The sequence below is a fragment of the Mercenaria mercenaria genome, unplaced genomic scaffold (assembly GCF_021730395.1).
Source record: "Mercenaria mercenaria strain notata unplaced genomic scaffold, MADL_Memer_1 contig_1012, whole genome shotgun sequence".
NCBI classification, from domain to species: domain Eukaryota; kingdom Metazoa; phylum Mollusca; class Bivalvia; order Venerida; family Veneridae; genus Mercenaria; species Mercenaria mercenaria.
The window spans coordinates 3,708-70,603 of record NW_026458981.1 but is presented as its reverse complement, the minus strand read 5'-3'; the positions used below and the strand labels follow the sequence as shown (position 1 = coordinate 70,603).

General features: G+C 34.2%; 1 protein-coding gene across 1 annotated transcript; it reads left to right on the top strand.

Annotated features, from left to right (window-relative positions):
- Positions 1-8,025: 8,025 nt before the first annotated feature.
- On the top strand, positions 8,026-38,147 carry LOC128551356 (protein sepa-1-like; the record flags this gene model as incomplete). Its single annotated transcript, XM_053532207.1, has 8 exons — positions 8,026-8,081; positions 13,345-13,528; positions 14,222-14,333; positions 14,596-14,662; positions 24,033-24,168; positions 24,603-24,720; positions 29,208-29,345; positions 34,303-38,147. Coding segments are annotated over 8 exons (868 nt in total), but the record flags the coding sequence as incomplete, so codon positions are not given.
- Between the last annotated feature and the right edge of the window lie 28,749 nt (positions 38,148-66,896).

Sequence of the window (66,896 nt, the reverse complement as noted above, 5' to 3'; positions counted from 1 at the left end):
GATAAATTACTTCTTTCTATTTTGCATTCCGTAGCGGTAAAGATGTCAACAAATGAACACCACTGATCCCACCGCTTCTTTGAAGAATGACAAAAAACATATGTAAAACAACTTGGTCATTATACGCACTTCGATTGCAACACTTAGTGTAAAGATTCAGTCTAAAACAAGGTCACCATGCGTTGATATTAAATGAAGATATATTAAACTGCAATAATTGTGTGTAAACGACCGACTTTAATGAGTTAACCTCCAGCCATTGTTTATAACCAGAAATAAAAAGATGCTGTTTTCTTCGTCCGTCAGTCCGTCCGTTTGTCAATTCGTCTGTCTGTCGTACAAGTCCCAAAAGCTTTATCCGGATAACTTCTGATAGATTTCAAGGGATTTTGCCGAAACGTTTAGACTTACTACTACGAAATGTTTAATATATTGTTAGAACATCAATATAGCATGTCTGCTCAAGGATTTATGATCCTTTGCAATATTGCAGAATGATGTAAATTGCATATTACTAATATAAGCTTCATCAAGAAATTTGACATTCGAGCTTAAAATTTAACTTTTTCAAAATTTGAATTTCGCTATTCGAGCTTGGTCGAAGTTTAATGCTAGATCCAAATTTATCATTTTTAAAAACCTGAATTTCGATCTTCTAGCAGGTCCGAAATTCAATGCTAGATCGAAACTCAGCTTTACATAAATTCATGTTCGACTCTTACTCAGAACATTGAATAACAATATTCTATTAAATCTCGTTGTAAATTCAATAGCAGATCTTCAAAATTTGAATTTCTATATTCGGAGTTTCTTGAAATGCATCGCTGGATTTTCAATACGTCGCATAGGCTCGAAATAGAATTTAAGACAAAATTGAAATTCGGCTTTCCGCTCAATATATCCTGAGCCCTCTTTTACCTATGATCCTCAGACTTTGCAGGACAGTCACCCCGTTTGATGATGGAATCAGTGGGTCATAGGTCAAGATCACAGAGACGCTCAGAACAAAAACTGTTTCCGCTCATTCACTCCTCAATAACCTCTTGACCTATGATCCTCTTAATTGTCAGGTATACTACCCGTGTCCATTGAATTATCCCTATTGATTTTAAGGTCAGAGGGCCAAATGTAAAGGTGGCAATTATTGTACAAAATCCATTTGTGCTGAATAAATTAAAGATTCATAACCTTTGCTCCTCAATTTTTGCAGACTCTTTGTTAATATGCATCGTTATATCGTGCTTAAATAGAAAATTTATATTTGCGCGACGGAAATAAGAACTGCAGACAAATACTACTTACCATAGTATAATTTAGTGAGAAATACATTGTTGTAGGAAAAGTCAACATTAAATAACAATAACTTCAGCAATAGCACGATTTCACAATAACAGACTAAGTAATTACTTAATGTTTGACCTATGATTCTTAAATTTTAAAGGCACATTGCGTCTGTCATATTTTGATGCCCACAGCGATGCTTTTGGACAATAGATTAAGTAGGAAAATTGGTTGACTAAATCATTATCAAACTCAGGTTGCGTACGTTACATCATGTATCAGTATATTCTGATTAATTGGTTTTGAGCTAAATTATTGGATTAAAACTTTTTCATTTGCTGTTTGGATAATTTGGAGACATTTGTTATCAGATTTTTGTTATTCCCAAAGCGAAATCGAGAAGGGTATGATAAGGAAGTATCATGCTTGTTTGTCGTTCCCTGTGTATGCCAGGCCGATTTGTCCGGACGATAGCTATAAATCTGTAGAAGGGAATGTCATCAAACTTAACCTATTTTAAAGGTTTGTTCAAACACAATATAGATTTCTTCTAGCGTCTGTATATTTTAATGAAGTAAAAGATGAAAATTATCACCATGATTTGCAGTCGTTCTACTTAATCCGCTGCAAATCTGCGCAAAATACAATATTATCAGAAATTATGCCTCAATGAAAAACACTCAGTAGCTTCAAGCCGGCGTACGATCATCATATTTCAACAAAGTCATGAAATCTTTTTACAAATTTTATTCGACAGAATAATCAATTTATAGTAGACGTAGTAAAATAGAAAATAGCCTCGAATGTGCACTTTGTAGAAGAGTTGTTTTTTAGCTCACCTGAGCACAAAGTGCTCGGGGTGTGCTATTGTCATCGCTCACAGTTCGGCGTCCGTCCGTCCAGCGTCCGTCTGTCCACACATTCCTTTAAACAACAGCTCCTCCTACACCACCAGGTCAATTTTGATGAAACCTCACATAGATGTTCCTTGGATGGTCTTCTTTAAAAATGTCCAAATAATTCAATTCCATACAGAACTCTGGTTGCCGTGGCAACCAAAACGAAAAACTTAAAAAATCTTCTTGTCCAAAAGCACAGGTCCTAGGGCTTTGATACTTGTATGTAGCATCATCTAGTGGTCCTCTTCCAAGATTGTTCAAATTATCCCCATAAGGTCAAGTATTGCTTCACACTGGAGGTAATACGGTTTAAATAGTCTTATGTTGGCAAAATTATGAAAATATGTTTGTGCAAAACCACAGGGCCTTGGTATGTAGCATCATCTAGTGGTCCTGTACGAAGACTGTTCAAATTATGTCACTATGGTCAAAAATGGTCCTGCCCTGTGGTCACTTGTTTTATATAATTTTATATAGGGAAAACTTTGAAAATCTTCTTGTCCAAAACCACAGGGTCTAGGGCTTCGATATTTTGTATGTAGTATCATCTGGTGGTCCTCTACCAAGTTTGTTCAAAGTATTTCCCTAAGGTCAAATATGGCCCCGCCCTGGTTTATATAAAGTTATAAAGGGAAACCTTTTAAAATATTCTTGTCCAAAACCACATGGTACGTTGCATTATGTAGTAGTCCTTTAACAAGATTGTTCAAATTATCCCCCTGGGGTTAAAACTGGTCCGCCCCAGTGGGCACATGGTTTGATAAGATTTTTATAGGGAAAAACCTTTAAAATTTCTTGTTTTTAAATTGAAGGCCCGGATCATAGATATTTAGTATGTGGCATGCTCTATTGGTTCTCCACTAAGATTGTTCAAATCATGACCCTGGGGTCAATATATGCCACGCCCGGAGGGTTCTTTGTTTTATATGGACTTATATAGGATAAATATTTTAAAATCTCCTTGTCCAGAACCGTTATGCCCAGACCTTAGATATTTAGTATTTGGTATTGTCTAGTGGTCAACTATCAAGCTTGTTCAAATCATGACCCTGGGTCAAAATTGATTGCGCCCCGGGGTCAACAGGTTTTACATTGGTTTATATAGGGAGATCCGGAAACCATCAGATACTATCATTAGATAGCATGCACAAGTAGTTCCTTACCAAGATTGTTCAAATCATGACCCTGGGGTCAATATAGGCCTCGCTTGGGTGGTCCCTTGTTTTACGTAGACTTATTTGCTTTTTGAGCAGTGGCAAAGACATTAAGACAATGTTTGATACAGATTTCACTACTCATCTTAATAGTCTTAATAATGACCTACTGACCTACTTTTTTCGTTTTACAGCATAGAAATGTGGACCACATGTATAGTTTTATACATATTTCAATACTCATCTTGAATAGTCTTAATCATGACTTACTGACCTACTTTTTCTTTTTGAAGCTACATCATAAACATTTGGACCACGTTTATAACTTTAAAAACAGATTTCAATACTCATCTTTAATATTCTTAACCCTGACCTACTGACCTATTTTCTTTTTTTTGAAACTACAGTATAGAAATTTGGACCACCTGTATAATTTTGATACAGATTTCAACACTCATCTTGAATAGTCTTAATCTTTACCTACTGACCTACTTTCTTGTTTTGAATGTACAGCATAAAAATTTGGACAACGCGTATAAGTTATTATACAAATTTCAATACTCATCTTTGATATTCTTAACTGTGACCTTTTGACCTACTATCTTGTTTTTGAAGCTAAAGCAAAGAGATTTGGACCACTTGTATAATTTTTAACAGATTTCAATAGCTATCTTCAATATTTTTTACCATGATCAGTTCGTCTGTCTGTTCAATTCATTGTCTTAACACATTTAAAATTGTTTATATTAAATATAAGTTTACAGTTGCTTAGAGCCTTCGTAATCGCGTTTTTGTTTTTTCCACGTCAAAGGTCATGTCACCAAATCAAAAATATACCACATTCAGATATTTTGTACCCAATTGTTTCTCTATCAGCTATTTAAAATTCTATGAACTCTGTAGATGTGCACAACGTCAGTGTTTGTTTTAGTTAACAGAATAAAGGCCAAAACTTGTATAATCTGAGAAGAATTGCATTTTGACATTCATCTTCCTTTTCATAAGGTTTTAACAGATTATTGCAATACGAGTTTGGTATTCATTGTTCAGTTCTCATGGTAAGTTACGTTTTTGGTTGCAAATTGTATGCCGCATTTGAAAATGATACATATAATGTCTGTCCGTCTCAAAACTTGTCTCCATGTTTTGTTCCATACATGCATTTATTGAGCCAAGTTTAAGAACAAGTATTAATGAGAATCTACAGAACGAATTGTCAGGTGATTAGAGTGGCGTTATGACCCTTGCCTTTATTCACATTTTCATTTTCATCACATTTTATCGCCTCTTTACTATGTGTTTAGTTAATACTGCAACTGCAAGTATGCGATTAAGACATTCATGTTTTCATTTTCTTCACATTTTATGGTCACTTTATCATTTTCTTTAGTTGATGTCATAGGAATTTGGCACATTTGTTTGGCCAATAATGATGCTATATATGATAAAAACATCAATAGGCAGTCCAGAACCTAAAACTAATCCAGCACATGAATAAATGTATTTATTTTGGCAGTGCTGCATTTCACGATACCCTTCGTTTGACGCTCTGTCATTTTCAACCAAAACAAGGCATGGCCAAATAACTGCATGCCAACGACATTTGGTGAATATACCTTTCAGTTTCCTGATAGATAATTTACCTGTCATTGTGCATTTCTGAGGAAAAGGTTTTTAAACATTGACAAACTTTGGCAATGTGTCAGTCAGAAACGATTGGGGCGATGCAAATGTCACGACTAAACAACCATTCAAATACTTCTACAAATGAAATACAACCGTGTGCATGTAAGTTATAACAAATACTTATAGTTTACAAAAACCTGTCTTACCTGGCATGCGCCTTGCGAACGTAATTTGACTGTGTTTTAGATATTTTTCATTTTTATTATACGCCCGTTTGAAAAACGGGACGTATTATGGGAACGCCCCTGGCGGGCGGGCGGGCGGGCGGCGTCCACAGACTTTGTCCGGAGCATATCTTCTACATGCATGAAGGGATTTTGATGAAACTTGGCACAATTGTTCACCATCATGAGACGGAGTGTCATGCGCAAAAACCAGCTCCCTAGGTCTAAGGTCAAGGTCACACTTAGAGGTCAAAAGTCAAATTCCAGAATGACTTTGTCCAGAGCATATCTTCTTCATGCATGGAGGGATTTTGATATAACTTGGCACAAATGTTCCCCACCACGAGGCGGAGTGTCATGCGCAAGAACCAGGTCCCTAGGTCTAAGGTCAAGGTCACACTTAGAGGTCAAAGGATACAAGAAAGAAAACTTTGTCCGGAGCATAACTTCTTCATGCATGGAGGGATTTTGATATAACTTGGCACAAATGTTCACCACCACGAGGCGGAGTGTCATGCGCAAAAACCAGCTCCCTAGGTCTAAGGTCAAGGTCACACTTAGAGGTCAAAAGTCAAATTCCAGAATGACTTTGTCCAGAGCATATCTTCTTCATGCATGGAGGGATTTTGATATAACTTGGCACAAATGTTCCCCACCACGAGGCGGAGTGTCATGCGCAAGAACCAGGTCCCTAGGTCTAAGGTCAAGGTCACACTTAGAGGTCAAAGGATACAAGAAAGAAAACTTTGTCCGGAGCATAACTTCTTCATGCATGGAGGGATTTTGATATAACTTGGCACAAATGTTCACCACCACGAGGCGGAGTGTCATGCGCAAGAACCAGGTCCCTAGGTCTAAGGTCAAGGTCACACTTAGAGGTCAAAGGATACAAGAATAAAAACCTTGTCCGGAGCATTTCTTCTTCATGCATGGAGGGATTTTGATATAACTTTGCACAAATGTTCACCACTACGAGGCGGAGTGTCATGCGCAAGAACCAGGTCCCTAGGTCAAAGGTCAAGGTCACACTTAGAGGCCAAAGGTCAGATACAAGAATGACTTTGTCGGAAGCATTTCTTCTTCATGCATGGAGGGATTTTTGATGTAACTTGGCACAATTATACACCATCGTGAGACAAAGTGTCATGCGCAGTTCCCTTCTTTAGAATTACTTCCCTTTGTTGTTACTATAAATGGCTTATATTGTAACTTTTTCATTACTAGTCGTAGGGAAAAATCGAGACCACTTTTCTGTGGTACAACATGCATGCTACATCCAATTATGAGGTGTATTTTGACCAATCTCTACCTGGTAAAGATTTTTGTGTGGACTTACAATTTTTTTTATTTTTTTTTTTATTATTTTTTTTTTAAGATTATCTTCCCTTAGTTGTTACTATAAATAACTTATATTGTAACTTTTTTATAATTGACCGTAGGGAAAAAACAAGACCACTTTTCTGTGGTACAACATGGATGTTACTTTCAAATTTTAGGTGTATTTTAGGGTATCTCTACCTGGTAAGGAGTTTTTTTGTGGACTTAGAAAAACAAATGACTTACAATGATTACTAAACAACCACAAAATTAAAATTCCATTTGCAAATACAGGTGCTAGAGTAAAGAAATTTGCTGTGACGGGCGTATATTGTGACATTCTGGCACTCTTGTTTATTTTGTGACAGAAGGCAAGTTTTGTTGCTTTAGTTAAAACAACATTAAGGGAGTAACTTTAATGAATGGTGATTGGCAAATTTCACTATTTTCACACAGTATACTCAAGTGTGCACAGTGTTCATGGTAAAATATGTTACGGTGACCCCTTAAATTTGGTTTGCCATATTGATTTATTTATCCAATGTAAGTATAAAATTGTATGAGAAGCGTACTTTACACACACACACACACACACACACACACACACACACACACACATATATATATATATATATATATATATAATGCAACTTTTCGTAATTTTCGCAAAATATGCCTATTAAAAGAGCGATTTTAATAAAAAATAATTATCTTATTGCTTGACTTTATTTTCTGTTTGCATACAGATCTTATCTGTAGCTAATAATTACCTAATACTATAATGCTATAGAGTATTTTTTGTAAAATTATGAATTATGGTTGTCATCTTGAGTTTTATCAGCCATTTTGAATACTTACAACCTTCTTTTCATGCTTAAATGAAGTATAATACATTCAAATACAATCATGCCAAGTTACATACTTTAAACAGGAAGTACACAATTGCTTCACAAAATTCATACACTACAGCGACTAATAAGCTGATAGTAAAAGTTGAAAAAAAAGAAATTAAAGAAAGAGTATTCATATATACTTATAATGATTATTTATTCGATAGCCAGATTAGGTGTCCGTCCACTTACGGGAATAGATTGCAGCTTCACATACTTGCTAACTGTGATGATATATCTTGCAATGCACAGGTTCCATCACTCTTCTTTGCTTTTTCACGTCATGCACCTATTGTAATAGAGCAATTTTAAGTGTTTTGTATGTAAAATGTTATCTCAGTACTAAGTAATGGGAATAGAGTGAAACATCACACACTTGATCAAATTATGCACGGAAAGGCACCTAGGGTCTTCTCAACCATTAAAAGCTGGAAAGTTGCCGTATGACATATAATTATGTCAGTTTGATGTTAAATTCAACATTTTTTACATATTTTCCTTTTCACTTTGTTATTGATATAAACACACTTGAACTGTTTTTGTGACGAATGACTTAAGTCCTCAGTCCCGATGTATGTCTTCACTCCACCTAGCAGGATTGTTGAAGTTAAACATATGCGTAATTTAATTTCAGGGATTCTGAAGGATTGCATGAACAGAAAAGAGCTCGATTAGATATCCCCTCAGAAGGTAAGAAATTACCTAAGTCAGCATACAGAACAGCAAAAAGAAGTATTGTAGCAGATATAACCGGTGTTCATTGAGTCATACATGACCAATTCGTAAGCACCTCGAAAAGATTTCGGGGATTGTGGTATAGTTGCAGCCTTGAGTGGCCGTCTCATAATCTTTGTTTACAGTTTCAATGTATTTAACTGAAACTTAGACAGACAACAGCATGAAGTGAACTTGTGCATACTGTCAAGGAATGAATGTATTTTACCCAGTTTAGGAGTGATGACCCTTTGAAATTTACAAGATCTTTTTTGCAATTTTTAGCCCTCAATTTTTTTTGTTGGGGTACCTAGAGTTGCCCTTATCCGCCCGTCTGTCCGTGTTTACACTTGCATACCTAAGTGGCTATAGGAATAATATGTAACTGTACCTTTTCTTTGATGTCGTTCATTCCGTAAGCTTTTATGTGGCTTTTTTCTTTTCCGTGTCTAAAGGAAGAATAGAGAGAAAAAAACACAGTCAGACCAAAGTTATAGCCTTGGACTTAGTCAGAAATAGGCATAAAAGGGCCTAAGTTTGTGTCGCAGGTATCTCAAAAAGTATTTGACCCAGTATTATGGAACATTGCAGGAATTATTCAGCATGTGAAGTTGTGCATCTGGGGTTTTGGTAGAGACATCCATCAGTCAGACCCTTGAAAAAAGTTGTCTCGCACATATCACAAAAAAGTATATGACATAGGGACATGAAACATCATAGGAATGCTATTCAGCAAGTTGTGCACGAGGGATTTTGTTCTGGATTTTTATCAGTCAGACTAGAGTAATGGCCCTTGATTGTCAGAAATAAGCTTAAATGGGATACAAGTTTGTGTCACATGTATCTCATAAAGTATTTGACTTAAGAGTCATAAAACATTAGAGGGTTGTTATATAGCATGTGAAGTGGCGCACCTGGTGTCTGTTTGTGATTTCACTCAGTCCGATTGAATATATGGTCCTTGACTTAGTGAAAAATACACGTAAAGTGCTTGTGTTGCATATACATGTATCTTAAAAAATCATATATTGTCAGAAAATAGGAGTATAATCCAGCATGTGTATTTGTGCACTTTGCAAGACCAGAGTTATGGCACTTGACTTAGTCAAAAATAAATGTTTGTGATGCATGTATGTCAATAATTATGTACAGTACTTAACCTAGAGTTATAAAACACAAGAGGATTGTTTTTTAGCCTATGAAATTTTGCAAAGGATGTTCTCTTTAAGATTTTACTTAGCTAGGCCAGAGTTCACTAAGAGAAAAATACACAAAAATTTCTTAAAAGTTTGTGTTGCAAACATCTTAAAAATGTTTAACATTGAGTTATAAAACCATGTACAGTGACCTATAGACACACATCTAGTTATAAGTTGATTTTCAGGATATCTACACATACAGTTTCAAAAGGATTTTGCCCAAAGGTAAGATACAGAAATGTATCGCTATGAAGTGACCTTTTGCATATTGTCAGGGCATATGTGTACCATTCCCGGGTGAAGAGTTATAAGCCTTCGATTTTAAAAATGAGTAATTTGTGTATCGGTTTTTAAGGGATGTTTATGGTATTTATTTACTAAGTCAGCAAGAATCATAGTTTTCTTTCTACAGTTAAAAAAATTATTGATTTTCTCATCTTTGTAACTCAATATTAAGATTAGAAGCATTTTATGGCTATATTAAAAATGAACGGTGATATTGTTACGGTGTGGCGTTACAGCAATCGCCGCATATTGTGAGCTCGAAACAAGGAAACGACGATATTACGACGATGAAAAGTCAAAGCAACGAAACTACAATGGTGAAAAGTCGAAACCATGATGCTGAAAACACGAAACTACAATGGTGAAAAGTCGAAACAACGATGGTGAAAAGTCGAAATATTTTCGTACTTTCGACTTTTCATCATCAAGGTCTCGTTGTATCGGCTTTTCATTATCTTGGTTTCGACATTTTACAATCGTACTTTCGACATTTCGCCATCGTAGTATCGAGTTTTCACAATCGTACTATCAATTTTTCAGTATCGTCGTTTAGACTTTTCAGCAACGTTGTATAGCCCTCCTGATGCCCATGCGCACAGGTCTGTTTACCAATACACGAGGTTGAACATAATCGTGCCCCATGTGGTTCTGGGACGATCTGTGTATGAACAGAATTTGAACCACTGCCTTACCCTTGCATGATCATAAGAGGCGACTAATAGGCTCTTAACACTTGGTTTTGCTGTAACTCTGTGATTCCAGCAGGAATGCAAATTTTGATTCCATACCTCATGTTTTAATTTCGATTTGAATGAGCTGTGGAACCAAAATTTGTATTCCTGTTTGGCGCCATATAACCTATACTGTGTTGGTGCGCCGTAAAACTCAAATAAATAAATAAATAAATAAACATAATCGTGTCTTTTTTTGACATGTATAAATATACAATTGTTGGAGATGGAATGAAACTATATACTTTATGTATTTAAAATCACATTTATAAACCTCCATGATTATACATACAGTGCTTATCAGTTTTCTCTTTCAATGATTTGAAAATGAGGTCGATGCCTTTTTAACTGGGACGAATACACGCTGTAAATAATAAAAGTAAAATAAGTTATAAAACACAAATAACATATTTTTGAATGAACGTGTGCATAACAGTAGTATTTCTATCATAATAATGCACTTTCGGACCTCTATAGATATAATTATAAAACATTGTAATTATTTTTCTCAGTTTTCAGTTTGAAATCTATGGATCACCTTTAAAATGAAAAAAAAACATACTATTTGTTTAGGGGAATCGGGCCCTATTAACACCAGATAAACCTAAATGCTATTACACGTTTTAAAGTCAGTCTGGAGTAGTCCCTACACTCAAATTGTAGGATGAACTTCCTGAAAATAAGTAAATGTGAGTCAAGTCCAGAAACGATCAGTTTGCTCAATCCAGGTGAATCAGCTGTACTACCCTGATAAAAGATACTAACAGATTGCAGATCCCTGTATATCAGTTGTTGTAACACATATATATAATCAATGTCAGGATAAGTATTTACTGCTGCAATTTAGCTGATTTAAGAAAATTAAATATACACGTGTGAACTGTGTGAAACCGAATTAGAGCATTTTTAAAATTTTAACTTTGTGCGAAAAATCACTTTATAGGATTCATTTATATTATTTTATTGAGGATATAATTATGTGTGACATATATTTCATTTTTTCATTTAGCTTGCTCAAACGAAGCATCTACCTAATTAAACAAAGGTATATTTATACACATACAAAAAGGAGTAAAAAACCTTCATCTTCACACGACATGATTGCGTTCTACCACGTGTAATGGTAGATAGATAGATAGATAGATTTACCATGAATAATGTATGACAAATACATAACAGAATGAAGCAAAACAATAAGAGCACATACATTAGTCTTATTTTAGAATTAAATACTTACATATTTTAAAGTAATTTGTCTGTTAGTCTTTAATATACTTTCTAAACATTTTATGCCAAGAAAGCCAATGAAAGTCTGAGACTTATTTCCGATGGGGTCTATGGCGAGATTAGACTACATTTAAACAATGACAAAACAAAACAAGGTAACAAACAAAAAAAAATAACAAAAAGGTGAAAAAGGTTGTAAACAGACCTCGAAACTACGATGGTGAAAAGTCGAAAGTACGATGTTGAAATGTCGAAACTACGATGGTGAAAAGTTGAAACAACGAAACCATGATTGTGAAAAGTCGAACCATTAAAAACACGATTGTGAAAAGTCGAGAAAAGGATGATGAAAGTACGAAATTATTTCGATTTTTCGTTGTTTCGACTTTTCACCATCGTAGTTTCGTGTTTTTACCATGGTAGTTTTGTTATTTCGGCTTTGCACTTCGTAGTATCGTTCTTTTGTTGTTTCGGGCCCACATGATGCGGCGATGGTGCTAGCGGGACACCATATATTGTGCATAGTTATATACGTTTTATTTATGGTGTATTTGATTGCTATACTGAGCTATCCCCAAAAGTGTGTTTTGATAAATGATTGCAAAATAGCGTAGTGATATAGCTTCAGGGTAGCCATCGGAAAGTTTAATGAAATGTATTTTGTTTGCAACATATTTCAATCAAATTTACAAATAATCACAGAAACATGATGTCCATTTTCTTTCATGTGTCAAATCTCCAAAACCTGTCAAAGTTTCGGACCCTTTAATTGATTTCCAAATTTGATTTTAATGAAATATAAAAATAGTTCCCTCAAAATTCAATATTATTTCACAAAAAAGATCACTTGGCGAATCACTATTTGCAGTCATGAAGAAATATGACTAAATTGGTAAATGAAGTTGGTATCGAACAAAATAAGATATTTGATCAGTTTCAATATTAGTTCTTTACAAATACGATTTATTATAGAGCTGCATGAAAAGTTTCCTAGTTGTTCCGTATCTAGTTGTGCAGTGGTTGTTTTACATAATGTTTCATATGGAAAAATAATGATAACCTCAAAAGTGCAAAATTTTTAACGAAAAAATATAAAGTATGAAGCATTGACTTGTGGTGACATTTTTTAATTAAATCTTTGCCCTCTACATAGAGATCTTCTTTTTGCGTAGAGCGACATATGAAAACCCTTCCTGTTGAGGTGTTAGATATTTAACATTTCCTATCAAGTGTATTCAAGATATGCCCCTGTGAATAAATGGGCAGGTGCGTGGGTTAGTGTTATATAAAGAGTAACGTTAATATACCAAAACTCCTACAATTCATTTCTTGGAGAAAAGAGTTCTCCTGAGGCAGAGGTAACAATTTAGCTACCGTGTCAGGTTTATTACATTTAAGGCGTGTCGACACAGCGATCAGTGATTTCCATTGAGCGTCATAATCATACTAATGAGAAATTTCTTTAGAAGGAATAGTATTATCTTGTTGCCCTCTCCCTCACCTCAGGTTAACGACTTGTCTTAAACCTTTTGGTGAATATTTACATCAAACATCATTGTTTCAAGTTTGTTAGATGGGATGAGCGACTTGTCATGGACTCTGATTTGTATTGAAGGTTATGTTTTGTCTTCGGAACGAAGTCAGATGCTGTTTTTAGTCAGTGGCGTAAAATAGTATTGTAAGTAGTCCATACAGAAAATATAATGTTACTTACCTTTTAAATAATTATCAAAAGCAGTTTGATTCACCAATAACATTTCCAAAACGGCTAAAATATTGTATTTTACTTGATTATAGGACCGAATTCAACTGGCCAAAATTCAAGGACGAGTAACCAGAATATAACGAACACCTTACTGAACACAGACAGTTTATTGTCTGGTAATATCTTTAGACCAATATTCACAAAAACAAACCAGGGAAAGAAAGAGTGGCAGAATTCTGTGACACTTGACTTAAGGACCCACCTTGAAGAAAAAGTGTAAGTTAATTGGACTTAATGTGTTCTTTGTTTTGTTGAAGATATATATTAATTGATTTTATCCGTTTGGATTTGTTTTGTAGTTTTCGATAATTTGTTTGGGGTTTCTACTCGTCCTCTTATGTCACACAATTAAGGAAAACACTAGATGAATTGTAGTCAAAGGCATCCAAGATATAGATATAATGCCTAACACAATGAAGTAAACAAAACTAGTAACTAGAAGCATCAGAACAAAAAAAGATGCTAAGTTATGGCAACTTGCTGATATTTGTTTGTTTCAATTTAAGATTGAAATATATTTCACAAGTAAACACCAGATGTAATATTTTCACGAGTGGCATAGATATGGTATTCATTAGAGTGTAAAAACAGTTTTTAATCTTACATGTAAAACAAACAAATTTGCCTTTTATTTCATGTTTTGACTAAATTTACACATTTTATAGTTTCTTACCAGTGAGAAATGTATTTGATATTTTTTACTGTTAAAATATCAGATGTATTTCGAGAATTCTCTGAAAAACGTGTAATGAATATGTATAATTCATAGGTTTTTGATAAAAATATTGGGATGACCTTCACATAATAACTTACAGCATTAAATGTTCCATTGTAGTACTTACTGCAGTTATCTTCGAAAGGGCTGAAAAGAGTTATCAGATGTTAACAAAAGTTTGATTGCATTTGTAGAGTATCTGCCATTTACCAATTTTACAAAGAGAAGAAGGTTGATAAGTTGAACAATATAATACCATATGCAAAAACTGTTGAAAGGCATGCTTTTGAAACCGCCAATAGCAGGGTGAGCAATTTCGTAAAGTATGTTTAAATAGGTTTGATATTTGCCGATTTCTGTTGTTGATGTCAAACATTTTTTTATGAATTACTGAGATATATATTGTAGAAACTTTAGATAAAACAGCCGTTCATTTAAGTCAATATGGAAATATTGAACACATACGCAAGATCATCTTTACACTGAATTTTGTCAAACGTACTTGTCACATCCAGTAAAATGTTTTTAGAATTAAATAGTAATCTGTATTTGAAATATCTGATTGCAGGAGGAGTATTACCGTTTCCTGGCAGAGAAAATTTACGAAATTCAAACGGAGAATAAACAGTTACCTGGTAATACAACTGATGCTTTATACCACAATGATCTTTTTAGCAGTGCTTAGTGTAAGCTGTTGTAATACCAGTGTCCGTAGCCGTCTTCAGTCGTCTTCCGTCGTTTAAAATTTTACTGTGAACACAGTTTCCCCTATATTAACAAACTTGGTCAGAATGATCATTTAAGTACCAGTCTCTAATGAGTTTGAAACAGGGTCATCTTGGTTCAAGATCTAGTTATAGAAAAACCTTGTTAAAACCATAAATTCAATAATTTCTACCTAGACATTATTAACCTTGGTGAAAACATGTGTCGTCACGAAATCTAGGTCAGGTTCTAAACTTGGTCATCTGGGATCAAAAACTATGCCATTATGTCATATTATAGAAAAAACCTTGCTTGCACCCTATGGATCATATTTTTACCCGATCTTCATGAATCCTGTCAGAATGTTTGTCTTTATGAAATCTAGATCATGTTGGAAACTTGATAATCTACGGTTAAAACTAGGTCACTAGGTTAAATGATAGAGATATCTTTTTATCGCTCTAGAGGCCATATTTTAAATCTGGTCTTTATGAATCCTCGGAATGTCTGTCATCTTATGTGCGATACAGGGTATTCATGGCCTTCTTCTATAAATTTGAACTATTGAACAATAGCCTATAAGTATAAGGCTCAAAATATTCGTTAAATATATGCATTTACTTGACTCTTTGTCTGACATGAAGAAATAAAGATATAGAAGGTATGTGGAAATCGGTACAAAATAGTTTTTAAAACGCACTTAGAATGTCAATTTTGTTATTCATTCATATCACATATCGTCACATACATCGGACGCTTTAATCCCTTTGAAATAAGAATTGCTTTTGCAGAATGTCGTGAAAATGACTTATTTTATAATTTTAAGTTTACCAGAATCGAACACTCAAGGTGAACTACTGTCGACCGTCTGACATCAGTTTGTCATGCGACAGTTTGTTCAACATTACAATTTGCTATCTACATTTGTTAATACTGAGAGTCACTTCACTTCTTAAAATTGTTCACAAGTCGAAAGATTTCTTGCGGCCAGAAGTTACAGACCAGAAATTGTTGATAGTAACTTATGGGTGAATAATGTACTTGTTTTTTTTTTGTGTGTATTATTATACCATTACGCTTTAATGTAGGAAATATTACTCCATTCTACATGATTTACAAGTAAATATATGAACTATGTATTTCTTAATTCTGAAAGTTATTGTTTTGAGCAAAAATAACTATATTTCCCTTTCATGTATAACATAACTTTTAGCTTAACTGGTCACATTCCTTGACTATTGAAATACTTTACTAGAGCTTTCACAAATGTGATTCATGCCTTCACCTGGACTTATTTGACAACACAGGACCATACTCCAGGAAATTGAAGAGCAATTAACATAAAACCCCTCATGCACAACAAGGTATCAATATTGATCATTGATCAAGTTTGAATAAATTATATGAAATAATGAATGAGGATTTCAGGTCACAAACATTTCTCTATATGTCATATAGAGTGCCAGCTATCTTGCAAAAACGGTTTTCCATAAATGCGATAAGCCAGTCGCATATCGGTAAAAAGTCACGTGAAATCACCCAGTCCCCAAGTGCTATACTACTTGTTGCATTCCAATAGGCCGCAGGTAATAACTTTTCATTCAGATGCTTGAACCAGAAACATCTGCGTCAGTGAAGAAAAAATATGTCGTAACTATCAGATATTGTTGGTTACTTATCACGGTTAAAATCCGTGTAGTAGAGCTCCAGTGATTAAATCATAGGCAAATACCTCAAAGTAAACATAGAACTATATGTTTTATAATACTTCATACATGTAATAGACAATCTATTTACGGCTGTGATAAGTTTCATTAAAATCTATATTAAAAGAATATTTTCTATGAAAGTTTTCTTCAGGTCCGTTTTTTTTTCAAATTAGTCTAGTAAAAATCTAGCACATTGGTTTTATCTTTACTTGGCCAAATTGTCTTGGTATTTCCAAAAGGTTATTAAAAGGTGTTTAATCATATTCTTCAATGTAGAAAAGATCTATTCAAACATACAAATTACGAAAAGACATTTCCTCGGGCCAAATTTCGGGCCGCCACATGAGTTCGTGTTTTAAGGTTTTGTAGATTAGCTATTGTGATTGTAACTTACTCAATAAAAGTGTTGTGTAACTTTCGAAACTAATACAAATATGAAATTAATGATATATCTTGGTTAAAAAAATAGAGTTAAACTTAGATATCACCTGTGTATCTAAGTTGATTCTGCTTAGAACTATCACATTCTGTTCCGACCGTAACAAAATCCATATATAATGACCATGTAATAAAGGTCATTTAATTTCATTTGATATAAACTAACAAGGTGCTTTTGGCCCTACTGTTCTTGTGTTAACAAAGTCGGGGGTAGTTTAGTAGTCTAAACATCGAAAGATGTGTACGACAACCATTTAATTTGTTTGGTTGAGTAAATCGTTTGTTAGCAACATGCCTTATCTGCAAGAACTGCCACGAATTGAAATCGGAATTTTGTTTGTTGATGATGGTAGATTAGATTAAAACCATTGTGAAAACAATTCCAAAGCAAATTTAACAATGATAATGTAATAATATAGCTGTTATAAAATGATGTCTAAATTGTAACTGAAAGTTTTTATCGTCATTTACAAGAGAGTATCCGTTCCTACAGAAAGATAAAAGGAAAACGACATTGTTCCCATCAGTTGCGTGTGAACTGTATGTTTTATATTGTAATATTAGGTAACGATGTATCAGTTTTTAACACAGCTTTTAATGCATAACATGATAAGAAATTGTGCCTTTAAAACATTACACCTTATGTACATAATAAGCATAATTAAGGTATTGGACCCCTAATAGTAATGTTTAAAACATGACATTTGTTTGGTATATTCTTAAAGATGACCATGTTTTGTACTGTGTTGCAAATTTTAAACAACTTTGACCGTGCCGTTTTTTGTAAATTTTGTATAATTCATGGTATTTCCTCAAGCTCAAGCAGAGACAAATTTCAATGTGATGGCCACTATCTAAAACTTGTGCAGAGAATTCATTACAGTATTAATTTTGATAAAAGAAACGTCAAACTATTATTAAACAATAATAAAACACAAAATAAAACTGTAAATATCATTTTTTCTAGGGTGCCTCATGTAAACAGATTTAATGAGACATAATTCTAACGCCAACATTGGAAAATTAATGTCGAATCCTGTGTGTCTGTTTTGAATTTTGCTCATTTAATTCAAAAATAACCTTTGGGCAGAAGTAAAACCTACCTGCATTTCTTCCACAATATGTAATCTAAAGAAAGAGGCAAAATAGAGAACTTTTACCGCATGTAACTCAGTATTTTTTAAAATGTCTAACTCTACCTCTCCTGATTCAGAGGTAAATTCACTTTGAACAGCAAGAAATCGCTTATAAAATGAAAATTTTCCACTTTTGTACAATACATCCATAATAAGTCTTGAAAGAACTAAAATCTTACTAGAAAAAATGAAAATATGGAAAACAAATTTGGTCCCCGTGGGGCTTGAACCTACGCCCCCTGAAAATTGCAGTCAAAGTAGGTTTATGGTAGGAATTGAATACTCTTCAAAAAGGAGGTACTCTATTACGGGTCCAATACCTTAAGTTTTAAACAAATGTTGGTGCAAACCTGAATATCACTGAAAAAAATAACAAAAAAAAAAAACAAAAAAAAAAAAAAAAAAAAAAAACAAAACAAAACAAAAAAACAAAACAAAAAAAAAAAAAAACAAAAAAAAAAAAAACAACAAAAACACGCTCGTACATCCTTGAAATTTCTAGATGTATTAAAAGAACATTTTCTATGAAAATTTTCTTTAGGTCCGAAGTACCGTTTGATTTTTAGCTCACCTGAGCCAAAAGCTTTTGTTGAGCTTTTGTGACCGCTCAATATGTCCGTCGTGCGTCGTGTGTCGTGTGTCCGTCAACATTTTCTAAAAAAATCTTCTTCTTGAAAACCACTGGGCAGAATTACACTACACTTCACAGGAATGATCCTTGGGTGGTTCCCTTTCAAAATTGTTCAAATAATACAATTCCATGCAGAACACTGGTTGCCATAGCAATCGAAAGGAAAAACTTAAAAAAAATTCTTGTCCAACCTTGATAATTGGTATGTGGCATCATCTTATGGTCCTCTATCAACACAGTGTATAGACTCTCTGTACGCCCAAACGGAAGTCGCCAATAACTAGGCGTTCACTTTCGTTTTTCAAATTTTTGGAAGCTGTCGGTAGTGAGTATTTTTATGTTTTTCTGTGGCTATTTGAAATAAATATTCTTGTTGTATATATTTTTCAATGTATGATAAATGTCTCTACAACAAACTGCCGTTTAACAGACATTAACACATAAAATTAAAACGTATTTTCATTCAAAACCTATAAGGTCGAAGCAAAAGACGATGTATTCAGGCTAAAATGCCCATTATTTAGGAACTGCGAGTGAAATACGTGTCAGAACCGCTTCTGAATGTTAAATTATAAATTCATGCAAATGAGTTTATACCTACAAATATGAATTTACAATCCTGAATAGTTTAAATATTGTTAAATTCAACATGCATATGAATTATACACTGAACGCCTAGTCGCAAATCTTTATAGAAAAACTGTCCCACTATTCGCCAAAACACTGTACGCCTATTCAATAACGAAATGACGAAGTGTTTGGGCTTGTATGCTCTATACACTGTACTTACTGAATTTATAAATATAAGTTTTGTATTGTATTTTACTTGTGACAGTGAAACAGTATTTACTAGTCTGTTTCACCAACGATGTCCTTGTCTTGGACAGGAAATAGAATCTGTATACGAGTTTCCGTTAACATACGAGAAAAATATGTATTTATTCCGCTCAGCTTGACAGGACACTGTTTTTGCTTTTTTCTTTGTATTTTAGCTCGATTATTCGGGGAATAGCGGTGCTTTTCTACTAGCCCCGGCTTTGGTTAAAGTTAAGTTTTTTGGCAGCCTTTTTTTCTGTCACATCTTTTTTTTAACTTTTGCTTATACCTTACTGTAACTTCACATAAACATTGTGCAAACAAAGCCTTTTCAGCTCGACTATTCGAAGAATAGTCAGCTATTCTACTCACCCTGGCGTCGGCGTCGGCGTCGGCGTCGGCGTCACACCTTGGTTAAGTTTTTGCATGCAAGTACATACAGCTATCATTTCAAGGCATATAGCTTTGAAACTTATTTTTTTCTTTTTCTAGATCAATTACCAACCTCACTGGGTCAAGTCCCATAACTCTGGCGTGTATTTTGGGCAAATTATGCCCCCTTTAGGACTTAGAAAATTCTGGTTAAAATTTTACATGCAAGTTACTATCTCCAAAACTAATACAGTTATTGAATTGAAATTTCACAAGTGCCTTTGGGGTTATAAAACTAGTTGATAGCAGCAAGTCCCAAAACATGTTGGTCAAATTATATCCGCTCTATATAGGAGCCAGGTCATTTTCCGCTTGTTCTGTAGCGATTACTTAAATAATTTTTAATGCAAACGAAAAAGAATTGGATACTAGCTTCGATCTGCTTGATTTTGACTGATATCAGCGGTTATTTGGAGCCGGATATTAAAATAAACAAATTACAAATAGCCGCGCCGACGGCAGCTGTTTCTTCTGTGAATTATGATAAAGTCCACGTCATAAAGTCCGAACAAGTCTCTGAGATGCCGGAAATGGATCAAGCACTGAGTTGGGCCACTTAACGATTATATGAATGATGCGTTAGTGTAAAGAATCTAGTCATTATTACAAAAAAATAATTTCAAACACAATGCAGGTTAGAGTTTATTAGTACGCATTTACTGCGACTGAGCCGTGCTAGACTAATTAATTTGATAATTACTTACTAATAAACACTAACCTTTACGAAAAGTGGATTCGAAACTGCAGTAATAACATATAAACTGGTCAGTGACTGTTACGAAAACGAAAGAAATTATAACTATTACTTTTTAACTGTCGGTTGTCATAAAACAAAGTCAAATTATGGAAATATATGAATGAAAAGAAGTTTGAATAGGCGTTCAGTTTTTCGACTAAGCGTTCAGTCCGGATTTTAGAAATAGCGATTAGTGGGCCAGTAATGTATCGACTAGTGGGACAGTGTAATCGGCATATATGTCTCAGAAAAAACACATTTTCCTGAAAACGCATTCGTTACCATAGAGCCATGCTAGTATTTATTGATGCGTAAGATATTTATCTACGAAGTAGCAAAGGTTTCAATTCTTTGCAAAAGCTCAATATACATGTATTTCAAAGAATTGATAGTTTTATTACAAAATCGAACAAATACCCACACGTGATTTGACTTGAAATGAAGTATATTAAGAGTTTTAATAGGCGTGTTTGGTATCTACGTAAACAGTAGCTCTTAAACAATATGTAGATAAAAAATACACTTACTTTATGCGATATTAACGAAATAAACAACGAAAATCCAAGCCATCCGCGACAGCAAAAATTTGTGTTTTGATTTCTGAACGCCTAGTTTTTGGCGACTTCCGGTCGGGCGTACAGAGAGTCTATACACTGTGATCAAGATTGTTCAAATTGTGCCCCTGGGGTGAAAAAAGGCACCGCCCCGGGGGTCAAAAGTTTTACATAGACTTATATTGGAAAAAACTTCAACTGTCTGAAACTGCAAGGCCTAGGCTTTTGATATTTGGTGTGTTGCATTGCCTTGTAGTCCTCTACCAAAATTGTTCAACTTTTTACCCTAGGGTGAAAAGAGGTCCTGCCCCGGGGGTCCAAAGCTTAACATAGACTTATATAGGGAACAAATAAAAGTCTTCTTGTCTGAAAGTTCAAGGCCTAGGCCTTTGATATTTTGTATGTATCATTGCCTAGTGGACTTCTAACAGGATTGTTCAAATTATTGCCCTGAGGTGAAAAGAGGCCCCGTCCTGGTGGTCACTTGTTATATGAGTTATATAGGAAAAAAATACTTAAAAAATTATCAGATCATATTTTCTAGACTGTTTAATTATATTTACCTGATGTATCCAAATGATTACATGTCACCTTACTATAACCTTGACCTACTGACCTACTTTTTTTAGATACAGCCTTGAAATTTGGATGACATGTATAGTTTTGCATAACGATCTTAAAACTGACTTATATTGACCATGAATGTGACTTACTGACCTACTTTCTAATATTTGAAACATGTGGCTGATATTACTCAGGTGAGCGATTTAGTGTCATCATGACCATCTTGTTGTATTTCACGATGTAAGAAAAACGAAGCATTCAATATAAATACGCCAAATTTTATTGCGGCTGATTTCGATCGTTTCAAGTTGACAGGGCGACAAATACAGAAAGTGTTTTCTGTTCGTGATGTCGTGTTGGTGGTGCGAAGCTCAACAAATAAAAGGCACAGAAACGACATTTTTGTACTCGCCAACGCGAAAACTTGATAAAATATCTGTCGACTTGGTAACTTGTTTTTGTCGTTTGTTCGTGTAAAATATACCGATATGTTTTACTATCGTGTTTTGCCTACGCCTGACAGTAAGGCAACTCGACAAATGCAGAAATGTTTTCTGCTGTGTTGTCATACTGGATTAGAGAAGAAGTGACAATAGTCACAATACGGTAGCTCGACAAATAAAGGGCATCGGTACGACATTTCTATATTGGCAAACAATAAAACTCGTGATTGGCTACTTATGTGAGTCGTTATTTCGTGTAAGTCTGATCAAAGTGATAACCAGGTCAAGAGTTCGCCTGTCTACCAGAAGACACAAAAACGAAAACTCTACAAATACAAAATGTTTCGTTCTATCGTACTGACGTGCTGGCGGGACGACGAAACGTCGACTCGACAGTTCGACAAATAAAGGACAACAGAACGATATTTTCTTACCCACCAGTACTAAAAGTTTAGAAATACACCTGTCGTGACGACTACCTTCATTAATCATTATTTCAAGTTATTGGATGTGTCCTATCTTCTCTCCACCAACGGTACAGAACGATAACTCGACAAATACAAAATAGGCTGTTCTGTCGTGCTTTCTTGCTGGTGGGGCGAAGGGTAAAACAAGGTAAAAACACAAAAACTAGGCTGTATTGTAGAAGATAGGCTTGAAAACTACAGCAATGACTTACAACATTTTGACGTTGTATACAATCCATATAAATGATATCAAAACAATAAATGCACACGACGTACATACCAAACTTTCGTAAAGTACAGTTAAAAGTGGTTTTGATAACGGCAATAGACCATTGTCCCAGAAGTATGGTGCATTCACTTTACGAAAATTAAAACTCAAGTCGTTGAAACAAGTCTGTAATTCTTGCAGATGTAGTGTTGGTCGACAACGTTTAAGCTCACGAAAGAAAATGCCACTGTATATGTTGTACCCTACCCTTAGGTGCTTATTGTCAGGGCTTTTATGTACCATTCCCGGCCGTGGAGTTATGACCCTTTGATTTTAAAAAGGCTATATTTTTTCAATACGAATAGATCGTGTAACACAGGCACAGGTAGCAATTCAGCTACAGTAATAGGTTTATTACATCTAGTTTACCGGAGGCCCGCCCGCTTAGTTCAAAAGGAAGAGCCTAGAACTACGGATCGCGGGGTCGTAAGTTCGATCCCAAGGCGGGCGTATATTCTACGTGACGATTTGATAAAATACATTGTGTCTGAAATCATTTGTCCTCCACCTCTGATCCATGTTGGAAAGTTGGCAGTTACTTGCGGGGAACAGGTTTCTAGTGGTACAGAATCCAGGAACACTGGTTACGTTAACTGCCCACCGCACTGTTGAAAAACGGTGTTAAACCAAAAACAAACAAGCAAAGTTCACTGAAGGTTTGGGCCGTCACAGCGATCAGTGACTTGCATTGAGCGTCATAATTAGACTGATGAAAAATGTGTTGTTCTGGCAGTAAAACCAGGAATAGTAATATCCTATTGCCATGCCCCTCAGGATTAGGACTTTTTGTGAAATTTTAATCAAATGTCATTATTTCAAGTTTGTAAGGTTTAGATAAGCAACTTTTCACGGACTCTGAGTTGGTATTATTTGAGTGGCGGAAGGTTATAGTTTGTCTTTGGAATAAACTAAGATGGTGATATTTAGTCAGTAGCGTTAGGTAGAACATACTAGTATTCCTTTAAAACTAAATTCATACAGAACATGTTATGTACCTTACCTTTTAAATTTTTTGGTTATCAAAAGCAGTTTAGATTGATTCATTTAATGCGAGTTGTGTTAGAATGATTCATAAACAGCAACAACATTGTATTTTACTTGCTTAGGACCGAATACAATTTTGAAGGGTAACCAGATGGTAGACAGTTTATTTACACCAATATTTACACAGACAAACCAGGGAACGAAACAGTGGTACAAGAGTATTACTCTAGACTTAAGGACCCACATTGTACAAAAAATGTAAGTTAAATGGACTGTGTTCTTTGTTTTGTTGAAGATATTACAGGATTTTATTCGTTTGGATTTGTTTTATAGTTTCCGATAGTTTGTTTTGGTTTTCTACTCGTCCTTTTATGTCACACAAAGAAAACACTAGTCAAATTTGAAGTCAAAGACATTCCAGATATATAGTATAATGCCTTAAAAAATGAAGTAAATACAACAAGTCGCTAGAAGCATAAAAAGGATAAGTGATGGCAACTTGCTGTTTTTCTCTGCAGTATAAACATATATGTATATGTAAAGGTTTTTGATAACATAGAAAGGATTATTGGGATAACCTCAAAATAATAATTTACAACATTAAATATTTTATTGTAGTGCCTACTTCAGTTACCTTCCAAAGGATTGAAAAAAGTTATCAGATGTTAACTAATGTTTGATTGCATTTGCAGAGTATCTGCCATTCTTCCTGAACCAAGTGCAGCTGAGTTGGAGGATAAAAGAATGAAGAAATTGATAGCATATGCAAAACTAGTTGAGGGAGATTGTTATGAAACCGCAAATGATAAGGTGAGCAATTTAGTAAATTATATGTTTAAATCGCTTTGATTTTTAGCTCACCATGAGCCAAAGGCCAAAGGTGAGCTTTTGTGACTGTTCGATGTCCGTCGTGCGTCGTGTGTCAACAATTTGTAAAAATTCTTTTTCTTCAAAATCACTGGACAGATTTACACCAAACTTCACAGGAATAATCCTTGTTTGCCTCCTTTTGAAAATTGCCCAAATAATTGAATCCATACAGAACTTTGGTTGCCATGGCAACCGGAAGGAAAGTCTTTAAAAATCTTCATGTCAGAAACAGTTAGCCGGATTTCAAAAATATTTTGTAAAAATGATCTTTAGGTGACCCTCTCCCAAACTTGCCTAAGCCATTCTGTTTCGGTAAAAAACAAGGCCACCAGGGGGCGGATGAAAAGAGGCCCTGCCCCGGTGGGTCTCAAGTTTTACATAGACATATATATGAAAGAAGACTTTAAACATTTTCTTGCCTGAAAATTCAAGGCCTAGGCTTTTGGTATTAAGTATGTTGACTTTCCTAGTGTTTTTCTACCAAATTTGTCCAACTTATGTCCTTAGGGTGAAAAGAGACCCTGCCCTTAGGATACCAAGTTTAACATAGACTTATAAAGGAAAAAAATAAAGATCTTCTTGCCTGAAAGTTCAAGGCCTGGACCTTTGATATTTGGTATGTAGCATTGCCTGGTGGATCTCTAACAAGTTTGTTCAAATTATGCCCCTGGGGTGAAAACAGGCCCAGCCCTAGGGGTCATTTTTTATAATCATGAGTTATTTAGGAAAAAATACTTCAAAAATTATCAGATCATATTTCCTAGACTGTTTAATTATAATTACCGGATGACCCCAAGCGATTAGGGATCACTTGACTGTGACCTTGACCTACTGACCTACTTTCTTGTTTTTAGCTCACCAGAGCACAAAGTGCTCAAGGTGGACTATTGTGACCGGTCATTGACCGGCGTCCGTCGGCGTGCGTCGTCCGTCGTCCAGCGTCCGTCAACATTTGCCTTGTGAACACTATAGAGGCTACATTTGTGACCCAATCTTTATGAAACTTGGTCAGAATGTTAGTCTTAATGATCTCTAGGTCAAGTTTGAAACTGGGTCATGTAGGGTCAAAAACTAGATCATAGGCTAGATCAAAGGAAACGTTTGTGAACACTCCAGTGGCGACAGTTTTGACCCAATAATTATGAAACTTTATCAGAATGTTTGTCGTGATGATTTCTAGGTCATATTTGAATCTGGGTCATGTGAGATTAAAAATAGGTCACCCGGTCAAATCAAAGGAAAAGGTTGTGAACACTTTAGAGGCCACAATATTGACTCAATCTTTATGAAATTTGGTCAGAATGTTTGTCTTGAAGATTTCAAGGTCAAGTTTGAAACTGGGTCATATGGAGTCAAAAACTAGGTCACTAGGCTAGATCAAAGGAAAATCTTGTCAACACTGTAAAGACAACAATTCATGTTCTCATGGGAATTATCCAGAATGTTTGTCTCGATAATCTATAATCTATAGATCATGTTTGAATCTGGGTCATATGGGGTCAAAAACTAGGTCACCCAGTCAAATCAAATGAAACGCTTGTGAACACTCTAGAGGCCTTAGTTGTGACCCAGTCTTTATGAAACTTGGCTAGAATGTTTATCTTGATGATATCTAAGTCAAGTTTGAAAGTTGGACATATGGGTCAAAAACTAGGTAAGTAGGCCAGATTAAAGTAAAAGCTTTTGAACACTCAAAAGGCTACAGTTGTGACTTAATCTTTATAACATTTTGTCAGAATGTTTTTTAGCTCACCTGAGCACGAAGTGCTCGGTGTGAGCTATTGTGATCACTCACCGTCCGGCGTCCGTCCGTCCGTCCGTCCACACTTTCCTTTAAACAACATCTCCTCCTAAACCACCAGGCCAATTTTGATGAAACTTCACAGGGGTGTTCCATAAATGGTCCTCTTTAAAAAGTGTTCAAATAATTGAATTCCATACTGAACTCTGGTTGCCATGGCAACTGAAAGGAAAAACTTTAAAAATCTTCTTCTCAAAAACCAGAAACCCTAGAGCTTAGATATTTGGTGTGAAGCATTGCCTAGTGGACCTCTATCAAATCATGACCCCGAGGTCAAAACTGACCCCGCCCCAGGGGTCACTTGATTTTACATAGGAAAATTAAAAAAAATCTTCTTCTCAAAAAATAGAAGCCCTAGAGCTTAGTTCTTTGGCCTGTAGCATTGCCTAATAGACCTCTACTAAAAATATGAAAATCATGATGCTGGGGTCAAAATTGACCCCGCCCCAGGGGTCACTTGATTTTACATAGGAAATCTTCAAAAAATTTCTAAAATTAAACCTGAAGGCCTAGAGCTTAGATATTTTACGTGTAGCATTGCCTAGTAGACCTCTACAAAATTTGTTCAAATCATGACCCCCGGGGTCAAAATTGACCCCGTCCCAGGGGTCATTTGATTTTACATAGGAAAATCTTCAAAAATTTTCTAAAATAAACCAGAAGGCCTAGGTCTTAGATATTTGATATGTAACATTGCCTAGTAGACTTCTACAAACTTTGTTCAAATCATGACCCTCGGGGTAAAATTGGCCCTGCCCCAGGGGTTACTTGATTGTACATCGGAAAATCTTTCAAAAATTTCTAAAAATCATCAGTTTGACATTTGAAACATGTAGCTCATATTACTCTGGTGAGCGATCCAGGGTCATCATGACCCTCTTGTTTTATTTTTTGATGATCTCTAGGTCAAGTTTGAATCTGGGTCAAGTGGAGTCAAAAACTAAGTCAGTAGGCTAGATCAAAGGAAAAGCTTGTGAACACTCTAGAGGCCAGTTGTGATTCAATCTTTATGAAATTTAGTCAGAATGTTTGTCTTGATGATCTCTAGGTGAAGTTCGAAACTGGGTCATGTGGGGTCAGAAATTAGGTCAATATGTCAGATCAAAGGAAAAGCTTGTGAACATTTTAGAGGCCACAATTGTGACTTACTATTTATGAAACTTTGTCAGAATGTTTGCTTAAGGATCTCTAAGTCAAGTTCGAAACTGGGTCATGTGGGGTTAAAAATTTGGGCAGTAGGTCAGATCAAAGGAAAGCTTGTGGACGCACTATATAGGCAACAGTTGTTATTCAGTCTTTATGAAACTTGGTCAAAATGTTTGTCTTGATGATCTCTAGGTTCAGTTTTAATCTGGGTCATTTTGGGTCAGAAGCAAGGTCACATGGTCAAATCAAATGAAAAGTTTGTGAACAGTTGTGACTCAGTCAATATGAAACTTGGTCAGAATGTTTGTCTTGGTGATCTTTAGGTTAAATTCGAAACTGGGTCGTTTTGGGTCAAAAACTAGGTCAGTAGGCCAGATCAACTCTGGTGAGCAATATAGAATCATCATGGCCCTCTTGTTGTTCACGTACTATATTTTTTGAATTACGTCCCTTTTATGTTACTATAAATAGCTTATTTTGAAACTTTTTTGTTGGCCGTAGGAAAAAACCGAGACCACTTTTCTCTAGTACAACATGGATGGTACCTCCAATTTTTAGGTGTTTTTGACATACCTGTACCTGGTAAGGATGATCTTACGGATTTAGGTTATTTTTTGGAATTTCTTCCCTTTGTTGTTTCTGTCCTTGTGGCTTCAACAGTGAAGTCAAGTTCTTTAAAGTTTCCTCCCATCCTCTGATGTAACCCATCGGGGCGTATATTGCCCCGCTTTGCGGAGCTCTTGTTTAAAAATCTTCTTGTCTGAAAGTTCAAGGCTATTCTTTTGATATTTGGTATGTATCATTGCCTAGTTGATTTCTAACAAAATTGTTCGAATTATGCCCCTGGGGTGAAAAGAGGGTCAGTTGTTATATGAGTAATAGAGGAAAAAATACTTAAAAGAAATATCAGATAATATTTCCTAGGCTGTTTAATTACCTGATGATTCCAAGTGATTATGGGTCACTTGACTGTGACCTTGACCTAATGACCTACTTTCTTGTTTTTTTTTTAAGATACAGCCTTGAAATTTTGATAGCATGCACAGTTTTGCACACCGACTTTAAAACTAACTTTCAGTGACCATGAATGTGACCTACTGACCTACTTTCTTGTTTTTAAGATACCGCTTTGCAATTTGGACGGTATGTACACTTTTGCACACCGATCTTAAAACTCAGTCATTCTGTGACCATTAATGTGACCTACTGACCTACTTTCTTGTTTTTTAAGATACAGCCTTGATACATAGCTCATATTATTCAGGTGAGCGATCCAGGGTTATTACGACCCTCTTGTTGCTGATTTATGTCGTTGATAAAACATCCTTTCGTTTAAGTCAATATGGAAATATTGAACACATACGAAAGATGATCTTTACACACGTTTTTAAATAATGGATATTTTCAAACGTACTTGTCACAGCCAGTAAAATGTTTTTAGAATTAAATAGTAATCTATATTTGATACATCTGATTTCAGGGGGAATATTACCATTTCCTGGCAGAGCGAATTTACAAGATTCAAACGGAGTTGGAGTATAAAAGAAATGAGCGTCGGAAACTTCAAAAACATCAGTTACCTGGTGATACAACTGATGCTTCATACCACAAACCAGAAGTAAGCCAAAATTACCGTTTTAGGAGTGCTCAATGTGAGCTGTTGTTATACCAGTGTCCCTCGCCTTCTTCCGTAGTCGTCCGCCGTTTAGAATTTTACTTTGAACATTCTATGGGTCGCTCTATCTTAATGAAACTTAATCAGAATGTTTCTTTTAGTACCAATCTCTAATGAGTTTCAAACAGTCATCTTGGTTCAAGACCTAATTACAGAAAAACCTTGTTAAAACCATGACATCAATAATTTCTACCTGGTCTTTATGAATCTTAGTGAAAACATTTATCGTCATGAAATCTAGGTCTGGTTCTAAACTTGGTCATTTGGGATAAAAATAGGTCATAATGTCAAATTATTAAAAATACCTCGCTAACACCCTATAGACCATATTTTCTACCCGATCTTCATGAATTCTGTCAGAATATTTGTCTTTTTGAAATCTAGGTCAAGTTGGAATCTGGATAATCTAGGGTCAAAAACTAGGTCACCAGGTCAAATAATAGAAATATCTTTTTTAACGCTCTAGAGGCTATATTTTTAACACGATAATTATGGATCCTGGTCGGAATGTTTATCTTTGAAATGTAGAACAAGTTCGGAACTTGGTCATCTTATGTGCGATACAGGGTATTCATGGCCCTCTTATATAACTTTGAAATATTGTACACGACATGCATACATAACCTTCGTGAAATACAGTTAAAAGTTGTTTTGATAACGACAATAGACCCACTTACCCAGAAGTGTAATGCATTTACTTTACGAAAATTAAAAACAAGTTTTTTGAAACAAGTTTGTAATTGTTGCAGATTTAGTGTTGGTTGACAACGTTTAAGCTCACGAAAGAAAATGCCACTGTATTAGTCCAGTAAAATCGTGTAAAAATACTTCAGAAAATGGAAAAAGCACAAAACACAACTACTTTAGGGCAAAAAAATGAGCTTGAGAACAACTCCAAAAATCAAATATGGCCGAAAAGTCCAAGGTGGCCGCCATACATGTATAAAATTTTAAGAAATTATAATACTTATATAAACACTTACAGTCGTCATTATAATGAGTAAAATTACATGTTTTGAAAAAAAAATAAACATATTGTATTATCAAAAGTTATGTACTTCCAACAAAAATGAAAAATGTTGTCTCCCCTTGATACAAGTTTGCTTTTTAATTGCAAATTATAACTGTATTTTATTTTTTGTTCGATTATTGCTCCAAATAGGTTGTGCTCCAAATATGTTATGCAATTTTGTTCCTAAAAACATATTATGCAAGTATTGGAGTTTTGCTCCATATAATTTGGCGGAAATTTGATATCCGTTGCATTACTCCAAATTATGAATTTTGTATGTTTTTCATGTTCCAGAATTGGAAGGAAAAAGAAAAGTCAGAATGCATTTATGTGAGCCAGAATTAAGTAAACCACGGTAACTGACATATCAAGAATGTTTAAAAAGGCAACAGTCTTATGTAGAACTTAACAACAATTGTAAAATATGTTAAACAGTATGCATTAGTGAATAAATGACACGTGTTTCACTTTGTCATTAGTTTTCGCGACTCAGGATTTTGTTAGTGTTGCTGTGTTTATTTGAATCTATTTAAACTAAGAGAATTGATGATACTTGGAAGAACTACATAATTAATTGACTATTTTAGAGCGATAGAGCATGCGACCGCTACTTCGTACATGTGAAAATCCCCTCGTCAGACAATATTTCTTTGGGAAAAAGTCATTGCCAATTAATTAGCCTAATCAAATTTACATTTGCATGTTCGTGTAATATTCTGTTTTTGTCAAATTAAAGCACACTGTCATAATAATAGTTTCAGAGTTTAATGCCATTAGCATATAATGTACAGTCACTAAGTTAGAAGCAGAATCCGTCAGATGTACCGAGAAAAGTGCTCTGATATATATATTTCTGGACATTTTTGCTGAAAATAAAAAATATAATAGATAAGGACATATTAGATGTGAATACTTAAACTACAGTTTTCAGACAATGAACATTATTTATTTACCGTTTGCCAGCTGTGTCACTGCCAGTTAAGCGGTCAAATGTAAGAATGGCGCTGTCTTGTACTCCAAACCAAAATACAGGCATGCGACTAACTTGTGAGAAGTTTGAAATAAGCTTACACAAGCTAACTGAAATCTTAAAAAGATTGCAGTCATGTCAATTAATGCTTTCAGATGCTCCATAGAAATTAAGTTTGCGGATAAGTCTTGCTTCGCAAGCTTGCAGCAGGCATCCTTCGATCTTTATACATTTAAGATTGCGACTAGCTTGCGATACTGTAACCTTTTAAAATTCTTTGGTTATAAAGCAGAGGTAATACATTTAACCAATTACTTTTTTATGACAAAATATGTTGTTTTAAAAAATATTGGCCCTGATTTTTTAGTCTTTATCTACAGATCACTACAAATATTGTTTCATTGAAAGTGACTAAGTTTCATAAACTTTGCAGTTTGTCAAATGAAAAGAAGTACATTTAATTTAGACTGCCGACTTGAAAAGATTGATGAAGATAGTCATTGATATGCAAGTTTGCAAGCTTGCACAATCATAACAAGGTTGCGAGACACTCGCAAGTGTCTTTTTGTCCACACTCATATAAGTGTGCGTAAGTTTGCAAGATTGCGCAACCATGCAATCTTGCTATGATTGTACAATCTTGCACGGTTGCAGTTAAGATCCCTAGTGTTCCAAACGCAAGCGTGCGTAACTTTACAAGCTTGCAAGATTTTAGGAAGCGCACGAATTAGTTTGTGCAAGCTTACATAATGGTTGCAATCGTAATCTTGCTGCACGCTGAAACAAGTTTGCCACACATTTGTTAAGCTTGCACCTGCAATCTTGCTGCGGCCTGAATGCAAGCTTAATTAAGCTTGTCGTTTTGGCTTGGGTGTCAAAAAACACTAACAAGTACAACTCGTTATTACCGGTGAATCAAGCTTTCAGATGCATTGTACATACTTGAAAACTGTTAATGTAATATTTCTGTGGTATTGATGAACTGGGACACTGAACTGATACACCGATCCATATGAAGGAGTGCTTTAATTTTCAAAATTTGACTGTTGTTTTCTGACGTCTGAACTGCGAGCCATCAATGATACTCTCCAGGCTACTTATTACCTTCCATATCACTGATAAAATTTTGGTTTCTTTAGGTTATTGTTCCTACTAAAACCTTATGCATTAAAGCATTTGTCTCTTTTCTTGATTAATATCATGTTTAGCTCGACTATACGAAGTATAAGGAGAGCTATCCTACTCGCCCTGGCGTCGGCGTCGGCGTCTTTCCGCGTCCCCACCTTGGTTAAAGTTTTTTTTCTTTCTCTTTTTCAACTTATCTCTGTAATTACTTGATGGATTTGATTCAAACTTGAAATACTTATTCCTCATCATCATCCACATCATCTGACATAAGGGCCATAACTCTGGCACCAATATTTCATGAATTATCCCCCTTTTCACTTAGATTTTCAGGTTAAAGTTTTGATGCACTTTCACTCTATCTCTGTTATAACTGAAAGGATTTGATTCAAACTTAAAATAGTTGTTCAACATCATCACCCACATCATATGACACAAGGTGCATAACTCTGGCACCACTTTTTCATAAATTATTCGCCCTTTTTACTTAGAATTTCAGGTTAAAGTTTTGGTGCACTTTCACTCTACCTCTGTTATTACTGAATGGATTTGATTCAAACTTAAAATAGTTGTTCAGCATCATCACCCACATCATATGACACAAGATGCATAACTCTGGCACAATATTTCATGAATTATTCCCCTTTTTACTTAGAATTTCAGGTTAAAGTTTTATGCACTTTCACTCTATCTCTGTTATTACTGGATGGATCTGATTCAAACTTAAACAATTGTTCAACATCATTACCCTTATCATATGACACAAGGTGCATAACTCTGGGACCATTTTTTCATGAATAATTTCCCCATTTTACTTAGAATTTCAGGTTAAAGTTTTATGCACTTTCACTCTATCTCTGTTATTACTGAATGGATCTGATTCAAACTTAAAATAGTTGTTCAACATCATCACCCACACTATATGATGCAAGGTGCATAACTCTGACACCAATTTTTTATTAATTATTCCCCCTTTTTACTTAGAATTTTAGGTTAAAGTTTTTATGCACTTTCACTCTGTCTCTGTTATTACTGAATGGATTTTATTCAAACTTAAAATAGTTGTTCAACATCATCACCCACACTATATGACACAAGCTGCATAACTCTGGCACCAATATTTAATGAATAATGCCCCTTTTTGCTTACTAGGATATACTTATATAGTGTTTTGATACATTTTATCTTTACCTCTCTTATGACTTTAAGTTGATATTTTTGACATAGACTCAGGCTATTGTGCAATATCTTCATCCACAATTGGAGTCATTAAACACTTCAGTGACAGCTCTAGTTTCCTCCGATGTGCCCAGTTTCACTATCCAGCATCGAAATAGTCGAGCGCGCTGTCTCCTGTGACAGCTCTAGTTTTAAATTGTATTGCATCTTAGGAATTATTTTGAATTTGAAATCATACAATGATATTCATTTGTACACATCGCACATATGTTGCATAAACACATTCTAGCGTACACGTGTAGTAAACGGCGATTAAAATTAACCAGCCAGAACAATTTTTATCCAGACCGAAACTACATTAGCGAAGTTCACCCATGTTTTACTCTGTAACAATGATGAAAGTGTCAGGTACACAATATGGAAGATAAATTACTACTTGTTCAATGTGCATGGTAACCATTTACCGAACTGTGCGTTTCATGTGAGAAATTCGTGTTTTATTTATTTTCCCGTTCATGACTATGGTTCGGGGTAGGGTATATTATGTAGTGGCTTTCTCTTTCTGGTCTGGTACCAGGGTTAGAATTAGCTTATGAATATTTTTTTCCTTTCAGACCTCCGATGATGAAATTTCATCTCAAAGCAGTGCAGCGTCAGCTTCAAGATCGTGAAGCAAAAAGAACGAGACTCGTAAATACAATATTTTGGGGACCATATATTAATAATGAACATTCAGACATACTTGAGAAAACTTTAGCTATTTGTGTGCAACAAATAATCATTGCAATGTATGCTGCCTGTGATATCCTAAATGTTTATTAGAATCAAATAGTAATAATGACATTCTTCATTCTTCAAAAATGTAGTTTTAAAAGATGGGACATTTTTACAATTGAACAAATGGCACAATATAAAAACAATGTTGAATTAAGAAAATTATTTTTACCATTTTTTTCTTAGGAAAGATGACTAAAATATTTTTTCACCTGTAAATGTAAACAGAAATTAATAACAATTTTGTTAGGATATAGGAGAAACCAACACTAGTACAAATTCAGATGTATCAGAAGCTGCTGATGTACATTGTACATGTATAAGTAGATTTTTGATACCTTGTAATGTTATTATCATTAATTATATATCTCTTCAAACCAACTGATTATTTTTTTCGCTTGCTTTCTCGTGTTTCTACATCTACTTGAATCTGCGCTAAATCTTTTTAGTATAGCTGGACATTTTTATCAGAGATTTCGAACATCAATAATGAAATCTGACAAATATCCTTTTTATTTTAATTACCTTTTAAAAAGGATAAACTTATAGTATAAAATACTGCAACCTAAACAAATGACTATCAGAGCCGATTGCAGACTTGACAATGTCTCATATTTTTCCTAAATATTTTTAGTTATGTAATTATGTTTCAATTTTAGTGGTTTTCTATATAAAGGAGACAACAGAACTGAAGATGGAAATTGAATTATACTTGGAATAATGATAGAGGTCAAGAAATATTTTAAACCATTACTTATCAGCATTGGTTGCCAAACTGCCAAGCTGATCCATTTCCGTTATTCATTGGCTATCCATTTCTTCTTCTATATGCAAATAGCGACGCACTTCTTTCTTTCGGGATATAATTATGATATTTGGTGAGAATACACTAGTTAACTGAAAACGCTGGTTTATATAATTGTAGGAAACATGGGAACATGTATATCATAATCTGAATTTATTAATGTTTTAAAACAATTTTTATACGAAAGATCGTTAAAGGAAGTTGCAACCTGTCAAAAGTTTGGATATAAGAACTGAAAATGTAGTGATAGCAACAACTTTAAAATGTTACAATTTTTATTACTGCTTTCAGTACATTTGCATCGTAATCTTTGTCCTCTGAAATTGTGGTTGTTCATGTTTTGAAGAAAGAAATATCAATAAAAACGTAGGCATTTGTATTTTAGTTAGCGGGTTAAGAAAGCCTAACTCTTATATGTATACAGGACTTACTTAAGAACTGTTTGTGTTCAGAAACTATCTCATGTTGTCTTTTTATCATACATGATATAAACAACACGTTTAAAATGAGTGTTAAGGCAGTCTTCGGCTTCATACGCTTTTTATTAGCGAATAGAAGTATTTGTTTCTGTTGTATGTTGGAAATGATTTTATATGTATTGTGTAATTATCAGTTTGAAATACATTGATACTGTTATTATTATATATTCTACTACGTTTGCAATGTGCTTAACATTATCCTTTACATATATTTAATTATCATCTCGACTTATTGAATTGTACTCAAATAATTGTTCTTATCCACCTTCTACTTATCTTTTTATAGTTTAAGATGTGATTGTTGAAGCTGATTAAGTGAACAAATATGTAATGAAATAATTATGATGTAATTAGTATACGTCTCAGTATATACGATATGTTTTATTTATTTTGATCTTCAAATAGAGGAAAGATTATAATAAGTGGGCGACTGTTAGAACGTCTAGAGACTGGACTTGGCACTTGTTGGTCCTTTCTCAGACCGCTGTGCACATATTAAAAATTTTGACCCATTAATTTTACTTTACAAAATGTCAACTTTAAAGAGTGTTTTGTATATCAAAATGTAATAGAGCGAATTGAGCTTGACAATACCTTTAAGATGATATAATTCCCTTGATGGGCTGCTTAAGTAAACGTTCGAAATATATTTTTTAAAAGACTTCCTCTCATGAACAGCTTAATAGATCTTCTTCAAAGTTGGTCCTGTAGAATCATTGTAAGAGCCTTTTTCAATTTAAATTAAATGAGAGCACTTGGTACCTTTTAGCCCGCTAGAGCTAAAAAATAAATACATTAAAACGACTTCTTCTCATAAAACGCTTGCTGGATCTTAATCAAGCATATTAAGGTAGAGTCCTCTCTCAATTTTGTGCGAAAAAGGGTCATAGTGACCTTGAGACTGAAAACGATTTTCTCTCAAGAGCCTAAAGAATGCTAAGGCTTACAGCCGTCAAACTTCATTGAATGATTTGACTGTTTTCAGTAGATCACCTTCGTTGTTTTTCTTTGGTCAGAGGGCCTGGTCACAATGATATTGAGACATGAATGGTTTCCGCTCAGTGACCTAAGAACTATTCGGCCTACAATCATCAAACTTAATATCAACAAGATGATTGCCTGGTTAAAAGATGACTTTAGCTAGCTGGCTTTATCCAGGTGCCTGACCGTGCCTGAACAGTGCCCGAAGACGCAAACGCTGTGTTCCATCAAAGACACCTTAGATTGAAATCATGTCGGGGCGAATTAAAACCAATAAAACAATCACAGTAACTGACTCGTTTTTCAATTTAAGGCACTATGATTTCGCAAAGTTACCATCAACATCTTTTAAAGACTCACTTCTAGGAAAATCTTTTTCGGGACTATTTTCTATTTTAAGGAAACTGTCAATACATTGTTACAATTTGCTTCGCGGGATATAGATCTTTTATGTGATAATAATATAACTAAATAGAACAGAACTGACCACCATCTTATTATATCAAGTTACATAAACAACATATATACACATATTTATTACATGTATTAAAGATTTAATTTGATGTGATATAATTTTTCTAACGAACTTTAAGTTAAGTCACAGGTGAACAAAAATACATTTTTATATGAAAATATACCTATACAATCTTTGGAACTATGTTGAGACTAGTGAATAGGTGGAGAGAATATCCAGTTATCCGAATTAACATTGATCAATAATAAAAATAGATATTTTTCACAGGCGGCACATTCTGGGAAAATTATTCGATATTAAAAAAGTTGTTAAGGATGACTGAACATCACCATATTTGTGATATATGAATGATATAACAACAACAACAACAACAACAACAAAAACAAACGCTTTGCATATTTGCAAGACCTAATACCTTTAAAACACATTTAAGAAAGAAAGTGAAGTATCACTTGCATCTGATTAACGCGTTTATGCAAGTCTCACTGCTAGAAAGCATTTAGACTTCAAACTAGTGGGGCTTCTTTTTAGATTCTTGTACATAGGGTCACCACCTCTACATAGCTCATTGACAAGTAAGATAGAGGAAGCTAGATTCTGGTGTGTACGAAATATTGTCTTCGTATTCCTTATATTCGAAATCGTAGCGTAGGGTAACATATTTTCTTCACACAAACAAGTAATCCATCATCTATTTGGCATGATAAAATGCTCCTGGAATATACCATTTATGACGATCAACTATATATAATATATTAGGTGTCAGTTTGAATAGATAATTCACATAACAAAACCAGTTCAATACGATTTTTGTCTGTGCAATATTCCAGATAAAATTGTTATGTCTCAAACACGTATCATGTTGTCTAATACAAATACTTTATCTTAATTCCATATAAATTTGCCATATGACCTAAATTGTGTCGCCCCCCTCCCCTCCACCAACTCCACTCCCTCAACCCCTCTCCTTCCCCCCCCCCCCCCAAAAAAAAAACAACAACAAAAAAATAACAATAAAAATAACTTAATTCCATATAATACGAGTTACTTATAATCGCCATTTTGTTCAAAACAGCATAACTCATAACGAGAAGATCAAACTAAACTTGGTTAAAGATATTTTTTCAATGACTGATACTAGTATACGTCACACATCAAAATGCAACCTTAGAATATACTACTAGACAGTATCAAAAGAACATGATTACTTACAAAACATTTCAAAAGGAACAATTCCGACAACTGCAAAAGAACAAATATAAAATAATGCAAACGTTATCTGTCTTAGCCTATAAAGTTTCGAATTGGAGTTTGGATTTTGAATTGTTTCTTTGTAAAAGAAATTGGCTTAAAATGCTGTTTTTATTATTAGCTCACCTGAGCCAAAGGCTCATGGTGAGCTTTTGTGACCGCTCAATGTCCGTCGTCCGTCGTGCGTCGTCCGTCGTCAGTCGTGCGTCCGTCAACATTTTCTAAAAAAATCTTCTTCTTAAAAACCACTAGGCAGATTTACACTAATCTTCACAGGAATGATCCTAGGTAGTTCCCTTTCAAAACTGTTAAAAATTTTTAATTCCATGCAGAACTCTGGTTGTCAGGGCAACCGAAAGGAAAATCAAAAACTTTAAAAGTCTTCTTGTCCAAAACCGCAAGGCATAGAGCCTTGATATTTGGCCTGTGACATCATTTTATGGTCTTCTATCAAGATTGTTCAAATTGTGACCCTGCCTGGGGTGAAAAGAGAACCCGCCCCGGAGGTCACAAGTTTTACATAGACTTATATAGTAAAAAACTTTAAAAATCTTCTGGTCTTGAACACATGGCCTAGAACTTTCATATTTTGTTTGTAGCATTGCCTTGTGGTCCTTTACTAAAATTGTTCAAATTATTACCCTGGGGTGAAAAGAGGCCCTGCCCATGGGATCTCATGTTTTACATAGACTTGTATAGGAAAAAACATTAAAAATCTTCTTGCCTGAAACTGCAAGGCCTAGGCATTTTTATATTAAGTATGTTGCCTTTCCTAGTGTTTCTCTACCAAAATTGTTCAAATTATGTCCCTAGGGTGAAAAGAGGCCCTGTCCTGGGGGTATCGAGTTTAGCATAGACTTATATAGGAACAAATGAAAGATCTTCTTGTCGGAAAGTTCAAGGCCTAGGCATTTGATATTTGGTATGTAACATTGCCTTGTGGATCTCTATTAAGTTTGTTCAATTATGCCCCTGGAATGAAAAGAGGCCCCGCCATGGGAGTCACTTGTTATGAGTTGTATAGGAAAAAGTACTTAAAAAATTATCAGATCATATTTCCTGGTCTGTTTAAATATAATTGCCTGATGGCTTAAGGGATTATGGATCACTTGGTTCTGACCTTGACCTACTGACCTACTTTCTTGTTTTTTTAAGATACAGCCTTGAAATTTGGATGACATATACAGTTTTGCACACCATTCTTAAAACTGTCTTTCAGTGACCATGAATGTGACCTACTGACCTACTTTCTAATATTTTAGCGTCAGTTTGCCACTTGAAACTTGCGGCTCATATTACTCAGGTGAGCGATTCAAGGTCATCATGACTCTCTCGTTAACAAACGTTACAGGAGCAACTATATTAAACTCCGCGGGGAATCAGCAGTGTTTCTGACTTGTTTTCTCTCGTTTGTACTAAACACAAGAAAAGAGATTTCATTTTAAAACTAGAACTTGTTTCTTGGGAAGTAACAAAAGTTAATTTCTATTTGTTCTTATGTCAGTCATTTTAAAATTGGTAAGTTCTGTGAAATACTGTTACTAATAGTATAATTTAAGCGGGAGTTTTGTTGAATTTTATATCACAGAATTAGGTATGCTAATTTTGCGACGTTCTAACTTTAAGTGTTGTCCTATCTACCTGTTATTTATACATATATATTATTGCACAATATTCAGACAATTAAAGGAAATAATATGATTGAGTGACAGACCTGTTTAGTGACTGTCACTTATTTCTTGATTTTCTTTCTCAAATTACGCGTTTATTTTAGTTTTCGTTCGAAAGAGAGGGTGTTATGAGGTAGGAACGAAACAGCTTTTACACTGGGGAACTCTTTCGATGTTTTTTTTCTTTGTTGTTCGCAAATGTCTCAAGGAACTACCAAGAAACAATTGTCCATGTTATGGTTTAAGCATTATTATTATTGTAACTAAATGTATTATTATTAATCATGATATGTTGTCATAAACTATTATAAAAGGCCAATGTTTTATGAGGTATTTTGTATATGAAGGTCTATTTAGGATCTTACGATCAACTTATAAAAAAGTTCCGCTTAAGCCTGAGCTAAGAGTTAAAGGGAGTGTTTAACCTCTGATTACCTCTAATTAACACTATTCTGTTACTTTGATTTGATGCCTTCCACTTTTTTTTCAATAGAATTTTGAATTCTTAGAAACTGTTGTATATCTATATAGTTTGTCACTCAGAATTTGATTGAACATAGGAATGTAAAGATTATATCTTTTTAAGGTAGTGGACCCAGAAAGACATTCGGTAATTTACGTAAACTCCGTATGCGAGTTCGGCATATTCACTGTTTTGATAACTCTCGTAAAAATATAATAAAAGTGAAATGGTAAGTAAATGACAAAATTCAATAATAAAAGCCAATTTTACATTATCCTTACAGAATATAGTTCTACAAGTCTCAAATTATACAAACATTTCCTCTTTTCGGGAAAAGTAATTTTAATCATCACTTTGGATTGTCACTATGAAACAGTAATTATCTTAAATGCTATTTTCAATTGAAAAAACAAAACAAAACAAGATCATAATTAATATAATTCCGACTAGAAGTCAAAAATTTCGTTGTTTGGCTTTCCCTTGTGTCTACGACACTCAATACAATACATTTTCATTTTAATGCTGGGACTTGTTTCTTGGGAAGTTTATTAGTACCAAAAGGGTTCTTGTTAAAGCTTATTTGTTTTAATGTCAATCATGCCAATCTTTACACAGTCTGTAAAATGTCATATAATTAAGATGACATTGAGAATTTAAATGTATATTTTTTATGGTCATGTTACATGTAAAGTAAAGATAATCTTGCGAAATAACAGCTTCAAGTGGTCGTATATCTATTTGAAAGTATTCATGAATTTTTAAGTTTGTTTTGAAATAACAAGGAAGCAAGTCCTACAATAGTAACAACGTTCCAAGAATGCATTATTTCCGAAATAACATCCTATAGCTGTGTATGTTTGTGCAATATTTAAATGTACTAAAGACAAATAAAGAGCAGTGCTACAAAGAAATGAAGAACCAGCAAAATATCCTCGGAACGGTCAGTGACACAAAACACCAATAGGGAGTGTTGTGCACGAGTTCCTTTAACAGCATTCCAACCTATGAAATAAATGTAGGAAGAAATGGGAGTTTATAATATATTCTTAAACCGAATGCCCAGTTTCTGTTTTTATTTGTTTGTTCTTTCATGTAAAAATAGTGTTGTGGTAAACGAGAAACCTTTCGCTCTACTGGCAAAGTTAAAGAAAACATTCCCGTCGTACCAGAACCAACTTTGTACGGAAATATGATATACTAGTATTATATCTATTTCTCAGACTTAGTTAACCTAATTGAAATGACGGCACTAACCGATCGGATGTCACATACTTTATATAGGTATACAAAAATAAGGTAATCTCATATTGTCCTATTAGATGTATGCAAACCAAAGATATATTTTGTGTCCGATTTTCTAAATAAAGAGATATGGATAATCCATAACGATGTGCTGATATGTAGAAAATATTTTAATTCAGTATTTTCAGTTGTGTGTTGAAATATAACACTGGACTATATTTGAAACTTAATTTTTATTTCATTATTTTCACTAAAACGGAAGTACAGTTGATCCGAAAAGAATATAAGAAAAACAATCGGAAATTCTTTACCAAATTTACATCAATAAAAATGCAAATACCTAAAATGTTTAGCCATAATTATCTAAAAGTTAAAAAAAATGTAACTTCATACGAGAGCGAAACGTTGTTCTGTCATGATTTTGCATGTGACGTTGCTAAATGGTTGATGGTAAACCTGTCAACAAGACATGAAATAAAAAGAAAATCTGTTTGTTACACATGTAAAAAATCGAAATATATTTCACTCTTGAACACTAGATTTTAAATCTTTACGAGAGGCGCAGCCATGAGTGCAAAAATTGCATCTGGTGTTCATTCGGTGAAAGATATTTCGATCTTATGCTGAAACAGACTGTATAGAACAAATTAAGTATTATAAAAAGCTAGTTAAGTCCTTATTTTGAACAAAAGAAAATAAAATAAATGGGGAATCAAGTAATTGCACGAGCTTCTAAATGCTTTGTGTGTCTTTATAACATTTGATAAAAATCTTTGTAAGATGGAAAAGCACATTAGATTGGAATTCTAATGATTGGCCTTTCTTTTAATATCTTCCGATATCAAACATACCATTTAACATACAAAAAAAAAAGATGTCATATTTTGATGTCCCGAAGCAAACCTAAAATATTTAACAAGCATAAGACCAACATGACAGCCCCATTATAGAAACGTCGTTTACGACCTACTTAACACATGACAAAAAACGTATACATTGGGACATAACCATACAATTAAGAAATATTTCAAGAAGCCTAACCCGAAGTGCTTTAACGTATAAAACAAAAGGGACGAGAAGCAAATTGGAATAGTTAATACACTTAATAAAGAAAAGCTATTTTAACTTGTTGGGAAAAACAGCGTAGATAAAGTTATTACTTACTGAGATAAGTTCTATCATTAGTGTCAAAATACTAAACTGTATAAAGTAAAACATATAAATTAAGGTCGATCTGAGGTAACCATATTAGATACCAATGTACCCAATAACTTGTTTTAAGCCACAGCACCAAGATGATATCTTCCAAGGATACGCTTATGCAAATTGCGAAACAAAAGACCCCCCACCCCCTCACTCAGTACTCACCTATTTGATATAACAATTTAAATTGGCGTAGTAGTTTCTCGGTGGCCTGTAACATAGGCGGCTGATGTTCAATGCTACGACACTTCGTTTCAAATAAAACTTTCTAGGTATAAATATATTCATTTAATGGTTACAGTGTTAATCTATAATTACATTGTTCTTCTTATGTCATGGTTAACAAGTAAATTTTACCTAAGTGCAAAATGCCATGCTCAGTGCTTCGTCCGCGGTAGTTTTGTAACCTTTGATAGTGGATTCATTGCCGAATCAGATTCCTCAGTTACAATGATATTAAAAACAATTGTCCAGTCAAGGATGAGATGTACTGCCGGTGTCTGCGTTTGCTGCAAGAAATAACTATAATATGTTTAGGTGTTGGAGTATGTTGTGAGTCTTGTTATCAGTTGTTGTTTTGCTACATGGTTACAGTGTTAATCTATAATTACATTGTTCTTCTTATGTTATGGTTAACAAGTAAATTTTACCTAAGTGCAAAATGCCATGCTCAGTGCTTCGTCCGCGGTAGTTTTGTAACCTTTGATAGTGGATTCATTGCCGAATCAGATTCCTCAGTTACAATGATATTAAAACAATTGTCCAGTCAAGGATAAGATGCACTGCCGGTGTCTGCGTTTGTTGCAAGAAATAACTATAATATGTCTAGGTGTTGGAGTATGTTGTGAGTCTGGGTATCAGTTGTTGTTTTGCTACATGGTTACAGTGTTTATCTATAATTACATTGTTCTTCTTATGTCATGGTTAACAAGTAAATTTTACCTAAGTGCAAAATGCCATGCACAGTGCTTCGTCTGCGGTAGTTTTGTAACCTTTGATAGTGGATTCATTGCCAAATCAGATTCCTCAGTTACAATGATATTAAAACAATTGTCCAGTCAAGGATGAGATGTACTGCCGGTGTCTGCGTTTGCTGCAAGAAATAACTATAATATGTTTAGGTGTTGGAGTATGTTGTGAGTCTTGTTATCAGTTGTTGTTTTGCTACATGGTTACAGTGTTAATCTATAATTACATTGTTCTTCTTATGTTATGGTTAACAAGTAAATTTTACCTAAGTGCAAAATGCCATGCTCAGTGCTTCGTCCGCGGTAGTTTTGTAACCTTTGATAGTGGATTCATTGCCGAATCAGATTCCTCAGTTACAATGATATTAAAACAATTGTCCAGTCAAGGATAAGATGTACTGCCGGTGTCTGCGTTTGCTGCAAGAAATAACTATAATATGTCTAGGTGTTGGAGTATGTTGTGAGTCTGGGTATCAGTTGTTGTTTTGCTACATAAGGATTTGTTGTACAGAATAATTCAATGTTTCGTTTGAAATGAACAGTAATCGAAGAAAATGTCATTCTGTTGTAAAACTTGTATGAAGTATCCTATGTGGTTTGTGTTAAATAAAACTTCTTCTTACAAAAGGGTAATTCTATAGAATAAAGATAGAACAAAATCCAATAAAATGATTACATATAAATAAAGTCACAAGATTATAGAATACGGTTGATGATAAGAATGCTGAAAAACTGAATCACGAACGTACTGAACTTATAACACTGATATGTAATTTAGCAACGTTTGGCATGCTATAGAGGAAGAAGCTAAGAATTTTTTTTTAAATTAAAAGTTCATGTATTAGTTGCCAATATATACTTTCTTACCATACCAATGCATGGTTCTGACCAAAGTGACTATTTAATGTGGAAATGAATAAAATTCATTTATTGTTTCAAGTAAAATTTCGCAGATTGCTGGATCAACAAAATTCAAAATCTTTGTCTCATGACTCAGGAAATCCATCAATTGCAAAATGTAATTATTTCTTTATAGATACTTCATTTCCGTGTTTCAATTAAGACGTTCTGTCATTGATTAATATTGCAATATGATTTGAAATATTTTCTTCAATTATTTCCGGTTTAACATTTTAAATTACCAATAGTCTGAAGTAATGAATATAGATAATCTGAATTTTCTAATGAGAACATATATTAGGCAAAGTAAAAATATTCGGTGATTGACATTTTCTTACCATATATTGTTGCTGCCGACTGGGTAGCTTACACTGTTCATCATGTTCATCAAGTGGATACCTTCAACATTTAACTTATAAAACAGAAGTTTCACAAAGTTGTATGACTTGCATTCAGTACTAATGTATGTTGTTCAAATAGTGAAAAATCAACAAAAACAAAAACAAAATATCTATCATGAACTATTTGTTTTCATGTCCTCCAAATACTCGATAGGAATTGTTAGACTCTGAATCTACCTAATGTAATATGTTCATATGAAGATCTGTTGGAAGAGCAGAACGTAGTAAGGTTTGATTGAGTCTGTTAAAGAAAGGTTAGGAAGCGTATCTTTGAAAATATGGTTTAACCTTCTTGGCCACTTGATCTTAATGAAATTATATATCTGTACTTTCTTTTAGTATACTGCAAATTTTTAACAATACAAGGCATACGTGCTACTTCACAGTGATTTTTATCATTTGTATTTACTGAGGCTAATCATAGTAAACCCATCGCTTGGCATTATATTCGCAGTTTACTTGGCAATATTTAGGATGAAGTTTCAGTATTCAACAATCAACCTTAACATTGCAATTGTGAGAAAGATTGTTTAAATTGATCAAGTTAATATTTCCATATACGATCTGTATCATAAAAATAGTTTTTGAATCGTTGTGTATAGATTTCCTATCTGCTTGAATATTTTGATAAAATACAAATCCTTTGATAATACGACTTTCTGAACGGCTCAAACTTATTCTTTGAAACGCATATATATATACGGCAAGACACACTTAATATCATCTGACATATTTTATCTTCTAACTTGTTTCAATGTATAAACCAGGACATGACAAAATGCATGTAAAAAAAAAAACATCTAAATTAATGACCAAAAAAAAACACAAAAAAAAAAAAAAAACACACACACAAAAAAAAAAACACAAAAAAAAAAAAAAAACAGCCGAAATGTTTGTAATGGGTGCATTGTCAGATACTATAAATGAAAGGTTTGTTTAAACATTAAATAATATAAATATTGTTGACAAAGATCGTTCCAATGATTATGTTAGAAAATTATTGAAAAACAGTAGCGTCATACTATATGATTCATGAATTAATAAAAAAGGCAGTCAGAAACTACATTTAGTACTTGTCGATTTAATAGAAAAGAAAGTTTCAAACTTTTTGGTATGCGATACACTATCATCTTACAAAATTGTATAATTTGGAACTATTTTAATGAAAATATTTTTTTCTTAAAGTGGGTACACATTTGACAATAAGTTATTGATGGTGAAACATGTTTGAATAATTTTGTAAGTTATATGTCATTTTGTTTTGTTAACAAAAGTTTAAGCTATTGTTTATTCATACGTTTAACATCAAATAGGAATATACTACATTTCGAACAAGCAATTTGTAACTTCTGAAAATTCATGTAATTGTACACGTATCAAAGTTTTTAGCTTCAAACCAGATTGAACTGAACTATATGTCGTTTTCTATTCACTATGAATTTCACTAGAGATAATGTACCCCAACATGAGTTGAAAGATGCATGCATAAGCAATATAGTTTATTCTTTGTCATGTATTAACGCTATTAACTGCAACGAAGCAGAATCAAAGTATTCAGTAACTCTAAAAAATCATTATATGACTGACTTTATTCAAGGAATAGATAACGGTTATGTACTTGTCATATGAATATAAACTACATTACAGCATTTAGAGTGTGTCTTGGTCGCTTACAAGGCAACTTATGGAAAAATTCATGTTTTTCACGTGATGAGCTGATGTATATCAACTCAAAAATGCTTCGCCTTGGGTATGACAAGATTTGCTTCAGTTAAGGTAGTTCTGCCCCTTTGGATTAAATTTTTTTCTTCAATGTAGTTTTTGATAACACACTGGTTTATCAAAGCTTCAGAATATACTTAGAAAATTCTGCAAATAAAAAGATAAGGTCGTGTGATGGAGTTTATGCTAGACTGATTTGAAAAATTTGGACCTCCCGCAAATTTTCATAATGAGAGTTTATGGGCACATCACAATTTTCATAACATTTTTGCGAATAGAATTTTTTCTACAATGTAGATTTTATTGAAACTTCCCAGTCGTTAATAAACAGTGTGGGGAATCACGTGGCCCAAGATGGTACGATACACGGAAATCAACATGGCGGATTGGTTATTTATAACCAGTTTTCAAAGGTTGGTAAAAACTACAGCATCTATTTCACTCGTATATAGCGAAGTCTATACGCATTTAAATGCACTTTCCAGCGATGTATGTGTTCATGTCTACTTTCGCTCTAGTTTCTGAGTTACCTTCGAGGTTTTGACGGAACCGGGGATAATTTTGAAACTTAAAATAATTATTTACCATCAAAGGTTAATTTTTGTAATTTTTTTAAGACTTTCGCACTGAGAAAAGTCCAGCACTGAGAAACACTAGTAGAAACAACCCCCAGAACTCTGATTATATATTTGATTGAGTTAAGCCCCTTTAACTGGCAAAGTTCTATTCAGAGTCAAGCACTGAGAAACGTCGTGCGTGCTGTCTTACGGACAGCTCTTGTTTGTATAAATATGTCTAAGTTTTAGAAGTATGTAAAGTCATCCACCGTCAGTCTTTGGAATCATAGAGTCTATTCAATATCTGTCTGATATAATTCCGCTTAAGCCGGTACTAAGGGATGTGAGAGGTGTTGCACTTTCTATTACACTCAATAAAACAGAGTTTGCTATTATTCACTTGGATGCATTCTATGCTTCCTAAGGATCTTCTTACAAATTTTATTGGTATTATTATACCAAATCAGTTAGAAAATATATAAAAACATGTACATTTTTGTTTGCTTTTACCTCTGATAAAGATCTGTTTACTTTGAATGTTTTTCAAGTGCCATTTTCTAATATTTGACCAAAATAACGATTGTTTTTTCCTTTTTAGTAACTAGAGAACTTATTGGTATACAGAGGCCAAACCTCAAAAGCAAGCTGCCTGTGATCCGTTGTTGGTACTAAATAAAAGGTCAAAGGAAAAAAGTTCCATATCAGTATGGAAAGACTGTTTGAATGTACAGTTATCAAACGTCATAGGGTGATTGTCTGCGGGCAGTAAATGCTCAATATTGATTAGGGGTCATATATCAAGGTCAAAGAGACCTCGAAACTGGAAAAGATTTTCTACTTGACTGTGGAGAACATTTAGTTAAAATACTATCAATATCACAGCATTATTGGATGTGGTCAAATACTGACCGTTTTGATTTTTCTGGAGTAAGTTAAAGGGCAATGCCACGGAGACGTCGAGACGGATAACAAGACTCTTAATCAGTAAATTGAAAACGCTTGTGCCATCATAAGATGATATCAAACGGATCTGGGCAATAGATTAAAGGTTTCAAAAATCTAAATTGGCATATTGCGTCAAAAAAACCTAGGAAGTTGCCTTTTTGTCAATAGGTGGTTTTTATTTTTAGAGTCATGCTAATCAAAAAACACATCGTGTGCCAGTAAAACTGCTTTCCAAATGGCTCTAAATATTTTTTTAAAGTGTACTAAACTGTTCTCGTATCTATTGACGGCACATATTCACAGTTTATAGAACATTTTGATCCCGGTTATTTAAATTAGTTGTTAACTTAGTAACGGCTTTGGAATTTTACCACATGGGGGGCAAACATAGGTTTCGAATGTCCGTTCGTTTGAAGTTCTAAAGCAGCTATTGAATGATATCTGCATCTACCCCTAAAAAAAAAAACGACTACGATTATTGTTTTAACATCAAGATTTTAAACCTTTTAATATAGATTTTTTCTCTACCAACAGTTTAGATACAGCGTAATGACAATGAACTGTATTTCCACCATCAACAAAATTATAAATGTACATACATATATTTATTTGTTTGAAGTGGATATAAAATAGATTTGATCGACGGGTGATACAATTAAAATTTTTACGAGTGCGTAGCGCGAGTAAAAATGTTAGTATTGTATAACTCCTCGATGTGATATATCCATATCCATGCTATTCCCTTTTTACCTTAGAAAGTCCAGATGCTGAAAGGTGCATTCACTGCTCAAAGCCCTAAATCAAATTTATACACGCCTAATGCAAAAACCGCTGAGATAACGGGCAAGTCACGTGTCACCAATTTCGTTGAATATATCTATACCTTTTAAACTTTATACGTGTAACAATAATGTTTGTACATATTTCCTCATATTTCCATGTATATCACTGTAAAAGAATTTGACTTGACTGACTCTGAGGTAGAGTATTCGGCTATCACAGCGCACGCAATTAACCTGTTACAGTGCATTTTCCGCGTACTGTATCACATAGTGTGCGTGACTGACGTAGTCTCCCTAGGATTATTATTATCATCATTATTATTGTTTGTTGTTTTTTTTATTATTGTATTATTATCATTGAATAATAAAGAATTAAGGTCATACGTACTGTGCAAATATAACTGATTCCTTCGTTCTTTTGAGTTGCGGCTGCAGTGTGGAAGGGACTTATGCTTGTAATCCTTCTCTAGTTTGATCAACACCACTCGTGATCACACACGCATCATGTGACCCAAATGAATGGGGTACAATGGCCGCGATGCACGGTGTGCACGTTAATTTGTTAGAAAATCTATTCATCTATTCAAATAAAACATCAAAAGTGTTAGAATTAACTAAAACACTGAACTTTTACTCAAACCTGCTGCGAGTTTGGTATTAATATCAAAGCATCGGGCCGCTCCTGATCCATCTATGTTGGGGCATTTTCCTGTCCTAACCGACCATATCATAGTACAGTCTCGATATTTTATGTCTGAAATAGACGCGAGCCAAATCGTTTCTCCTTTTCAATGTCCTGCAAATGCAGGTGTTCTCGACACTTGTGGCAAGATAATTTAAGCCACTTGAAAGGGAAATTTTCAATTCCCTATCTTGGGCCCGTGAGTCCAGGAAATCTGATCCGAGTCTTCTGCGGCGGTCTTCAGCATTATCTGTCTGTACAGTACTGGGGTTCTTAAACGAATGTTGTTTTAAAATCTCTCTTGTTTTCTTTATTTATAACGAAGAAATTTCCCTTTTTTTTCTTATCATTTTTATCGTTTGCTGTTTATACGTTATGACGTCATTTCCTCGCAGTGACAACTTTTTTGCGCAATAAAAGTGGATGATAAGAATGAAAAGAGAATTGTCATTTCCAAAAATAAAACATGCTTAAAAGCAGACATTATAAGAACGCATCACTGTCTGCTTGATATACAAATATACAATAATGGAAATAAATCGCCATTGTCATTAATAATATTAAAAAAGCATTTTTACCTTTTCAATGTTGAAATTTTTAACTTTCGAAATTTTTTTAACTTTTACATTCAAGGTCAATAGCCAATGTAGCTATATAGCTACTTGACCTTGAATGTAATAAGGTAAATGACGTCTACAGTAACGAACCCACAGATTTCACTATTAATTCATTTTGAAACGATTGACTCCTATTTTTATTACATTTATAGTTTCCTTTGTCTTTTCACTATATGAGAAAAAAATTATAGCGAAATCTACCGTTTAAAAATTTTAAACTTATTTTTCCTTTTTCTTTAAAATGCCGTGCGATTTTTTTAACGGCTAGGACGTCGGGCGGGGGGAAAACTGAACAGCAGGCCGGGAACATCATAAAACATCTCAAAATCATATTCTCCAGAAAGACGTACTTCACACAACAGTGTTCATTTTTAAACCCAAATGAAATCGGATTACAAATGTTAAAATCAGATGTATTTAATGTTAAAAAGACGCAGTTTTTACTTCTACCGCTAGGTGGCGCTCCGACGTCAAAAATAAACGGTGTAAATTTTACAGAATAACGCTACTAAACGAAGCTAATACATTTGGTTCATGTATACAAAAAATCATCAAGATATAAAATGTTGCCGATATTTGGGTGGAAAGTAGCGACCTACCTTAAGTTTTTGCATGTACGGTAATATCTCAGTACCCACTGAGGGGAATTAATTGAATTTTTACACACTCGTTCATTTATATTTTCCCTGACATGCACTGCACTGAGCTCATAACTCTACGTTGCATTTTTACAAATTCATGCCCTTTTTTTCTTTGTATTCAATCATTGACAAAGCTCTGAATAGTCGAACGTTTGCTGTTCTTCCGACAGCTCGTTTTTAAAGCTTTTGCTGGCCTTTGTACTTCCGAGGTCGACAGGCGAAATTGTTTTGTTGAGAGACAGAACAGTGTCCCAAAATATATGATCGGGAATAAAAGCAAATAGTAATTTTTAAATGAATGTTCATTTTAAATGCCCTTATATTGTTTATATAGTGTTATTTTCCAGCCCCTTAAGTCGGACATTTTTGTAAGCAGCACACATTTATGTACGGTTTGGTGCATATGCCCTCGATTAAATAGTAACTTCATATTCTAGCATGTCTCGTACAATATGCATCTCCCTTGACTGCACATGAAGAGATAGATTCACAGCAAATAGGGACTTCAGTCACTTTATTTTACACCCTCATCATAATTATTTGCCGTGACGGGAAACAAAATAAAAAAAAATCCATAACCCTCTTTATTAAAATCAATGGCAAATTTTAAGTAACCTTCCATGCAAATGCAACATTTATATCTTCATTTAGGGTTTTCAGACTATGAAACAAGCAATTGTTATAAAATTATTTGAAGTCCATTTTGTTACTTTGTAATCGCTTATTTTTCATAGAGTTAAGAAGGCGAAATTGAAAGTATAGCATATTTTCGTCGGTTTTCCCATACATAACAAATCCCCAGATGTAAGCAATCAACAATACGACCACACGCAATATAGTTCCAAGATTCCAAGTACAAAGAATCGTGAATGTTTTGTCTCCGATTTCTCACAATATTAATGCGCCGAGGTTCGTAGCTGGGAATACTTACATCTCGGAAACCAATTGTGTAGTTTTGTGATTTTTTTAGAAATGTCTAAAAATAAATGAACTGATGACTTAACACCATCTGGTATTTGCTGGAATTTTAATGTAAAAAACCATGTTTGAAATGAAATAAGAAACGTACTTTCAAATTTTAAAAGATACTGCCAACATAAAAAGGTATTGAAGAATGTCGACTAAAAAATAGCACCCTATAAGAATATTTGGACTTACAATATGACAGCACTACGGGTTGTCCCAAAAATCGCGAACTTTTTTATATTTCGAAATAGCGACGCATGAAATATTTTTTTTTAACTGGTGTTATTTCAATGTATACTCTACGGGACAATATAGTTTAAAATTGAATACCTCTCATATTATTTGAGTATTTTTTAAATAATGGACGCATTCATGCTAGTCGGCGCACGTTCAGTTTTCCTCCTCCCAAAAAGAAGCGGCTTCCATTTAAACTCATGTGACTTACCCGATATACATCTCATAGGATTAGAAGTAATATCTCTTTAATGGCAACGCGTGCCCACTAATTATGGGGCTTTCAAGTCTTTGACATTACTTACTTTAAAATGGTGATGTAGTTCTGAAAGTTGCAGTCGCACGCACTTTGAAATTAAGACGTCAGATAAGTTCGCGGCGAAAGAAAGTATTAATAAAATATTGTGTAGGTCGCACTATGACCCCTTCACAAACAAACGGGACGTGGAAATTCTAGAATCGGGCAAATGTTACAGGCCACTTGTCTTAACGTGGCACAAACGTTTTAAGAAGGTTGGGCGAGAGATTCAAAGAAAGGGCGACAAAATACTTTAATACTTTTTCTGCGCCGCGAACTCATCTGATGTTGCCATTTCTGAAAATACGTGCGACCGTTACTTAAAAAAATTACATCACCATTTTAGTACAAGTGACGGCAAAGACTTGAAACGCAAAATAATTACACGCCACATGTTGCTATTAACGACGATATAATTTTTAATCGTGTGAGATTAATACGGGAAAGTACAAGAATTTAAAAGGAATTCTTTTTGTAGGGGGAAAAGAAAGTGTGCGCTGACTAGCATGATTGTCGTCCATTATTTAAAAAAGACTCAAATAATATGAAAAATATTTAAATTTTTAAAAACTCTATAGTCATGTCGAGTAAACGTTGAAATAACACCGTTGAAATAATTATTTGATGCTTGCTTATTTTCGAAATAAAAAAAAAATTTTGCGATTTTCTGGACAACCCTCGATTTGTTACTTTTTATTTATACCAAGTAAGATAGGATGCAGCAGGACGAAATACAGAATCAAAATCCTTCTGTATGTGTGACATGAAACAATTAAGCATATATTAATAGTTTTATTTACATTAGAAAAAAAACTTTTGATGAATGTAGATACTAAGCAGATACAATTGATCTTTACTAAGTAAACGGGGTAAATTTTACTTAAAATTGTCCACATTACGACTTTACCACGAAGAACATTATAATTTTTTCGCAGACAATACTAAGTTTAAATACATTGACTTACATAAGGAATTTTTCATGGACCATTTATGACTTACATGACCACAAAATGCTTTTACATGGACTATATCAATGACTTTACATAACCAAATTATGACTTTAAAGGGAACATTATATAACACATGGTCACATTATGACTTAAAAAAGGACATTTTACGACTTTAAGGACCGCATCATGATGTTACCGGCGTTATGACAACACCGAATACACAATACATGATAAATTTGATGGCAATCATGAATTCACATCGACACATAATGAATTTTTAGATGGAATATATACGATTTTACATGAAAAACGCTATTACTTCACATGGTCTCTTGTGTTTGTTGTATAGCGTTTTCCCTTCGTAATGAGTTTTTATATTTGTTTTACATTATCGTATCTTTATCGAACATTACATACATTGATTTAATCCTTTTGCTACTTTATTATAATATGTAGTAGTTATTTGCACAAAAACAGAATCTTAGAAAGAAGTCAGTTAGCGTAAAACTTATTTATTTCCGTACAATACGTACATACGTGAATACATACAAGTAAAATATAAATAGGCATAATATACGTAAGCTTTGATCAATCATTTGCTATTTAAAGTAGTTTTGTTTCTTTGTTTGTTTTTGGTTTAACGCCGTTTTTCAACACACGCCCGGCCGGGGACCGAACTCATGACCCCGCGATCCGTAGAACTGCGCTCCCTCTACTGAGCTAAGCATGTGAACCTTTAAGTGGTTTTGAAAATACGCAATGCTACATAGCAAGCATAAATTACACAATACATCCGTCGGTATAATACATTTCAAAACAAAGTGATAAAAAATCAAATGTAAACAGGTAAAAAGTCAAAGTCAAGAAAAAAATTCGCTGAGAACTTACAAAACAAGATGCCACAGAAATAAACATTGACATTGATCGTTTTGCATAAATTGTCACACTTTTACTGATTTTCGTACAATTATCAGTGGTTGGCTCAGTTTGCCTGAACTAGAAAATCGTATAATGGTGAGCTAAATAAATATATCATCGTCTGTCAATTTGCTCTCTTCTTCGTGTTCATATTGACATTAAAATCAAAATCATTTAATTAAATACACAACTCAATTTAAAGTCAATATAGCAAAAAAAAAAAAAAAAAAAACAGAAAAAAAAAAAAAAAAATAAAAAAAACACTGCTTTTCGATTTCCTGTTTCAATTAAACTATTTTAGTAAAAGTCATCAGGATCGTACCCATCATCGTAATCTTCATACATATCTTGGAGGAGATCATTGTCATCGTACATGTCACCATCATCGTAGTCATCGTAAACTGATTCCTCTCCTCCGAAATCGTAGTCTATAGGCGCAGCCCGAGCAATGATATTGAGCAGTGTTCTGACAGATTGTTGTCGTGTTGTTCTCACTTTAATAACTACACCGGGCTTTATTCCTCAAGTTTGGCAGCTGTTTAGCGAATTCTGGATAAAAATTTCACTTATCCACTGCTCACCTGTTGTGAATTATCAACTTCATTTTCCGACATTTTTTCTTGCTTCTTCTTAGAATATGGTAAACTGTATCCCCTCTCTTTTGAGGATTCTGGGCTGCCCATATTGTACGAGAAGAGTTCGTATTAACTCAAGCTTGGCCTTCCCCACATCAGCGTGGAGCGGGGTTTTTCCATACTTATCCCTTGCATTTACATCAGAGAAACCTTGCCAACTTTTTGCAATTTCATCTAGATTTTATGAATTGCTGCATGGAAGGGGTAAAACCTTGTTTTTGCGGTTTTCTCCTTATTAGTTTTTTCATACTCTAACAGTTTTCAAAGGGCAGTCTTCTTGCTTCTTCATTATTGCGAAAAAAAAGGGTGTCTGACCATAGAAAATCTGAACATTTGGATCCGCTCTTAGATCAATCAATGCATTTAGAAGCTCTTCATTTTCTCCAGACTGCAACATGGAACAAAGACATCCCTTTGATGACAGATTTGAAACCATATGATGAAATACGGAGTTGTCGGGGTTGGACGTCAGCAGCGTATGCTCACGAAGTATTTCAACGTTACCTCTAATAGCAGCAATGTGTATTGGATAATGCCCTCTAGATCTTTTACAGTCATGAGGCAGGCTTCCTAATAAAAGCTGTACAAGTTCCATATTCCTAAATCCACTGCTAATGCAGTGGTGTTCTTTTGAACTTTCCCCCTTTTGATATTGAGTGGAGCACCAGCTTCAACCAACATTTCAATGATATCTTCATGTTTGTACAATATGCCTTATGTAAGCCGCCCATTTTAGCAGTGTTTTTGTACTCCATATCAGCGCCCGAGGTAAGCATGCATCTAACAGCTCCATCACCCCCTTTCCGCGGGGCTACAATCAACGGAAAGTTCCATTAATCGCATTTCCTCTGTCTTACGTCAGTTCCGGGGTGTTTAAGAACATATTCAGAAGCGCTAGTATGCTCTTTTGCATTGCAATGTAAATAGCATCTCCAGTCACCTTTGCCCCATGGCCCCGTAGGAATTCAACTGACTCTTTTTGTTTCGAGTGTGCAGCTAGAAGTAATGGGATAGAATGGTCGACATTTTCCTCTCCAACAAACTCTCTAGTGAGACTTCCTTTTGCAAAAACAATTGCTCCACTGTACCATGCTATCCCATCAGACACATATTAAACTGTTTCATCGATATCCCGTTTATCAAGGAAATACCCCTTCATTCTCATCACCGGACAGAAAAAACCTCATTACTAGGTCCTCTTCAACGACGTAGTCAATGAACTCCTTCACCAACTTTTCTGAGCTAAAAGCTTTTTGTTTAATGATACCAAATCTATCGTGTTTTTATTTTGATGTCGTTGTTTCTTGTCCCGTTTCTTTTTAGCGTTTGAAATTCACGCTGTTGGTGTTTCTGCAACGGTATTGCAGTTTTTACGTAAAAGCATATTACTGCATTTTTCAACTAAGTAAGAAAAATGTCTCTCATTAAGCTTACTTTAAAGTCATCTCGCGCGGCTTCACCAATGGAAATATACTCCATCAGAAAATCTCTAGACAAATTTCCACAGTTTCCTCTGGCTTCTTCTTCCCGATTACCATCCGACCATGTCCCCAATGACATTGTGACTGAACGCATATCTCCTGTCGCTTTTACGGGAAAAATAGATATCCTCCAACATGAGTATCAAGTGATAGTCGCATTGTCTCGAGAAATTCTTTATCAAGATCGTGGTCGAATATTTCTGCTATTCGTTTGATATGAGCTGAAGCAGTTTTCCTGGTCCTTAGTTCATCCCGTGATAAACGTTTATTTTCTTTGGCCCATACAGCAACAAGTGCCAAAAATTTATCCTTCTCTTTTCCTCTATATAAATCTTCTAAATATTTCTTTTTAGTGTGATGCAGGTTTCTTGAAAAAAGGGTGCTCCTTTCCGCAACATTTTTTCATTCTGACAACATAGAGCACACTCAGGGGAAACCAAACAAAAATCGTTAATGTCTTCCGTCGGCCCTTTTGAAGCTTTGACACATTTAAATATAGTGTAGTCTTCAACTGTTTCTCATTTTCTCTGCTTGCATTTTAAGAAAGTTTTTTTTTCTCATCATGTGTGAGTCGGAGGAGGTAGCAGGAAAACGGTTTTCATTTTCATCTTTGGAACATTGGTAAAGAACCCAGTTCCTCCCTTTAAATTTCCCCAAATATGTAAAAGCCTGGATGTTTTAATTACTCTCACGGCCTTTTTCTTTGCTGCTCTTTCTATATTTAGTTAGGTATTGTTTCCCCAAACACCCACAACTTTTGATCAAGCGCACCTGCACCAAATATGTCATCTATTATAAATGTACAAACAGCTTTAAAAACATCAATCTTACGCCCCGTCAATGGTGTGACCAACTTCAGGGAGTTTCGAGGCGGACTCATGTGTACGCAAGTCTAGCGGCCATGGTGTTTGCCTTCGCCTGGGGGACCGGTGAGTAAACAATTTGTTTCTCCTCAAGAACTGTCTTTGCTTTCCCGATAAGCACAGTTTCTACATATCGGTCATCGTCCCTTTATAGTCTTGGGAAAAAAAGTTCTGTGTTTTCTGAAAGAACATCGACCAAAAAGCTGATAATGATTATTAATTACCAGTTCTGCGTTTTATTAGAATGAATACCAAAAGACATTTCCTAATTATATACTAGAAATAATGATACTTTTAAAATTCAGTAGAAGGTATAGATATAGTCGTAACTGAAAACCTTTGTAAACTATAAGCAAAGTAATGTAGATTTTCGCAGCCAGTAAGAAAAATTATTCATGTATATCGCACCTTTGCCTGTGCATGACAATAATGAAGTACGTCGTGATTATTTCAGTGATTTTGGCAGTAGCTTTCAAAAGTCTTATCAAATTAATTCCTTTCTCATTTTCTTATACTTCTCATTCTTCAGTAACTAAATCCAGTTGTCTGTCTTTTATATCATCAATTTTCTGCTTTTGGTCAGGTATATTGCATTTCGTAGCCCAAATCGAAGCATTACCTAAAATATTTGAATGAAATCCAAAATTTTTTCTAGTCGTTTTTATATCAAAACTATTACATTAAATTGGATCTCTTTTCAAAAAATGTTTTCTGTTTTGGCAGTTAAAATGTTTCATATTAACAAAAGAGGATCTATGAAAGACTATCAACGCAGTAACGTTCTCTGGATATTAATTTTGCTAGGGAAAGGTGTATTGTCCGAATATTTTCTAACTTTCACTTAGATTGTTATATTATTATGTCTTTTCTGTAAAGTACGAGTGGAAATTTTGTATCTTATCTCTTGGAAAATTACAGAAAAACAATTACTTTTTTGCATTAAAGAAATGATATGTAAATTGACTGTTGTAATTACTTTTATATATTTAATATTTTTCTTTAGTTTTTAGCAGGGCTTTATATTTTGCAGGGATTTAAACCTCTGGGGAACAAAAAATAGGATTTGTCATACTTAAGATGATATTACTGAAAAACAGACCATGATGGCCCCTTTTCTGCTGATCTTTGCTCTGCACTCAAACACGATATCAAAAGGCATTTTAACAACCATTTCAGATAAGTTATCGAGATCAGTTTGAAATGTACAAATACTAAACAATATATTTGTAGTACATGTAGAGGTAGGAGTATGGGGTCCTCACACGAAAACAATTTTAATATTACTATACAGTTTGTTAAGCCATTGTACACCGACACACTTTGAAAACCCAACAGATTGACAATAAAACATCGATTACCTCCGTTTGATATTTAATTTTTTTTGATACTATAAGATCTTTGTAGCATTCCTGCAAAAGTTTCGTGAACAACAACTGTACACAAACATAACTCACTGAGACACTTAGGTCGATGAAAAATAAAAATCAACTAGTATCTTCATTTGAATGTATGAACACCTTTTTGTGTCACTATTTTGTTGTCCTTTTGCCAAAGGATTGAAGATTTGACATTTGTAATATTTCGACATAATTTTTCAAAATTCAAACTGCTTGAAACATCGAGGGAGATGTCGTTATTTTTTTTGATAGGGTTCTGATAAAATAATGAATTTTGTCCTTTGATGTTTTGTGCATTATATTATGATTTATTTACCCCAGACAGGGGTATTAATTAGTAAATTCATACTGGTTTAATTCTAGAAACCCAAAAACTTGTCAGTAATCTTTGATTTTGAAGCTATGTAAAAATATCAGTGTAGCGTAGAATATTTAACAACCATTGAACTAAAAATAGTATATGGGCCGCACCATGACAAAACCAACATAGTGCGTTTGTGACCAGCATGGATCCAGACCAGTCGCGCATTCGTGCAGTCTGGCAATTATAATTACATATGCATAACATATAACGTTATTTTATAATAATGAACTCAGTAATTTTTTTTATATATATTCATGTTAATGTTTCATGCCTCTCTATGTCAACCATTGGTACCCAAGGACCACAATGGAAATAAGAGATTCTCTTTCTTGTGTCTCCTTGATATTGATGTACTGACCCTAGTTCATAACACTTACTTCATATGACAACCCTTTTATATGTGATTATAAATATTTTGGGATGTATTGTAACTATGTTAATGTTTGCTCAATTATCGAAAAAATCTATCTATCTATCTATCCATCTGGTCAGGATCCATGCTGTTCGCTTTCAAAGCCTATTGCAATTAGAGAACCGTAGCGAACAGCATGGATCCTGACCAGACTGCGCGGAGCGCAGGCTGGTCTGGGTCCATCTGGTCGCAAATGCACTATGTTGGGTTTTCTTATGCACGGCTCAATTATATAATTTCTTGAAATTACTTCAGGTAATTAATAACCTGCAGTATTTCAAATTACATTTTAAAAAACCATTCCATATTCTAATTTATATCCAATAAATTTGTCACCTCATGCAAAAAAGGTCTAGCTGCCTTTTTATTTTAATGCAGTTTTGAGTTAAGGCGAAGAACATTCTTTTTACTTTACACTCTGGATTAAGTTACATATACCTTGTTATTTAAAATGATAACGAAATGTAACGACTCATCTATTCGGTGTCACTTATCATTTTCAGGAAACTGAACGGTCTTGTAACTAACTGAAATTGCTTGAAATGTGACAAATTTGCCTTTGAATTAAAGTTTTTTTTTGTTGAAAATTATATACAGTACCAATTTGTGTATTTTTCTATTTCCCATAGGCACTTATGTTTCAAGCTTTAGCATAATTGCATACCCGCAAATACACAGAAAAGATCAGAAACTCTATTTAACTTGTTAACAAAGCATCTTTTTCCCCCAAATCCCACATTGTCTCAAATTCCCCCTCTCAAGTGAAGCCAAACCCGCTTATGCTGCATCTGGATAATTAGATAATGTACATTCTATTTAAGTTTACTTTTGAGCGGGTTATTATGTGTACTGTAATGACAGACTGTTTGCTGTACATCTAGATACATTCTATGCTGTAACTCTACATGGAAAACGACAGCAATGGGAAAATTTGAGAGTAAATGAGTTAATTACTTTGCAAAAAAGCTTACACAATAAGATTTAAAAATTTAAAAAAGAATGAGACTTTGACTTAACATGAAGTAAACCAAGGCAAATTTTACTAAATGAAGCCAATCAAACGACTGAAAACAATATCTAACATTTTTCAGTTTTCAAACAATTAATCGACCAGGGAAAAGCCTTAATTGTACACAGAATGCTGTATAGTTCATTTTACTTGTTCATAAGTCTGATCATACCCGGGTTTCTCAAGTTCCTTAAACGAGCAATGTCGGCCACCTCATCAACCACCTTATTTCCCGGGATTTTACTGTTTGTCGTCTTCACTCCACCATTTCGACTTTATTCCACATATGTTCCTCAGAAGATAAACTAAAATGATATATCGAATGTATCTGAAGAAGGTGGCGATACTGCGGAAATAATTACTTAACTGGTTTTGGGTGAGAAGGCTGTTTTCTTTGCATGGTTAAAGTTTTCGTACACTGTTGCAGCTTAGCATGGAGTTTTTGGCGGTGGCACAGAATGATCAAATCTTGTCTTTAAAATAGTTTTTCCCCTTTTTTTACAATAAGTAAATGAAGCCGGAGATAGTATGCCTCTTTTTGCTCGGGATCAAATGGTGCTCCCTAGCTGCTCCTCCAAGTGCTCCACCAGTACTCCTCCAAGTCCCACCAGGGGCTCCGCCAGGTAATAAAACCAATGCTCCTCTAGGAACTAATCCTGGTACTCCGCCAGGTACCCTCCAAAAGCCATTTTTATCTTTTGCACAATCTGAAAAAAACAATACAACAGAATGTTTAACCAATACTATTACAAAGTCCGAGGAAGGTTGAATTTAGAACTGTTCTTTGTAAACGACAAAAAATTTGCTCATTTTGTTTTGACTCACAGTTTTCATTATTCTTCGTTGAAATACAAATGTACCCTCTGTGATTTGATATTATATCTATGTAATATGTAATACTCATTTTTTATGGTCAATATGGGAAATTTATTATATACTTGCAAACCAGTTCAAATAGTCTCTCAGACTTTAAAAGTATAAAAAATTAATGATGACACCTTCATTATGCATATCGGGTGAAAAAAAATCAAGAACAATTTTACGAAGAAAACAATATAAAAATTGAAAAAATTTGCCATAAGCACACTAGGGATGAGATATCAAAAGTCTTGACACGTAAGACATAATGCACAGATGCAGTGTCGAACAATCATGCAGATCTCAAACATGTACAGACAAAATTTTTGTGCTCTCACTTAACATACGTGTTTTTGTATTAAATGCGAATTGCCTTGGGGTACTTGTGAGTACCAAGTGAACGAACATTGTACGGGAAGCTCTCAATGCAATCGAACAGTAAAATTCTCTTGTAATTGAAAGTAAGTGTAAACTTTAGCGTAACATATTTAACATAATTTTCACCCGAGTTATTTAATTTCTTTGATATATTTAACAATACATATTACCTTTATTTTTAAAAGCAAAAGTGAAAATGACATACATGTTACAACTAATGTTTAAGGGGCTTTGGCCTTCGTCATTGTTCCGTTTTAAAAATAGATCACAAGGACTTCATATGGAAAATATATTTGAGTACCATCATTTTGTAAAAGAATCAAAATCTTTCCATACTTTAGGCGTTAAAAGAAAAAAAAAATTTTTTCTCGAAAAGTAAAAAGCCGAATACACATTTTGGGATTTTAAAAACACTTTACCACCGGCTGAAATTTATAGGCAGTTACTTCCTTGATGTAGGCCTATTAATTATATGTAAAATTTCAGCAATATATCTATGTGGTTTTAGAAGGTTTGCTTCATAAATTAGATATTTGCAATGAATGTTTTAAAACAATTAGTACATGTTAAAGTATCGATCAGTTTCAGGAAGGTACAAGGATGGACTCCGGGACATTCCCCTACGGAAAAATCGTTCACAGATAAACACCAAGTAAATCAAGCTGACGTATATTTTACACAAGGGCCTAAGTATTTGATCAATGTCATCTTTTAAATTTGTTCATAAAATCATTAAAGTTACAGCTTTAAATTCGACTTCAAGACCTATTCCTCCTCGGCAGCAGTTATAAATACTACTATAATATATTATATCATGTTTTGCGAATGATTGATGTCTCACTTTCAGGGTATAAAATGTTTGCCAGCCATAATTAGACAGCGCGCGTCGGGTGCACCCCCTCTGACCGCCCTTGAGTTTCATTTTTTTTTCTGAAAATTTGGTTCTGATAACTCGAACATACTGTATTGATCATTACATTAGGGTACATAATGACTGCCAAACAGAAGAGAAAGTTAAAGAACTCCCATAGAGTTCCACATACTGTGAAAAAAAAACAACTTTAAAACCGAAAGTCGGAAATTTTCATTGGTTCCTACTTTCGGTTTAAATGCGGATAAACGATAAGAGTTTGGTTAAAATATGTTAAACTGTGAAAAGTACAACAAGTTTTTAAAATGTTTTATAAATGCATTATACCCATATTATATGGTATTCCTATCCGAATACACACGATATCAAGGACAAACTTTTAAGTTTTTTGTGACATTGTTGCAAGTAAAATCGATGTTGACACATGCGCCTTGAAACGGAAACCTAAATAACATAATGCGGATTATGTAATATTTTGCGGCTTACACTATACTCGTGATGATGCGATTTTGTTGGTATGAACTGAATTGTGGAGAGCGTTCATTTTAAATGATATTTGCATATCATTGTGGCGGTAAATACGAGAAAGGGTTTAAACCATTTTTTTTTTATACACGACATTCTTAAATATAATTTCCGATTGATATTTACCCGAATTAGATTCCATTCATTTATTTATAACATGCTTTGAATGACAAAATCTTGTTTTCACGTTCCATCATAGTACAAACACTTACACACCGCTTTCACATAATACATTCTCGAGCTTCAGACTATAATCTCAAATCAAAGAAACATCTTTCTATGTGTTTAAATTTAATTAGTTACATGGTTGGACTTATACCAACTTCCATCAACTTAATGATATTTGACCGTCAGCAAAAATATACGAAATTCCTATTTGTCTAGTATCGACTTGATGTCAGAAAAAAATATATGACCGATAAAACGTCAACTTTTCAAAACATGTGCCTACTCGGCATTGAATTCTGATGCTGGATGTAAAATAATTACTTGTTTTAAATTGTTATATAACGTTAGACAGTACTAACCAGATCTGACATAATTTTGACCAGTACACATTCTGTCAAGTTGATATATGATGCATTTATGTATTTGTTTATTAGATCAAACCCTCACGTTTTATATGTCAAATTGTCAGACAGTGCATATAACTGATGTTAGAGAATTACTATATATTGCTGTTTTAGATATCTCAGACAAGTCAGAAAGGGTCTAAGACAGACCAGGTTTAGGCCGGTTTTCCGGACCGAGACCTAGGAAATGGGTCTCGTAGATATTAAGTTAGGTTTTAAAAATGTCACTTGTTAAGACTTAAGAAGTTACAAAATGAATTATGAAAGTTATATACGAAATATTCTACTGTGTAAAGAAACATCAAAAACGTTCAGACTCGTGTTGTGTTACGTTACACAAGTTCTAACAATTTTTGGTGCCGTGACCAGGATGTCGAATTTCAAAATGGGTTGTTGCAAGATTACGAAGCGAAGTACTCCTACCATTACGATACGCTGCCGAGCCGAAAGAAGACAAACTGTGAGTTAAAATCTTACCTATCTTCTAGTATAATTATGCAAGCTTGTCTTTTTTATCAAATTTTGTTTCTATTTTGGAACAAAATTTCAAGGAAAATTTATTTTGATTAATTGTTAGACATGAAAAAATATTAATTTATAAAATGATAAAACCTAACTCATTATATGCAAAATTCTTTAAAAAATAATAGAAAAAAAACCGTGAAACAATAAGAAACAATGCATTGAGGAAAATACTCAAAAGACTGAATTAAGAAATGCAAATGTGAAAATATTTGTTTTTCGAAAATCTTACTTGTTCCATATGATATTTGTTTCCCTTATGGCCAATTAAACAGTTTTGAACCTTCCCGCATTGACAAATTGTTTAAATGAATGAAAATAGATTGTCCTATGAAACTTGTGTATAGTCATAGATGTGCGCAAAAATGAATTGTAAATAGTTTCTGTTGTGGTTATGGGTATTATTTCATCACAAATATATATATGTGAAATACAAGGAACAGCTGAAAAAGCTAGTTATCTAGTTAAATATGCAACATTCATGTTTTTAAGATGTTTCATGCATGAGAATGCGTTGCTGGGTTAAAGTGTCATTGCTTAATAAATGTGTACATGGTTATCTTTCTAACCATATGGTTACTTCAGGTCTCAGTAAATTAAAAGGTTGGTCTGAACTGTTGTGCTGGAAATATTTTGAAGCCTGATATGGCGAGGAAGAATATGTTTGTTATACAAAAATTACTTGATATTGTCGCTGGAACATGTGGATTCCAGTAAGGTTGAATTTGTTTACTGTTAAACGGGCAAACATAAGCTGCCTTCTGCAAAATTAGCAGAGATTCTTATATATTGTGAGATACTAAGAGTTACTTGATATTGTCTTTGTGAGACTGGAACTTGTTATCCCAGTTGTCTTGTAAGATGTCTTCGATTAAGGCAGGCTCAGATACAGCCTTTGGCAATCTTATGTCCGAGTCTTACTTTCATAGCGTGAAATCGATGCATATATTGCATTATGAGGTACGTGTGTGTACCGGATATTTTAAGTACAACAGCTTTTTGTTTTATGAGACCTGATGTAGTATTTTTGTCAAAGAGTTGCAAAAACAGTCGAACGTGCTGTTACTTTTTCATGTTACCCTTCATGATTTTCATGCAGAGAATTTTGTCGGAAAAGTTATTTTTCTCGCGGACGACATAATGTTCTGTTGAATCATCAAGAAAGGTCACATTGTGTAAAAAAAATCATGGAAAAATCATTATAAGTTATTCTGTTTATATATTTGTGTTGGTTTTGTATGTATGTCTATTTGTATTTGAGAATGACTAAATGCTTAATTTTGTAGTTTTTTTGTAGCTTTCATATGCATTCTTAAATACGATTATTTGTATTTTAAATAATTATTAGAACATATTTTGCTTTTTGTTAGGATGATATTTTGGTTGATATCCTTATTTTTCGAATAATGTAAAACGTAGGACACTGCTTGCAGAAAGTACAAAGAAGTAAGGTTCTCGGTAACACAACGGTTTATTCGAAGTACAGATACCACTTATGAAAAGAAAGTACGAACTGTCGGAAATAAAATATGAACTGTCTGAAATAAAATACCGACAAACTGTCAGATCAAACTGGGAAAAGTGTATTTCATGAAAGTCATATTGCGGACTGTCATTATATAATAGCCAAAGGGAGACTAATTACATGTAACTGTTACATATTGGGAAGTACCTGTCAAAACGAAATGATGACATTTGCATTTGTGTATTATGACAATTTGTAAACATGCAGTTTTGATCTTATCTGCTATTTATGACAAATGGGAAACAACATAATTATCTGCTTTACGACATTATTACCTGAAGTACTTCGGTGGTCATCTGAAATATTGGACATTACGTTAATGAAACAGTAATATTTTAACTGGGAGAACTCTAGAACATTTCAGAAGTTGGCAAATGAAATTAGATGGATGAACATAATAAACTGGGAGAGTGTGGTACAACGTTATAACAAAAACATTGCCGATGACGGGAAATCCTTAGTTACAGAGATTGATGGTGATGTGTTACACTGTAGAAGGATGTCGGAACCGAGGGACATTGGTGAAGTGGACTGACAAGCTGGGAATCCTGTGGAGTTTGGCGAAGAAGATGGTCCAGCTGGAGAATTGCAGAACACTAAAAAAACAATTAATTATCTTTTCTTTCTTTCTACTTATCAATACATAATTTATATATTTTGGTCATTACATATCGATTTTACTATTTATTCAAGATCTGTAGTCAAATATCAAAATATTCAAAATTAAGATTAAAATGTGAGGGTTTGATATAATAATCTTTGTATAAATAAGTGAAATTTAAATATCATGATAAATTTCTGTGCACGCGACAACAATTTCAAGCAATTTATCAATGTTATTAAACGAAATTGTTATCTTTTTCTAACTCAAG